Source organism: Equus asinus, chromosome 28 (assembly GCF_041296235.1).
Source record: "Equus asinus isolate D_3611 breed Donkey chromosome 28, EquAss-T2T_v2, whole genome shotgun sequence".
NCBI classification, from domain to species: Eukaryota; Metazoa; Chordata; class Mammalia; order Perissodactyla; family Equidae; genus Equus; species Equus asinus.
The window spans coordinates 47,675,615-47,745,697 of NC_091817.1; the positions used below are offsets into that span (position 1 = coordinate 47,675,615).

The following is a 70,083-nucleotide window of genomic DNA, read 5'->3' on the forward strand; positions in this document are numbered from 1 at the left end:
CCAGGGTTGTACTTGGAGGACGCTGGGCTCAAACTCCGGAAGAGGGAAAACCAGAGGAGCACGCTGGGATCTGTGAGGCTGACAGAGCTGCGAGCCAGCAGGCACGACGGTGCAGGCAATGCAGAGAGCAGACAAAACGGAGAACTTTAAAGCCCAAAAGAGGAAAAGAGCTTCCCTTCTCAGTTTTTGGCATCTGATTAGGTTGGCAGGCATGCCGAGGCTGGGAAGAGCCCGTTTCCAGGCGGAGCGATCACTCTGGGGGAGCTGCAGCTCGGAGAGGCCCGTCCCTGAGGACCGCATCCCGCCCGCCATCCTCCCAATCCTGGTGAGCAGCGGCTCCTCTGTCCTTAAGCACAAGCCCTCAGTCCCAGTGAGGCACGAGAAAACCCAGCTTAGGAAATGAAACGTAAACACGCAGGTAGCTAACGGCAGGTCAGTGCAGCCACAGGCACCTTGGGAGGGAGAGGAGCAGGTGGTGCACGCCAAAAGGCCCCTCAGCATTAGGAGCGCGTGCAGCAAAGAATTAACATGGCAGGCCTGAGACCAATGTCCCTAGGCAGACCTGCTTCCAAGGCTGGGCCTCAGCTGGTGTCTGTGCACGTGGACTTGGGGAGGGTCCCCACCACCCCCAGAACTGAGAGGAGGGGCTCCCAGGGCCTAAACTATTTGTACAAACAGTGTGGCTGGTGCTGAACACCTGCTTTCCTCCTGGGGTCTGAGGTCAGGGTACATATCAGCAGAGGGTGCTCACGTGACCAGCCCCCAGTAGATCCCTGGGCGCTGGGTCCCTAATGTGTCCCTGGCAGACAGCACTTCACACGTGTTGCCACAACTCTTGCTGGGGGAATTAAGTGTGTCCTGTGTGACTCCCCTGGAAGAAGACCCTGGAGCGGGCGCCTGGTCTCTGGGCTTCACCCCATGTGCCTGTGCCCTTTGCTGATCTCGCTCTGCATCCTCTCACTGTGAGAAATCATGGCCGTGAGGATGTACTGACCATAGGCAGAGTCCTGTGAGTCCTCCTAGGATGACGCATCCTGGGTGCTCTTGGAGATCCCCAGCTCAGAAGAGTATAAAAACCCGCATGTGCTGGAGCACAGACACGAAGAAATGCCCTTCCAGCTCCTTTCCCACGGCACCCTCTGAGACGGTCTCTGGCAGTGAACTCACACTTGCCCGTTTAAAGCACCCTAATTCAGTGCTGTGCTCAGTACTGGGGCTGAACCACAGTATGACTTTACCCTTTATCTCAAGGAGAATTCAGTGAAATAATTCATAAATGTACACATTAAGTCCCAAATTATGTTACAAGGATTTCAGTGTGACTGGGCTCCAGGGTTTTTAGAGTGAGGGTCAGTGAAGACTGCAGAAGGAAAGAAGGTAACACCTGAGTTGGATCTTACGGATCGTGGGGCAGGCAGAACAATGGCCCCAAAGACATCCAAGTCCGAATCTGTGGAGCCTGGGGATCTGCGACCTTACACGGCAAGAGAAAATCAAGGTTGCGGGTCGAATGAAGATTGCTCATCAGCTGATCTTAAGGCAGGGAGGGTCTCCTGGATTATCCAGATGGAAAACGTATAGACACCCAATGTAGTCGCAGGGTACTTACATGTGAAGAGGGCCGTCTCCGTCTGTTTGGACTGCAGTGACGAAATACACAGACTGGGTGGCTTATTAAGAACACAAACTTGTTTCTCACAGTTCTAGAGGCTGGGAAGTCCAAGATTAAGGTATGGGCAGATTTGGTGTCTGCTGGGGCCTGCTTCCTAGGTGGCTGTCCTTTCGCTCTGTCCTCCCATGGTGGGAAGAGGGAGGGAGCGCCCTGGAGTCCCTTCCATGAGGGCACTAATCCCTTCCATGAGGGCCCCGCCATCGTAACCCCATCACCTCCCAAAGGTCCATCTCCTAATGCCATCACCTTGGGGGTTAGGATTTCAACATATGAATTTTGGGGGACATAAACCTTCAATCCATTGCAAGGGAGGCAGAAGAGAAGGACAAAGTGGTCTGATGTGAGAAGAACTCAACTTGCGATTCCTGGCTTTGAAGCCAGAAGAAGGGGCCACGAGCCAAGGAATGCGGCTGAAGGAAGCTGGAAGAGACAAGAGAATCTAGCTGTGCAGACACTTCGATTTTATCCCAGTGAGACGTGTGTTAGATTTCTGACTTCCAGAACTGAAAGATAACAAATGTGTGCTGTTTTATGCCATTAAGTTTTCGGTAATTTTTTACAGCAGCCATAGGAGATGACTGGAGGTTTGTAGGATCTTTTTATTCAGTTGAAGAGCAGTAACAGGAATGGCGCCGCAGGCTGTTTCCCCGCACATAAGCATGCTCTCCGTGCCGCCACCAAGCGCCTCCCTCGCCCGGTAGATTCCAGGGCGGGAGTCACCACTCTAAGTGAGTCTGGCTTTCTCAGGAGTGAGTTGACAGGTGTCCTCTCAGCAAACACATTTCAGAGCTCTCCTGAACGCCCTCGCTAAGCTTGGGCTTGGAAAGTGTGAAGGGAGAGGGGAGACGGGAAAGTGGGAAAGCCCTCTCCCAAGAAATCTCTTCGCCTAATCCCGCACCTCGCCTCCCACCACCCCCGGCCCACACGGTCTCGTTCAGTGCCCACTGATTCCAGGAGGCTGGAAGGACTAGGTGGAACCACATCAAATTGCCCTTCTGTAGATCAAACAACAGCTGCATATGGGCAATTTCACATACTATTATCATCAATGCCATTATACAGACAAAGAAACTGAGGCTTGGAAAGGTTAAGTTGTTTGCTCAGAGTCACACATTGAGTGAGTCAGGGAGCTTGGGTGTGAACTGGTGGCCTGACTCCACAACCCAGCGTTCTAACTGCGGTGACAGGCTGCCATCCATGGAGAGGGGCTCTTGTGGATGACGGTAAGAGAGACGGTTGGAAGAGTATGGTTTTTAGACTCAGGACGAGTATCGGGACCTGCTGTGGCAGCCACGGGGAAACCATCATAGATAGGAAGGCTTAGCTGGAGCAGCATGGCGTGGATACACGGGGACATGGTATGGAGGCGGGAAGGCGAGTGGGCTGCTGTGGAAACCAGGATGCAATGTGTCAGGACTGTGAGATGCTGGCAGGGGACCGGAGAGGAAGGAATGATCAGAGAGACACTTTGTTTTTTGGGTCTCCTGTCCATGGCACCATATCTAACACAGAGTAGTTGCTCAATAAATGCTCATTAGACAAGAACAGAACTAAACAGATGAGGTTAGAAATTGTTCCTAGGCAGCGAGGAATCACCACGTTGGAAATATTTCAGGAGCAGTTTTAACGCAAGCCCGTGTATCGTGAACCAATCCTGTAATGTATATAGTGACACCTACTGCCGATAAGTATGCTGTGACTCGTCCACTGCTGACTTCTCTATGTCCTGTCTTTGCCCAAGCACAGTGTTGAGCGGACATCCGAGCCCACGTCTTTGTGCAGTGGACAGCATTTGTACGCAAGTAAATCTGGGTAGGCTTAAGGGGCACGTTTGTGAAAAGACACGAGTATAAATACAGACAGCAGGCTGTTTTAAGAATTTCTTAGGTCCTAGGCACTCTGAGTTCTGGAAGCTCATCCCACATCAGGACATAACATATTAAAATACTCCTACCTTATCTAAATACTCTTAAACAAATTGAACTTTAAAAAAAGTAGTTTTCACTTGAAATTATTTGGCAGGGGGGAACTCACTTACGATTGCTGTGAATTCCCAGGAATTACAGTATTAGGAAATTCTTACCAAGTGATTTCTAAGCCACACAAGCTTTTCAAATATAATGAAATGTTTATCAACGAATAAATTACAATTATGAGGTTGACGTGTTATGTTTTGGGGACCTTTCTTTGAATATTTATTGATTTCAAATTTGCACTGTACTTTTTGCATTTTGCAGCCAATAAAATTTCTTCTTTAGTCTCAGACATTTTCATAGGTTCTTGAAAAGCCTAATGAATAAAATGGCCCCATAAACACTGCTCCTTGTGTATGACTGAGCAGTAGGCAATCAGTCAATTAAGACTCTTATTTTCCTCCATTCTAAGGCAACCCCAAGAATAGAACAAAGGAGATCGCGTCTTTTTCTAGGTCTTTCTTTCACCGGTATTTCTCCCGTATTTACAATAAGTAGGACTTTCTAGCACTAACATGCTGGACAGTCCTGTTTTTATTTCTGATCTTCAGAGGGCAGCGGTTTCAGACACGGTTTTAGCGGGGCATTTTCTTCTGTCAGTTGCAGGCGACTGGCCATCTAGGTCCCCGCCGTAAGTGGCCGGTCCCTTCCGCAGCCACACCTCGGGTGGACCCCCAGCCACTGTCCGGGCACGTGACTAGGGGCTTCGTCCTGACGGGGATGCCTCTCACGCAGCTCCAGGGGCTTCGGCCACACTCGCTGAGATGACCGCATGACCAGGCCTGAGCGGGTCCCCGGGGGTCACTCTGCGGGAACCACCGGCCGCTGCAGCATCGACCTCGGGGGGCGTCCCCCCAACTCCAGCTTTGACCTCCGCTATCTGACTTCCACCTCGGGGATCTGACACCCACTATCCGCCCGGACCTTGCCCCGGGGCGGGGTGGGGGGGAGGCCCGCGGGAATTCCTGCGGGCACCCCCGCCCCACGCCGCCCCCGGGACCCCCGGTGCGGACCCGGAAGACGCCCGGACCGTCCGACCGCCGCCGCCGCCGCCTCTGCTCTAAGTGATTTCTCGGAAAGCTGGCGCTTCGAAGAAGGCGGGCGGGCGGCCGCGCCCATTGGCTCGTGTGGCCGTCGCTCCGCTCGCAGGGCCCGCCCCCGCCCTTAAAGCCGCCGCGGCGCCCGGGACCGCGGCCGCAGACCCGAGCGCGGCGAGCGTGGGAACGCGGGCGGCGGCCGAAGGCGGGCGGCGGGCCCGGCGGCGCGGCGGCAGGTAGGGGCCGGGGCCGGGCCGGGTGGGCCAGACGGCGGCCGGCCGAGCGCAGAGGCCGCCCGGGCTGCGGGCCAGGCGGTGGCCGTCCCCCGTCTCTGCGTTCTCCCCTCCTCCTCTTTCTCCTGAGTCCAAATCGGGGGCCCGAGACGGTGATCCTTGTGGCTGCTCCGAAAGATTGGCATGTGCTTAAAAAGAAATCTCATTAAAAAAAAATCTGGTCTGCCTGGAGCACTTTAGAGTGGCCTATATAATGTCGGGCAATACTGAGCCCTTTATTCTAAGACCTGCTCCTCGTCCCTCCCGCCCCGGTCCCGCCACATGGACTCGCGCTCGGAGGGTCGACGCTGTGACCCTGCCTGGTGACCAGCGGCGTTTGGTGAAGGGGGGCAGGCTGGGTTTTTCTTTTTGCTCTGATTGATGACAAGATTTCTGAGCGGGGTTTGAGGTCCTTTGCTTCCATCATAGCTGAGGAGTCCCTGGGAGGGAAAGCTATGTAGGGGCGCCGCTCCCGGCACGTTCTGCGGTGCAGTGAGCCCCAAGGCAAAGGGCAGAGTTCCTAAGGTGAGATAGGGTGCTTACCCAGCGCTGCGAAGTGCTTTGTGAGTGGAGACGGGAGACTGAATTTTCCAGAATTTTAAATTGTCCCCCCAACATATGGGGGATATAACACTTTCTTAAAAAAACCTAAGTTAGGAGCCGTCCTTACATGATGGTTCTGAGCTTGTCCTTTTGGATTATGGCAGATTCCTCCATGAAAAGATTTGGGAGTGGTTTAGTCCTTTCTGGAAGATTGGAGCCAGAGGGAGAGAGGGCTTTGATGCTTTTTGGTCTCGTGGGGGTGGAGGACTGTGGCGGCCGGGACAAATGCCCAGGGGCCCCGCGCATGGGAGGAGCTGAGTGCTGCACCGCTTCTCGGGCGCATCCTGGACTCCGGGTTGGGTGGGCCCAGGGCAGCCTCTTATCGCCTCCTGCCTGGGAAGCCTGACCCCCGGACCCGTTTATAGGGATGCAGATTAGCTGTAGATAGGACTTGGCCCGTAAAGAGAATTATTACCTAAAAATCAAGGAAGAGGAAGTTATAAACATGTGACAGGGCTTATAAATTTTTCCTGGCTCGGCATTTGGTGGAATTAATTTGTTAGTGTTCACGAAATCGTTACGGATCGTCACTGTAGTAGCATCTTCGGCTTTTCACGCTGCCTGGAATCTTGGAGGTGATCTCCGTGGAAATTCAGATGGGGCTGTCCATGTGCTGGGATCTGGTGACTTAACCACGTCTTTTCTCTGCAGATGAGTAAAATCAGACCAGGCTGGCAGGCTTGGGGGTCCGGGTGTCTCTCCGGGCCTTACTTTTTCCTCTTTTGAACAATGAGGGGCTGGATTACATGGTTTCTAAAGCATTTTCCAGCTTTCATATTCTATGACTCATTCTTCCTCCCATTGCCCTCTCTCTTACTTTCTTTTCTCCTTTTCTTATAAATCACCAAGACAGTTGTCCTTAACAATTTTGGGGTCATGAATTTATTAGAAATCCTGATGAGAAGGTGGTGACCTGCTTTCTAGAAAAATGCCCATACTGGACAAAATTTTGCTTTTTACGTCAGGAGCCTCCTGGCGCGGGGACTGTAGTTTATGAACCTGTGCTAGGGGCTCATCAAGATGCTGCGGAGCAGAAACGTCTCGTTTGATTGACAGATCCGCAGACCCTAATCCCCTGTTGTGTTCTGGCCCCTCTCGCCCTCCACACAGCTCGTTCCTCAAGTGAGTGGAGATTCTCTTGTTTTTCCTCCAGGAAGGGTCCGCAGGAGTCTGGACCCTGCTAAGTTATTTTCTGGGGGTGCTTGGTGGTGTCGTTTCCTTTCTGTCACTGGGTGCCCCTCCACAGTCTGTCCCTTCTCGTTTATAAACACAAGGGGCTATTTTAGAATTCTGAGGTGCTTGGCGTCCGTTCACTTTTCGGATGAGGATTCAGGTGGCTTTCCCGGGTCTAGCTGGAGAACAGCCTTTGCGGAGTCTGCAGTTTGCAAACTGATGTGCAATTTCTATTTCGCACACTTCGCCCCTTTTCAATCCACAAAAGGGCAGCTGGGCCTATTTGGTGAAGAAGTTACGGCTGATGCTCGAGGGACCTCACCTCCTTCTCCCGGGGGGCCTGGACCCCCTTTCCCAGCCCACAGCCACCTGCAGGGTGGCTGGAGTGTCCAAAAAGCATACTTCTTACTTTATGGACCAGCGTGACTTGGATGTGACCATATTCTTGGGGACATGATATCTTGTCACCACTGACTGTTTCAAACTTGTTTGCCTGAAGAGGTCAGATTTTAACTGGAAGAATAGAAATGCTATTTTTTTTTTGGGTGGGCGTCTGTCCAACTGCCTGGGGGATTTCCACCCCTGTTCTTGTAAGTGTGGGCTGTGAGTCGGGACGGCGTGGTTGCTCTCTCTTTCTCTGTGCTGTTGGGAAAGCTGCCTGCTTTGGCAAGAATGTTCTTCCAAAGGGTGTCTTTGGGCACCCTGGCATGGTGAGGGCCCCAGATTCTGCGCCTCCTGGAAGCGTCCAGCCTGGCTAACTTTGCTCTGTTCTGTAGCCGCAGTGGATTTCCTCACTCTTGTCCGCTATCTCCCAAGTGGTCATATGAGTTCCCGAGGAAGAAAGTTGGAGTAATAATGCCAACATCTGTTGTTTGGAGAGAATCTTCTAAGATCCAGGCCCCATCTTGGGTGCTTTGTAGACATCGTCTGAGTCCTCAGGACAATGATGCCAAGTACGGCTGCGTTTCAGCCAGCATTGCTGAGGTCAAATGATCATCCGAGGTCACCCAGCTGAGAGATGGCAGGACTTAAATGGGATCTCAGCTGTGTCTCATTCCCAAACTCATGCTCTTATCACTAAGCCAGCTGTGAAGGAACAATCTAGAAGGGATAGCCTTGAGGATTTCCTCTCTCCCAGAGAGCACAGATGTCCTGTTTGCTCACAAACGCTGCTCAGCTGGGCATCAGATAGTGGAATTGGCTCTTGGAGTGATGAGCTGCTCATTGGAGGGACCTGAAAATGTAAAAGTGATTTTTCTTCATTTGGTGCTAAAAATGGAAGGATGCTATTCGATGTGGCCGTGTTTGCCTGAAATGGAACAGGGGGTGAAAGCTGGAAAGAGCCCAGCCAGAACCTTAGGTGGGGCCGACATGTAGCTGGCGGGCAGCTGCAGGTCCCCCAGAGCTTTCAGTTTTCATGCCGGGGTTGGAATCCTGGAGGCAAGCACTGTCCCCTCATGGCAGGGGGCCCAGAGTGCCTGGGGCTGTGGGTTTCCCCGACGCCGGGCACCTGTGTCTCGACCCTCTGATTTTCCTGTTTGTGGATCTTGGCTGTTAAGCACATGGGTTGCTGTGATTAATGAGACAATATTTATAATATCACAGAATATTTTTTTTCTTTCCAAGGATGTGTGACAGGAATGGCGGCCGGCGGCTTCGGCAGTGGCTGATCGAGCAAATCGACAGCAACATGTACCCAGGGCTGATTTGGGAAAATGATGAGAAGAGCATGTTCCGGATCCCTTGGAAACACGCGGGCAAACAAGATTATAACCAGGAGGTGGACGCCTCCATTTTCAAGGTAAGGACTCAAACCCCCTCCCTCCCGGCAAGCGCAGTTTCTGCCTGTCTCAGGGGCCAGTGGAGGTGTGGGGTGACATCTTCTTATTTACTTGAAAATTAACCCACTTGTTTTAAACTAGCATTGACTGAATGCTGAATGTGTCTCAAAAATATTGATTGGGTGATTTTCCATCTGTTATGTGATTTAATCACTTGTGGGGTCACTTGTATTATTGGTGATGAGGAAATTGAGGGCACTTCCTTCACGTACCATTTCTTTGGCACGAAGACTAGCAAACAGGGAGAGAACAGACTTCTTTGAGGCCTTTAGACTAAGACCTTGTCCTCTGGGCTACCATCTAAATTCCGTTTAGCATTCCAGGAATGGTTTAAGTCTTCATTCTTTCAAAGTTGGCACTTCTGCTTGGCCATGTCGGGCCAGCTCAGATGAGAGGGATGCTGTCTGTCATGACTTCTGGGGCCGGGTCACATGGGATGTCCTGAACCTGCCGCACAGTCTAAAAATAGTGCTGCCTCCCTTGAGAGTGATGAGGCCCCACGCATGGGAGCCTTGCTGTTGAGCTCTGGCACCTGCATCGTGGTGGCCAGTGCCAACTGCGAGTTTGCTCTGTGCCAGGCCTGGCGCCACGTGTTTTGTTTTCCTCTCACACGGTCCTGTGCAGTAGGTGCCGTCCTCGTCTTTGGTCTGTAGAGGCACCCAGAGGAGAAGTGACTTGGTCAAGGTGTCACAGCTCTTGGGTGATGGAGCCGGTGTTTGCATCAGGCAGCCTGACTGTGAGCCTGTGCTCCTGACCCCTGGCAGTTCTGACACACAGAGACTTCTTGCCATCGCACCTAGATTCAGGCTGAGGAGCATGGGGCCACGGCAGCCCAGCTCTGCAGCTCAGCCAGGTCATCAGAGTTCCTGGTGGGTCATCAGAGTGCCATGTGGGTCATCAGAGTCCCCTGTAGGTCATCGGAGTCACCTCTGGGCTTCTCTAAGGCTCCAGAAGTGCAGGCTCCACCCTGGGAGATTCGGGACCCTCGGTCAGGGGGAGCCCAGGCTTCCAGATTTGCAAACAGATGCATCCCAGCTGGTCTGACTCAGAGCCCAGTTTGCAGACCGCTGCTGTGTGTGCTTGTTCTCTGGGCATTTGGGGGCCAGGGATGGGGAGCGGAGAGTGAGTGTGGGGGAGGCGGAGGGAGGCTGAGGTGCGGAGGACCAGAATTAGACCAGAGACCGGGGATGAGTGAGGGGGCCAGGCCTGCGGGCCCCAGTGCAGCAGCAGGTTCTAGACCAGGGACGACTGTCTTCTGACGTGAAAGAACAAAAATGACAAAAGATCGTACGTCGGCCCCAGAGTAGAGCACGAATAGGTCAAAGTTGGCGTATGAGGCATTTCAGGCCTTCGGGTCTCTGCCCGACATTTGCAGTGGGGTTGCACACTTTAGCAATTCTGTTAACCCTGTAATCCGGGGTCGCAGATCTGTTTGAGTGTCTAGTGCTGGTTAGCGGCCCTTTCCGAGACAAGCAGGCACTTACCGATGTTTTGCACTCACCCCCAACAGGCCCTGTGTGGCCTGAATGTCTGGCAGATTTCTTCCCATCAAGGACCCCAGGTCAGGAGCCTGGACACTGTGAGGATTTTGCAATGCTGGTGCCTCCTTTTCCATTGTTGGTGGCATTGTGGATTCCTCTCTTGTAGAAGGTTTTTTGCCTTTGGCATCTTGGTGAACTTCCTTGGGAATGACTCTGGCTAAATTTAAACAGTGCTCGGTCCCACCCAGTCGGTTGGGAATTCCGGATTATGCATGGCTGTGAGCCTGGCTTCCTCAGCCTTGGCACTGTTGACATCAAGGCCCAGATACTTCCTTGTTGGGGGTCGGTCCTGTGCCCTGTAGGATGTCCGGCAGCATCCTTGGCCTCGACCCACTAGATGCCAGTAGCACCCTCTCCCGCTGTGTGACAACCAGAATGCCTCTGACATTGCTAGCTGCCCCTGCCCCTGCAGGGCCACACTCTCCCTGTCCCTGCTAGGAGTTGACATGGCCAGGATTATCCATCTGCTTTAAGCAGAGGCGTGGGGTGCTGAAGGCACAGTTGCAGGTTGACCATCAGGAAAACCTCTTTAGGAGGAGAGCAGAGGGGCTGGACCAGCAGGCTGCATGACCCTGGTCCTGGCTTGCTGGCTGAGATGCAAGGCCTCTCCCTTCACCCTGCTCCCTGCTGCAGCTTACTCTGTGCAGGTCATGAAATAAAGCCCCAGATTTATGCATCTTGTGCAATGTTCTTCATGGCCGTTTCAACAGCATTGAGAAAAATGTGCAAGATTCCCAATGTTTCCGTTGATTACGCAGTCGCTCAGTGTGGCAATCTAAAGTGAGTCTACAATCTCAGCAGGAATGGGGGCAGGAGGGAGACACGGGTGCCCACCCCGAGTTGGATGGCCCCTGGGAGGGCCACAGACGGGGCTGGTGTGAATACAGAAAGGAAGCGCCCATGCGGCGCTTCTGTGAGTTGGGCTTGCTCACTTCATCCTCGTGGGGCGACGTCGACGAATGTGTCTTTGCTGTTGGAAGAAGTCACCCATGGGGCCTTGGTTAGATAGAGCCGTCTTAGGGGTTTCTGGTTAAGTAGAGAACGATTTTGTTCCAAACATTCAAAGAGAACCTTCCAAAAATGTCTGAGTTAAGGAAAAAACAGTTTGTTTTGCTCCTTTTGTAAGTGCGTCATGAGAAGCCACTTATACTGAAGAGTCCTTCATTGTCTGCAGCATCATTGTGAGGTCAGCTTCCTGGTATAGATGAGAGAGGACAGACTGAAAAAGACATTTAGCCCGAATCGCCAGGTTGCACACCTGAAACGGATACAATATTGTATGTCACTTATACTTCAATTAAAAAAATATGAAAAAAAAAAGCGTTTAGCTCGTTGTGTACCATCCCTGAGGACGCTGATGAGGCCCTAATATCAGCTCGTGTTTATGTTTGAAAAAGTATTTGCCTGCTTTTCACAACGTCAAGGGGGGAAAGTCTGGTTAACCGAGAGTGATGGTTCACGGGCTGTCCTCTCGCTGGCCAGGCGTTGTGCTAGCCCTGAATGAACCAGAACTTACTTAGTCGCACAGGTATTTCAAATTCAGTGGGCCTTCGAGGAAAAAAAACCAGCATTTGATTTTTGATACACAAGATGAGACGATAAGGTGAAAGCAGGAGGAGTTCATGGTCCCAGGTTAGTGCTGGCTGCTGCTGAGTGCGGAGCAGCACGGACGGGGGACGCGGGTCACGGTGGAGGCTGGTGGTGGGCCTCAGTCTCTCTGTTCTGTCTAGTGTTGGCTCCTGAAGGGTCTTGAGAAACCGCCCAGCTAAGCTGACATTTCAGAGCTGGCCAGAGAGCCCCCACAGGGCTCAGGGCAGGCGGGAAGCAGATACCTCATGCTGTGCACGGACTTCCTGACCGGGAGCCTCTTCCCTTTATGGATGTCCTGGCTCTCTGCACCGGGCGAGTGTGAGCCCTGACTGAATCAGTGACGATGACATGCCCTGTCCTGTGCCCTCTGGATGAACCCAGCTTGTCCTTACATTGTCCTCAGGTCCATTTGTAATATGGATGAACCCAGTGGTTGTCAAATGGGGGTGTGGTGTGTGTCACGATTTTACCCCCCAGGGGACGCTTGGCAATGTCTGGAGACATTTCTGGTTGTCACAGTGGGGGTGAGGATGCTACTGGCATCTTGTGGGCAGGGGCCCAGGTGCTGTAGATCCAGCCATGCAGGGCCCAGCCCCCACCCCAAAGGACGATCTGGCCGCAAACGTCCCTAGTGGCGAGGTGGAGAAACTCTGGTTTAACGTAATAAAAATTTGACATTACTGTTCAATGTGTACGTGGTTTGCTCTTATATTTCTTTGAAAAAGCTAATGCATGATCTGTGATGCAGTTAAATGATTGAAACAGAGATTGAAAAGGTTTGGAAACCATTTGCTTTTAAACCCATTTCTACAGGGGAGTTTTGCATCTATGTCAGCAAAGGAAATGACTGCTCATGCTCATTAGGAGGAATGTTCTTCTGGTTTCTTTACCTCGGGCAGAGATGCAAAATCTGAGCTCGGGGCCTCCACAGAGGGTGAGCACTGGCAGTGGACTGTGAGGTCTTGTCTTCCATGACGAGAAAGAAGCCAGGACTGCAGTGGAGCTGTGACTCGTGGAGTGAAGGAGTGTCTGGAAGTGTGGCCTCCTGGCCACCTGAGTCAGAACCCCCGGGATGCTGGCTGAAGATGCAGATTCCCAGACCTACCCCATGCCTACCGGATGAGAATCTTGAGGGGCAGGGCCCAGGAATCTGCATTTTTCACAATGTTTCCAGGGGATTGGCGTGTGCATTGAGCTTGGGAATGCTTGCTGTAGTGGGAAGCCGTTGGGTTGGAAGTCAGGACAGCTGGCGTTCAATTCCAGGCTGGGTCACCGTGGGAAAGTTACCTCTGGGAATTGCATTTTCCTGAGCGAGGGTTGAGGATTCCCTCTAGATATCGTGTTATTTTAGGCTGGAAGACGTGTCTAGCTTGGCTGGATTTTCCACCTGACAGCAGTGGCTTTCTGGTCAGTGTGGCTGTATTCCAGTTTTGAAATCTTAAAACTGTTCACATGCCCGTTCACGTTTGATTTTTTTTTTTAAATACAGCCCCATTCTACCTTTTGACTTTAAGTTTCCAGCTTTGCATTTCTAGTCCTAGTTCAGGTTCTGAGGTTTGGAGAGCTCAGAAAACAGAGCTGTGAAAAACCGACAGGGAGGGAAAACATTTCACTGCATCTTAAACAGCATCCTGGGAGGGTGGCGGCGGGCAGGGAGGGTTAGAATAAATGCCGAAATGCAAAACAAAATTTCTATTAAAAGTAGCAGGCCGTGGATGACCACGTTCAGACTTCTTTGCAAATGTTCCCTTTTCATGCTACATTTTAGCTAGGGGTTGATTTGAAAAAGCAACAAGTTGTTCTTTGTTTTGAACATTCTAGTGAAACCATGTGCGACTTCCTCTTTGTGCTGCTTGACCTCAGGCTCCTCTTGGCCTTCTGGTCCAGGCATGGGTTTGCCAAGAGGCAGATCCAGCGTGTGTGTGTGTGTGTGTGTACCTTGGGCCTGGGTTTGAATTCAGGCTCAGGTGGGCCATCTTGGGGGAACCCCTTCCTGGCCTGGATCTCTTCATATCCGGCAAAGAAAGTGGTCTGACTGAGGTCTCAGCATCCTGAAATCCTTTGAGCGAGAATTGATGGTTCAAAATGTGCCGGCCCTGCCCGTGGCCGTGGATATCTGTGGTCGAGAGGTAGGCCGTGTATTTCATGTGCTTCTTTTCCTTCCTTCAGGCCTGGGCAGTTTTTAAAGGGAAGTTTAAGGAAGGGGACAAAGCTGAACCAGCCACTTGGAAGACGAGGCTCCGCTGTGCTTTGAACAAGAGCCCAGATTTTGAGGAAGTAACAGACCGGTCCCAGCTGGACATTTCCGAGCCATACAAAGTTTACCGCATCGTCCCCGAGGAAGAGCAAAAATGTAACTATCCTTGATGGGCTCTCGGCCCCACACAGCCTGCCTGACTCGCAGACCCCGGCGGAGAGCCCGGGTCTGGGGTCAAAGTCGCCACCCGCAGGGTCTGGGGCAAGTGGTTTTTGCTAAACAGAATAGCTGTCTCCTTTGTGTAAGCAGATAGTGACGGCTCTTCCCACTGACCTCACCCAGCATCTGCTGACCAAGTGGCAGCTTCCACTTGAGGAAGAGGTGGCCGATGGGAGGAAAGGGCGGGGAGATGGGGCTGGAGCCAGCTCTGCTGCTCCTGACTGTCAGACCAGGGGCACGTTGTAGGACCTCCCTGGGATCAGGAACGGGCGTGGGCGGGAGCGAGGATCCTCCGACAGCGTGGCTCAGGAATTCCTTTTTGTTTTCTAGCAACTCATACAAGAGGCTGAGGGAAAATAAGGTGGACAGAGAAGGGGTGGATGGTAAGGGTTGAGGATGAAGTTCTGGAAGGAATTTGCAGCTGATGGCACGCAGGCTTCATTGCTGCAGCCGCCTCAATATATCGTTAGATCCTGATGGTTGTTTGGGAACTGTGGACTGTGATAATTCCTGAAGTCTCTTCCAGCTTTAAAATCCCAAGAAAGCATTTGTGAAGAGATTAAAGCAGGAATAACGAAAGCTGCCGCGCATTCTGCAGTCCTGCTTCCTGCACTCTGTTCAGGCATTGCTAATCAATAGGATGTTTTAAGCTCGGATCCGGCCTCAGCATCCTTTTCAAAATGGCGTGCTTTACACCTGCTGTGAATCAGAGCTGGCCCATGAAATCAAATCTAATTGCCATCCCCACTTTAGAACATTCTTGTAACACATTGATTTTCTTAGCCATTCGATGTAGCAGTTAGAATATTGGCACAGCATCATTTTCCCCCTCGAAGCTTATTAGTGGTCCAGTAATGCCTGAGAGAAATAGAGCCCTCAGAGACTGCTTAGGGCTGTGCAGAAATTCTGAGTTTGAGCTTTTCCCACTGCGGGGTGGGAGGGGGTTGAAAATGTTGATGTATGATTTAAAAAAAGCTAAAATTGTGACTCTGATAAATATATTAGTAAGCCTGGGTCAGAGAGTTATTTAACTCATGAATGATGGAGCCAGCATGGTAAGAATGGTTGTTTGACAGAGAATACTAGACACTGGTCCATGATCAGCGAAAGACAGACAGCTGAGTGAGCCAAGGAGTGTCTGACCTAGGCACTTATCTTTTCTCCTGGTCATTTGTAGCTTGATTGTCTGTAAATTAACACCTGACTTGACTGAGTCTGAACCGTAATCGATAGTCAATGGTAAATCAAACAAACTGACCTTCCCCCGGAGAATCAGATGACCCTCAGGGGGACGTGTCTTAGAGAAGGCTCTGGGATGGCTTTGAACTGCCGAGCAGTCATCTTGCTGCCTTATTTTCCAGTTTTGGATGATTTTTCATCATCACAGAGTAAATTGTGATTTGAAGGAATAGAGAAGTTTCTCTTGATCCCCCTCCCCCAGGGTCAGCCAAGCTTGCACTGGCAGGTGACCCTAACTTGTTTATAGTGTGGGGCGCAGCCAGCATCACCTGCAAGGGTGGATGTTAAAGGAGGAGCAGGTTCTCAGGGGGCGAAGAAACGCTGCATTTGCATAGTGTCTAAATGGACCCACTCTGCTCTGTACTTCAGCGGTTTGCAAGCTGCACTGGGGGGGCCCCACCTGCCCCCTACTTCCCATCACCAGCTTCTCAGTGGATTCATGAGTCTATCAAAATGGAACCAAAATTCAGTCAGGATGAAACGATGGGTCAATTCTCTAGATCACTGGACCAGTGCGTTCCAACACACAAGCGTCTTTTGGTCATAACACATCTCACGCTGGTGAACTTCATGAGGGGGTTTCTGGCGGGGAAGAGGCGCCAGGGGGAGAAAGGAGCCTGGTCCAGACCCTTGGGGAAACAATCACGTGCCTTCAGGTGGTTCCTGATGGAGGCGGGTCTCTGAGCCGTGCTGTGTGTGTGCATGGCATGTATGCGTGTGCACACGCGTGTGTACAGATGTATATTTGGAAGGGTTAAAAAGGGACTTCCTGCCAATTAACTTTAAAAAAAGACTCCATCCCATAAACACATTTTGCCAGGAAATCTCTGGGGGTCTTCGGATGCCCCAGCTCGTCAGTGTTACCTCTGCAGGCGCCTGGTGTGGAGGGTGTCTGATAGGAATTCATTTCAGATCTCAGGGCGCAGAAGGAAGAGACCAGAGTGCTGTCTGTGTCCTCCAAGTGTCAGAAGCAGCAACGACCAACTTCTCTCTTTTGACTTTGCTGATCAGATGACTGAAGAGGCATGGGAAAACAATCTCTAGGCCTTTCCCAAAACAGTGAAGATGCTTATTGAGCTTGGTTTGCTTCAACTCAGCATTTAAAAAAACACGTTGATTATGGCCTCCAGGATGGTTGTGATGCCTTGATGCCATTTGTCATGCACTTGTCTGGTTTTCCATAGGCAAATTAGGCACGGTGACCCCTGGCTGTGTGAATGAAGTCCCGGAGATGGAGTGCGGCCGCTCCGAAATCGACGAGCTGATCAAGGAGGTAAGTGGGGACTGCATTTCCAGGGGTCTGGCCCCGTCGGCAGGAGCTGTGTGTGTTTCTGTGGGCGTGGCATCGTTCCTGCCCTGCCAGGGGGTCTGGAGCCCTGGGCTGTCCCGGATAGTGGTGCCCCCACCCTGACAGATGGAATGCAGGGACGGGGCCACCCTCTCGAGGCCAGCCTCCACCACCTGGTCACCCGCTCACCTGGTACCCGCTGCCTCATCCCGAGGGCTGGGGCTGAGCCGCCAGCTCTGCGTCCGTGAAGTCTCCGCAAGCTCTGAGCTTTTCATGTTGTAAACATTTCAAGTGGCAGTGTTTTAAACGCATCATGGACTCCCCTGCCTTCACAGGCAGGCTGCCGTGGACAGAACAGACACCTCCCTTGCTGCCTGGGGCTGTCGCTAGGACGTGGATGATTGTCCTGGCTCTCACGGCTGGCGGGCCACCTGTCTCCTAATACGCAGCTTTTAGTTCTCGATGGGCTGGAAAACCAGATAACCAAGCTTGTTAGAATTGTACATAAACCCACAGTTAATAGGCTATAATTAAAGGCTTAATGGGGGTCTCCCTGGGCAAAACAGAGGGGTTTTTGAATACCACTTTTTGCTATTTGGATACATTTTCTTCCACCTTTAGCCTCTTAACTATGTTTTTATGGATATTTCAAAGTGGACATTGCATAGCTGGAATAATCCCACACGGCCCCGATGGAAGGTGGTATGGGTGCACCAGAAGTTCTCCTTAATACCAGCACGGCAATAATCCGTCCCTGGGGGTGGCTTGGCTGTCGGAGGACGCGGACAGTGCAGTGTACCCTGCTGGGAGCTGCCTGCCGCCTGCACATGGCGGCTGTCAGGTCCTGGGTGCTCTCTGGCCCCAACCCGGTGGCTCCTGGCTTCCTGTCTCTCCAGCAGTGTCTCGTTTTCCGCTGAAGGCTTTTGTGCCGGCTCAGCTGAGAGGGTGAGATCCTGGGATAGGCACACCGGGATCACAGGAAAAGCAGATTTCAAAGCGTTTCCTATTGGAGTCATCAGCCTCCTTTAAGGAGTGGGCCAGAGATGGAAAATAGATGTGTCCTGGAACTAAGCCATTTCTCAGGGCATCAGGGCGGCTGAGTGGCCCAGCCATTCGGTTTTGCAATAGGCAGTTCCATGTAAAAGGCCGGTCAACTTATTAGCGGCCCCGGAGGGGCTGGCCACTTGGTCATGCGGTTTGATCAGTAAGCCTGGTAGATTTATTGTCCTGGATCTTTCCAGACGCAAAGTGACATTTTCCCCTTGTCTCCTGAGAGTGAGATCACGGTGTGGTTTTAGTTAGGCGTAAACCCTGCGTCTTTACAAACGCTGGAGTCCCCTTCGGACGCCCAGTGACGGCTCCGCTTTCCCCTCCTGCCCCCATGGCGCAGCCGTCGGTGGACGAGTACATGGGGATGGTGAAGAGGAGTCCTTCCCCGCCGGAGGCCTGCCGGAGTCAGCTCTTCCCAGACTGGTGGGCGCAGCAGACCGGCGCAGGTGAGCATGGGAGCCCTAACTTACTCTCCTCTCCCATCAGCAAACAGCAGTGGGGCAGGTGGGGCCGTGGGACCACTCCCATCCCTGTTTATCACTGGTACCCAGCCCAGAGGGGTGCCCTGCTTTCCAACCGTGGGATGAGAGCGCAGCTGTGGCCTTAGCTCCCTTTCCCACTGCCTCCAGGAAGGCACACAGGCCTACCCGTGGGAGGGGTCTGCTCCCCCCAGGTTCCCGGGATGGTTGGAGGGCAGGGAGTGTGGTGAACTTCACCAAGGCCAGCAGCAGACGGAGCTCCCAGCCCTGGAGGTCTTCGGTCCTTGAGATCCATCAGCCAGTCTCTTCGGATAGTAGGGACCCCGTCAGAGCCGAGGATGGCCCAGGCGTCTGAAGAGGAGGGGCCCTCAGGCCTGGGGCGGGCAGTGGCTCACCTGGAGCCTTGGATTGGAGTCCCATGTCAGGAAGTTGCATGTCTTGTTTGAGCCTCAGTTTACTCTTCTATAAAATGGGGACGCCAGGACCCGCCCCATGGGGCCAGGAGGGCTAAATGAGGCGCTCACCCTTTTATTAGCCTCTGATTCCCCGCCCCCCCACTGCTTGAAACAGCTTCCCTCCAGGAGCTCGAGCCCCTGCGCTTCCTCCCTCAGCCTCTTTCCCCTACTGTCCCTTGTGGGAGACCGGGAGGGGACAGCTGGCCCAGCCGGCCTCAAAGGTTGCCCGGCTGTGGGGTGGCAGTGTTGACTGGGGGGCCCACCCCTCCCTGTGCTGTGGCAGCACCCCTGGGAGAGCGAGCTCGGGCCCGGCTCCCTCCAGAGACCAGGCCTGGGTGGCGGACACAGCATCCAGCGATATTTCAGGAGCAGGCCCTCGGGCGGGAAGGAAATGTGGCCCCACAGTGTCACACTGACACATGGGCAGAAATCCCACAGCTCAGAGGAAGTCTCCGCCCCTTTCATGCTGGTTGAGTTGAGGTTTTCTGCCTTTATGAAACATGGGTCACCGAGCTGGGAGGGAAAAACACCGAATTCAGCGGAAGCCTGAGGCAGGGCCTCAGGAGCACGCCATGTGTGGCTTTTCAAGAAAGCTTTGGAGACGAACGTTCTGGTTGGTTCCTGCACACAGCTGGGTCTGAATCTGCTTTTCTCTCTCTCCAGGAGGCTTGCCCCTGGTGCCGGGCTACACCACCTATGACCCACACCATACAGGTACGAGGTGCTCTGGGCTGGGCGGGAAGGGGGCATGGGTGCTCGTGGAAGACAGAGCTTGAAGGACCCGTGTGGGCTTGTGAGGGTCCGAGGACGAGCACGGACTGGTGTCGGAAGTCGGGACCCCGACTCCTCCTTCTCACTGTTGGGTTTGGGGCCAAGCAGGTGACGGGCCTTTCTGAGCCTCTTGTTGGATTGGACCAATAAACAGATCCAAAGAGCTATGTGCAGGTGTAACTATGAGGGAGAAAGAGCGTGGGGACAGACACGCTCAAGGCCCAGCTCTATCCCTTTTGTGTGACCCCAAGTGGAGTAATTGAACCTCTTGGAACCTCAGGCTCCTCATCTGTGGAGTAGGAACAATAATAACAACTACCTCACTGGAGTGTTGTGAGGATTAAACATAGTGTTATTAGAACTTTCTGGTAGGGATGTAATTGGCCAATGAACGTCAGAAATAATGACAATGATACTGCTACTAATGATGGTGGTGGTGGTGATGGTGATGATGATGGTGATGGTGATAATGGTGATGGTGATGGTGATGATGCTGGGGATGGTGATGATGGTGATGTGATGCTGGTGATGATGGTGGTGTCTGACATTGCTGAACGCTAACTGGGTGCCAGGATCAATGCTGAGACTTTCACAGCCTCATCTCATTACATCTTCCCACCCCCTCTAGGTGGGTGCCATCATTGCTGCCATTGTACAGGCTCAGCAGCCCTGGGTTACACAGCTTGTGGGCTGCAGAGCTGGGATATATGCCCGGCTGTCCTGTCCATGCTCCTGCCTGCTGTGGGCAGAGGTGGCCTCTGTGCTGCCTTGCTGTTTAATTATGCTGGGGACTCAGGCCACGCTCCTGCCAGTGGCCCCTGGAATGTACGTTCAGGCTCCTTGATGGCGTCTTCAGCATGCAGGAGGCCATGTCTTCCCCAGCGGCTGCTGGGCTCTGTGAGGAGCCGCCGGCCTGACTCATCGAGATGGGCCACAGGACGTCAGGGCTCAGGGCTCCGAGGCCTGCTGGCGCAGAGGAGGAACTGGGCTGCGAGAAGAGAAGCATGCTGGCCAAGGCCCTCTTGGGAGGGGTGTTTTTGGGGTGGTGGAGGCGGAGTCTCCCCCAGGCAAGAACAGTGTAGAGACAACAATTCCGTGTTCATTGAGCTCCTACCCACTGCACAGCGGCCCTGCGGCCGGGGCCTATTATAACCGGCTTCGCAGGTGGAAACTGAGGCTCAGACGTTAAATTACTCCCCTAAGGTCACAGATCTGGTAAGCGGCCATTGCTGGGGTCAGACCCTCAGGCCTGGCTTCCAGCCTGTTCTTGAGGCTGCTCTCCGGCGGCCGCTGTCACGCTTTGGGAGGCCCCGGGTCACGGGACCAGGCCTCTGACCTGGCTAGCGCTGGGCCGCGGCCCGGGGAGTCTGCTGACCAGTGCAGGGCTGCGGCCTCGGGGTCAGGGGAGGCGTGATCTGAGGAGGAAGTGTCCTCGAGTCATCCCAGAGCCATCTCAGCCAGCACCGCGCCTGAGTGACTCACGGCTGCCGCCTCACGCAAAGAAAATCCTAAGACATTCTAGAAACGGTGGACCCGGGCACCGCTGTGCAGTTCACACGCAGCCCTGTGTCCATAAGCTGATGTCAGGGTCCCAATTCTTCACCCTGCGGGGACGAGGTGATGAGTGAAACGGGCCAATGAGAGACAGCGGGGAGTGGGAGAGACTGGCCCAATGGAGCGCCCGGGCCCCCGCTGCTCAGTGGTGAGTGCCCCGTGGGCTTGCAGAGCCAGAGGGGCTCGATTTCCCCGCTTTTCTAGAGAAGCCAGAGGTCTGGATTTTTATGTGAAATGGTCCCCTATAAAGAGGCGGCGCTAACTACCCCCCGCTGGGCTGGCGGACCCCGACACGACGGCGCTGCGCACCTGTGCTCTCCACTGTGCATTTGAAATGATGGGGCTGAGCGCCAGGTGGGAAACTGGCCATGTGGCCCAGTGCTAAGAACGCAGACGTGGAGCCAGCCTGCGGGGAGGGGTGAATCCAGGCACCAAGGGCCGGCGCCTTGACCTGTCTGTGCCTCAGTTTCCTTACCTGGAAGATGGGCATAATTCTTAATAGTTTCTATCTCAAGGGTCAGTGTGAGGATCAGATGTGCTCGTGGTCCGACGCACGGGAGCAGCTCTTGGGGCGTACTGTGTACACAGGGACTATGGTTTAGAATGAATCTTCCGTCCTGTTGCCCCAGTTTATGTACTAACGGCTTCTATGGTGCTGACACGTGCTGAGCACAAGCACGAGCTCCTGCCGTGCTCACAGCCACCCAGCGGGGTGGGCGCTGTTATCATGTCCACTTTGCTGGTGGGGAAACGGAGGCACAGAGTGGGGAAGCTGCTTGCCCCAGGTCTCACAGCAGGGATGACACATCAGGCAGTTGGGGCCCGGAGTCTGTGCTCCTGGCGTCTCCACTGTCTGTCCCCTGGCAGGGCTGTGTCCGTGGGCAAGCGGCTATAACAGCGGCAGGATGCAGCTGCAGAAGGGTCCCCCGAGTTACCCGGCGGCCCTGGCGAGTCGCGTCTCCTCCGTGGGTCTCCACTGCTCACCTGGAGGGTACAGCGAGCCATCGCTCAGGCCCTTCCAGCTCGAACGCTCTCTAAGCCTGCACTGTCCTTGGGAGTGGGGTCCCAAGGACGGCCACCTCGTATGCTGCTCCCTCTAAAGCAGCCAGTTCCTACGGCCCAGGGGGCACGAGTGTGAGAAAGGGCCTCAGCCCTGACACAGAGGAGGGGCAGAGTGGTGCCAGAGTCATCTGGAGTGTGTCATTCATTTGGGACAAAGTTCAAAGTTGTTCTTGAATGAAGGAAGTGGAGCGTGTGCAGACAGTACAGACTTGGTGTGGTGGGAGCTTGTGAACGGGAATAAGAACGGGTCAGATGCTAGCGCTGCTGCTCACCGGCTGGGCGACCCCATCTGGGCTCCACTTTCCCCAAATGTCAAATAAGTGAATTGGACTGTAGCATCTGAACCTCTGACTCCCAACCCTGCATGATTCTAGAACACCGTTTAACTCCAACATGGGAGAAAATGGAGCCTGTGAACAGTATCAGGGAGTCTTGTTATTTGACTAAGCAAATGTTTCGGGAGCAGAGCCCAGTGGGAGGGTCCAAGGAATTCTAAGTGCACAGCCGTGTTAACCCACGTGAGGCAGGTAGCCGCCCACAGGGCTGCCCCTGACAGTTGTCCAGGTGGTGCACGGCACAACTCTAGGGGGAATCATGAATTTGGGCAGCCCACAGCTTATGCGACTCCAGCAGGGCAGCCCTGGACAGGTGTGGGGCACTTAGAAGGTGCCCCAAACTCACCGAGCTCATTGATAGTGCATGTAATTCTTAGAGTTTCAGGCTATTAAAATGTGGATTCCTCTAGGAGTATCCCCAAATTTAGCTGCTGTCTTCATTCCTACCTTACTTTAGGGGTTCCCAAACTCTGGTCACTGGAGCCTCACCTTGGCAATCAGTTTTCCTATCTGTGTATCACCGGGACTGTTCACATCCTATTTTTCTCTAAATATGACTTTTTAAAGCTTATTTTAAATGAGGACTGTCCATCACGTGTGTCAAAGGAGAACCGATGCCGCTTGCTCTAAGTAGGAGGTCAGAGGTCAAAGCCAGTGCAGTGAAAATCAGATCCCCTGCCTGGCAGTTCTGGGCAGATGTGACACCTGCCCGCGGCTCAGAGCCCCGCTGTCTGCCTTTGTTTCAAGGCGGGGATGCGTGTGTGTCAGGATTAGGTGCTAAAGATCCAGCAGTGCCAAACTGGGCCTCTCTTCTGCAGGTGATAGAGATTGAGAGAATATTAAAGATGGAACGATCTTTTCATTTATTTAATGCTGTGACCCCCCCGCCCCCCAATCTCTTACGTGAAGCACCTTTTGGGAACCTTGCCTTACTTTGAGTGTTTCTCAGACTCTCTCGGGATGGGTTTGAATGAAGGGTTTTGGAGAGAAGCTTAATTTGAAGTCCAGGGAACCCCAAGGGGCCTGTGAATTTATCAAGAGAAAGATGACGTCTTTGTTTACACGAACCTGGAATTGTGCATGCAGCAACAGGCCGCATCGTTACATAGTAGATAAAAGTCTATCTCTATATGTCTAGTGTAGCATAGATGTGACACATCTTCAATGTACGGGTTGTGTAACATTGTGTAACAGCACTGCAGCAGTGCTGTGAGATGCAACTAGTTTCCTAAGAAAATAGGTTGTCAAAACATCCTTCACCCTCAACGCGACTTGTAAATTCCAGCGGTTATCAGACCTTCCCCGGAAGTATGGAGAACACAGCAGCGGTTTGTATATTTGCATGATTTGTTTCTTTAGTAACTGTGTATTTATTCATGCTTATAAAAATATTATTCCTAGAAGGGGTGCATGAACTTCCCCAGAATGCCAAAGAGGTCCCAGGTACACAAAAGTTAAGCCCCCTCTGTTCGGGAGGAGGAAAGACTCTGGGCATTTGCACAAAAGGACCAGGGGGTCCCTTTCCGGCAGCCCCTGACCCGTCCCCCTCTTTCCCGCAGCCTTCTCCCAGATGGTCATCAGCTTCTACTACGGGGGCAAGCTGGTGGGCCAGACCACCACCACCTGCCCGGACGGCTGCCGCCTGTCCCTGAGCCAGGCGGGCCTGCCCAGCACCAAGCTGTACGGACCCGAGGGCCTGGAGCTGGTGCGCTTCCCGCCGGCTGATGCCATCCCCAGCGAGCGGCAGAGGCAGGTGACGCGGAAGCTGTTCGGGCACCTGGAGCGCGGCGTGCTTCTGCACAGCAGCCGGCAGGGCGTGCTGGTCAAGCGGCTGTGCCAGGGCCGCGTGTTTGCCAGCGGCAACGCCGTGGTGTGCAAGGACAGGCCCAACAAGCTGGAGCGCGACAAGGTGGTCAAGGTCTTTGACACCAGCCAGTTCTTCCGAGGTCTGTGCCCCCGTCGGCTGCTGCCCTGAATTTTAAAGATCACGCCTCCTTCCCATGGGCCATTCGCCCCTGGAGTCTGGGGTGGCCTGTGCAGGAGCAAGGGGCGCGGGGAGCAGCAGGGGCGCCCCCGCGTTCAAATCCTGCTCTGTGCTTTCTCGCTGAGCCATCCTGGGGAAGCGCTCCGTGCCTCGACTTCCCCGCACGTAGCATGGGGGTGCAGATGCGGTCCCTCCTCGCGTGGCTGTCAGGAGGATTAAGGGACTGGGCACCTTGCCGCTCCGTGGTGCCCCATCCCCACGCCCTGGGAGCTGCTTGGAGGTGCAGAGTCTCAGGCCCCACCCCAGGCCTGCAGGGCGAGTCTGCATCTTGGCACGGCCCCCCGAGGGTAGGTGTGCACGTTTTGAGACACACTGTCCTTGTGCCCACTGAGTCCTGGGGACAACACTCGCACGCGGGAGTGCTGTGCATTTGCTGTCATTGCTCCTTGGGGCATGGGATTACGGTCCCCCCCAACCCCCGTGTGCCTCCTGCAGGGTCTGGAGGTCTGGGATTGGTCTGTCTCCTGCTGCGTGCTGCCCCCCCCCCCCCCCCCGCCCCCACAGCTCTCCGCTCCTCGCCCCCTAACAGCACCGGCGGGGAGCTGGGGTCCGGCCTCTCCTGAGACCTCCTGGAGGCCTCCTGGGAAGGGGCCCTGGATGGTGGGCGGGGGCGTGGCTGAGCTCAGGGGCGAGGGCGCCAGGGGCCCTCCTGGCGAGGAGCGGGTGGGGCCGGGAGTCACCCACTGCCCGCCCGTGTCTTGCAGACCTGCAACACTTCTACAACGGCCAGGGCCGGCTCCCCGACAGCAGGGTGGTGCTGTGCTTTGGCGAGGAGTTCCCCGACATGACGCCCTTGCGCTCCAAACTCATCCTCGTGCAGGTGAGCACGGCACCTGTGGGCTCGGGGCCAGGGCTCTCGCCCATGCGCACCTGGGGCCCCTGTTTATGCCAGGGCCTGAGGACGGGACTGGACACTCCACCTGAGTGCCAAGGCGGGCCTGGTGGCACCTTCAGGTGGGGGAAGTGGATTCTCACCACTTCTAAACCATCTTGTGTTTCAGGACTCTCACAATCTGTGTGTGTCCTTCCGCTTTTCTGCTTGGTTTGCTTTTTTAAATCCAAACCTCCTTTCCAGAAGGATTCCACCTTTTCAGTTGCCTTCAGGTCTGAGTGACAGATTAGGGCTTTGCAAGCCCTTATTTAACTCTAGTCAAAGGAATGAAACTCTAATGGTGGAATTCTGGACACCGGCTAGGCAGACTGTGACCATATTGGGAAAGTATATCTAGGAGTCTTTGCAGGAATGTTGCTTGCCCTTTCTTTGCCTCTGCCTGTTCTGGGTTCATTCGTTTGGGACTCCTGTGTGGGTTCTGAATGCTAGCTTTGGATTGGGGTAACCAGAATCTGTGTGCCAGCCCCCACCTAGGGTCAAAGCAAGTTCCACCCCCCCTTGTCACCTCTGCCTCTGACCTTGTGTCCTGTCACTCCAGATCGAGCAGGTCTATGCCCGGCAGCTGGTGGAAGAAGCTGGGAAGAGCTGCGGGGCGGGCTCCATGATGCAGGCCCCTGAGGAGCCCCAGCCGGACCAGGTCTTCCGGATGTTTCCAGATATTTGTGCCTCACACCAGAGACCGTTTTTCAGAGAAAACCAGCAGATCACCGTTTAAGTCCCTCCCTGGAGCACCCCACCCCGCCCACATCTCGCCTGTCATTATTACAATTACTGTCGTAATTATTTAAGGATGCGGATCTCTCTGACCAGGGTGGGACGCCCTGCTCTGCCCTTAATTCAGTAAGGGTGCTCTCTGAGGCCTTGCCCTCCACACAAAGCTGGGTCCCAGTCCTGCTGTTCAGATAGAAACATTGAATCTCACTCCCCCGTGGCCTGGAGGCTGCACCTGTCGCCTGTGATTAAAACATTTATTTCCTGCATTTTTTCCTAATTATCATTAGTTACTATGATTCTTTCAGCATCTGGGGATAGTTGATATTCCCAAAGCCATTCAGTTTTACTGGCCGATAGCCGCTCCCAGTAAGGAAATTTGGGGTTTAAGATCAACTTGAGAGAAGACTGCTTTTCGTGTTTATCATTTGTTAAAGCTATAGACTTATGATTTTGTATGCTTGATTTGATGTGAAATGTCTTTTTTACTATTAAGCTTGTTACTAAGATTTAAAAATACTTAGATAGCAGCCTCCCTTTAATAAGTGAAAGCAAAACTCTTGGCTTATCAGAAGGATGTATATTCTTCCCACACTTTGGGCCCCAGGAAAGCGTCTCCCTCCGCGGCCAGGCGCGAGTTTTCATCTTCAGGCAGTGACCATCTTCCCTCTGGGCCTTTCTCGCCAGGAAGCTTAGAGCTAAATTTATTTTTTAATTTCTGTAATGAAATCATCCCAGATACCTCTCTCTTCTTCTTTCTAAATGGTTTCTAAGTGGTTTTGACCTGTTTTAAAAATACTTTTAATTGTCCTATTTCACATGTCCAATTGTAAACTGCTTTGAATCTTTTTATATATATATATATATATATATATATATATATATATATATAAAGTGGGCTAGACATAAACCACAAGTTCAAAAAATAATTGTGGATTGTATGAGCATTTTGATTGTGCCTTCCATTCAGTCAACCTGTTCATCAGCCGGTGGTGGTCGGCATGCGGGCGTGGCTGGTGCGGGTCGGGGAACGTGGGTGCTGTGTTAGCTCGCACCCCTACGCCGGTCGCGGGGTGGGCTGTGGTGGGAGAACGGGTTCCCACCCCTGGTCCTCGGGGTTCGGGATGGCCCCGCTCCACCCCAAAGTCTGCTCTTCAACGGAGTCGTATGTGGGACTTCCGTGCAGAAGTCCCAGGTTTAGCCCCAGAAGAACTTACCCTCTTGACTAGCAAATAAGATATATTTACTGCCCAAAATGCGTCAAAATGTTTACCCTGAATCACGATACTAATGCAGAGCCAGGGCGGGAGACTGACAACAGTGGCTTGGCTTCATGGCGAGGGCGGGTCCCATCGTCTCGCCCTCCTGTGCGCAGGGTCACGTGCCTCCACGGCCCCTGTAAGGTCACTTCATGATTCAAAAGCGCTCGAACGTCGTTTCTCAAAAAGCGTTGTGTTTTGCTAGGTTGGGCTGCCTCTCGTTCTTCTGTGTCCCGCGTGACGCACAGGGACTGGACTGTGTGCGCTGAGCGCCTGCCGGCGGCCACCTCTGGCCAGTGCTGTTTGTTGGTTTGGCTGAGTCGGCTCCACGGTCGGGGGAGGCGCTGGGCAGGTTTGGGGAGGGGGCGGTGGGGAGAAAAATCTAGACTCTCTTCTTTCTCTTTCATAACCCAGCTTGGGCTACGCCCCCGCCCCCCGGCTCAGTCTCACAGTGAAAGGGCAGGAAGGGGGCTCACCTGTCACCCCTCATTCTGAGAGGTGGGAGAAGTTGGCATCTGGGGGACGAGATGGCCCCGGCTCTGCCAACCTGGTGGCCTTGTGACCACGAGTCTCTGAGGTAGAATTGAAAAGCCTGAGAAGACCCGTTCACTTTTCCCATTGCTGCTGCTAACAGGGTGCCGTAGATGTGGGAGCCGGACTCGGTCCCCATGGGTCCTTGGGATGTGTTTGAAGTCGCGTGAGAATGCAAGGAAAACTCCAGTAAGAGAAAGTGGCTTTTCCTCTTTGGCTAACGAGACCAGCATTACGTTTTTAAGAATAACAGACCTGTTTTCTGAAATTCTGTCAGATAACAGTAGGCTTTTGTCTCTGGCTCGAATGAATGTTAAAGCGCACATCTTTAATATGCTGAATGAATATTTATTTTTGTATCCATTTAAGAAATATGTTGATCTCTTTTATTCTTTATTGAAATAAAGTGCTCTTTTCTAAAAGCTGGCGTGTACTCCGTCTTTTGAAGTCATGAGCGACACCCAGTCTCCAGTCACGGAGATTGCTTCATGGGACGCACCCCCAGAACAGCCCAGGGTCAGCCCATCACTTGCGGGGAGGCACAGACTCTGGCCAGCCCGGGCCGAGACGTGGTACCCGACACACAGTCTGCAGGCAGGTGCCTTCTCTCTCCGGCCTCAGACGAGCCCAGTGGGACTGCGGCTGTTCTGGTTCTCAGCTTACGGCGGAGGAGACTGCGGCACAGGCTCGTGCCTGGCTGACAGGGGCCCTTCGTGCCGCGGGAGGACGGCGCAGTGGGAGAGGCGCTGTGACGGGGTCCGGGCGGAGCGCCGGCCTCTTGGAAGTCAGTGCCGTGAGTAACGTCAGTTCCCGCACGCCGCAGCTGGGATTTTGTTTATAAGCAAGCCCTCTTCAGTCCTGTGGATTCAGGGCCAGACGAGGAAACTTGATGAAGCCTGCGTCTCCCCAGAGTTCAGCACCCTTGTGCAGACCATTGACAGATCTTGCCCACTCCACTTCTCACGGCAGCCCCGGAGGGAGGGGTGCGGGGAGGAGTGTTTCCCGTGCAGACAGGGAACCGAGGGACGAGAGGCGCCGGCAATAATGGGGGGGGGGTCTAGACAAGGTGGTCGGGGCCCCGGATCTGAACTCACTTTTGAGATGTTGACCCTCCTCTGGACAACTAGCTTCTGGGACCTGAAGGGCAGCTGTGGGAAGGGGCAGACGTCACGTTCTGGAAAACGAGCAGCCTTCACTCTTCGTATTTTAAAAACATTTTAAGAAATTAAGCTATTTCCATGATCACTTCCTGATGTCATTTACTGCACTAGCTTTTGTAAAATCCGTCTGGGATGCAAAATTTTTGCTTTCCTCTGTAACGTCCCGATGGATTAAGACGACAGCCCCCGGGGTAAGCATCCACAGCACCTGCTGGGCCCTGGGAACCCTGGGAGAATCCTGAAGGGACTGGCCGGGCAGGCATCCCTGTGTGCTACAGGGACAGTGTCTCTCCAGAAAGCAGCGACTGTGGGGACCAGGAAGAAATTATTGGTGCGCAGATTCAGACTCTCCATAATAGAAGGTTCTGCAACTCAACTACGCAGAAATATTTAGAAACTCTTTCTAAAAACGTTCTATAACTAGTGACTGTGATTTTAACAGCTCCGTGGGCCGAGAGTGAGGAGGGAGTTTCTCAGTGGGCAGTCTGGCTGCTTTTGCTAAAAGTAGGAGGGGAACAGCCGATGTCCCTACCCGCTCGTGGTCTCTGTCCTCCTCTTGGACATGCGCGCCGTGCATTGGCATGTTAACAGGTCCCTCTCATGGTAAGAAACTCACTAATCCTGCATTTTCCAAACTGATGTACCCTGATATTATGCCTTGCAGTGTGTCTGTGGATGAGCCGTCCCTAGTCCAATGTGAAGCATCTTGGGCATCGAGAGGAAAGTGTGCATATCTCTTTCCTGTTCCGGTTGGGCTGCCTTTTGGTCCGGGTGGAGTCTGTCAAGGATGGGGATGGCTTCATGCATCTCTTTCTGTGGAACAGACTACCCTCAGACTCAGTGGTGTCAAAAACATTTTACTTTGCTTGTGGAACTCGTGGGTCAGAATTCAGACAGGGTGCAATGGCGTTGGCTTTTCTCTGTTCCACAAGTCTGGGGTCTGAGATGGGAAGACTCGAACAGCTGAGGGTGACTTGAGTGCTGGGGGTGGAATGGTCTGGAGGCTTTTTCATCCCCATGTCTGGTGCCCGGGCGGAGATGACTGGAAGGCTGGGCAGAGCTGGGACTGCTGACTGGGATGTCAACATGTGGTCTCTCCATGTAGTGTGGGCTTCCTCACAATATGGTGGCCTGAGGGCCGTCCAGTGGACAAATAAACCACTGTCTATGACCCAGCTTCAAACGCCATTTAGCATCACTTCTGCCATTTTCTATTGGTCAAAGCAGTCATAAGGCTGCCCAGACTCAGCGGAGTGGGCAGACACCCCGCCTCTTGATGGAAGGAGTCTCAAGGATCTCACAGCCAGGCCTTATAACCACCGGGGAACAGAAGCATCTTCTTTTGCCCCTCATCCCACCTACCATGTTTTTTTAAATCTTCTGCCCCCGCCCCGGAAGTCCCAGCTCCTTTCTGCTCTGATTCCTTGAGTCTCAAGCAGGTAGCTCCGTTCCTCACTCCATCTTGAGAGCACGACAGTGGACACCGACCTCCTTCAGAACATAGTCCTTCTCTGGTGAATATTGACCACCCATCCGGGCCTGACTCTCATGTGTTGCTGTGTGAAAAGACCCCCTCCCCACCGGGGCGAGATGGGGGCGGATGGGGGCTTCCCAGTTAGGGCTAATTTGGGCTGCTGTGGCGAGAGCCTTGTGTGGAGTTTTCCTGGTTCCTTCCATCCTGCTGCTCCTTATCCCTCAGGGGAAGATGGTGCCCCTTTCCTTGCTCTCCTCCCCCACTCTGGGGCTCTGCCACAATTTCTTTGTGAGGGCAAGAGGCATAAAAACGATCATGCCATTGGTTATGGTTTTTGCGGGGCCAGGAATGCCCGGGTTGAACTTCCAGGTCTACCACCTGTAGCTAAGTGAAAGAAGGCAGGTTAGTAAAACTTCCTGTGCCTCAGTTTCCCTATTTGTGGGCTGCTTGTGAGGATTAAGTGAGCAACATAGAGCTAAGCAACATAGAGCAGCGCTTGGTAGGTAATCAGCAGCCCAGAGTGGGAGCTGTCATGATGCAGAAGCTGGGCAGGGGCCTGGTTTGGATTCCCCCAGAAGCAGAGCCAGACGCAAGGATCCAAGTGTAAGTGGTCCATGTGGGAGGCAGGAGAGGCTGGGAGGGGAAGGGGCCTCGCCGATGGAGGTGCGTTATCAAGCTGGTGGCCCTGTGGCTGCTGGAGCGTGTTCCTGCTGGCACCCCGGGAAAGGGCGGGGCACACGAGCCCTGCAGAGCGAGCCCCCGGGGTGAGAAAGTTGATGTTTGTACACCTACCTCCATCAGTTGTTGGTCGAGAGCTGCTCCCAGGGGGCATTAACCACTTGCTACTCCTGGCTTGTCTGGCATGAAGGAGGCGTGGGCTCTGGAAGCCCGGAGAAGCCTCCGCCACTGACGCAGGTGCTGGCAGCCAGAAGGCGGCGGCGTACACTGGGGCAGGAAGGGCGAGGGGGCGTGGGGACACAGGCAGCGTCTGCTCCATGAAGCGCTGTCACGACTATCGAGGGGGAGAACGTACAGCACCAGAGTACAGCCTCCAGGCCCAGACGGCCCGGGGTTGGGTCCCAGCTCAGTGCTTCTTAGCTGTGTGCCCTCAGGAAAATCACTTAAACTTGCTGTTCCTCAGTTTCCTCACCTGTCAAATGGGGGTAATAATCTTACCATTGTGAGGATTAAGTGACTTAATAAAGTCTCAAGAGCTTGAAACAGCACCTGACACAGAGAGTCCTGAAAAAAGTGTATTTGTATTTGTCATCTATGCGATTAACTTACTTTATCAATTATTGATGTCTTATAAATAAACAATTATAATTATATTAACTTTTAGTAATTAAACAATTATGTGCAATTATTGAATAATTGTTAATTAAGTACTTAATGTGATAAATTATATACTTATATAATTACACAATTATTTGATTATCTTTCATTATAATTATTTAATTTTATAAATAATTATGTTCATTATTCAATTAATTATATAATTATTAAGTAACAATATTATATAAGTAATTAAATAATTATAATGCAATTATTCAATCATCACAATGTCATTTCTTGTCTCCTGTCTGCTCTTTGCGAAGGCGAGGACAGTTTGCCCAGCCACCACTCTGCTTCTAGGACCTGAACCGGTGTGTGGCATACAGTGGCGCTCAGTTAATGTTTGTTGAGTGCATCACTGATGCACGAATGTGGCTAGGTCGGGGCCCTGGCAGTGACAGCAGTGGTTAGTAGAAAAGGCCACCACAGAACATGAAGATGACAATGGGGGGGTCCCAGCAGAGGAAGAAAGGGCTCAGGGAACAGCATGGTCAAAGCTGCCGGGCACATGCTGAAGGCATGTTAATGCCCTTCCCGCCCCCTCCTCCCTGTCTGATGTGGAACAACGAGGGAGCGATCCGGGGTTTCTGCGAGGCCAGATGGGAAGTCTTGAGGCAGAAATGGTTGTGGGAGCGTTCACAGACATCTCCCCTCCTTCTAGCCTTCCAAAGAGAAAACGCCAGTTCTCAGCTCTGCTTTTGCCCTCTCCTCCCTTCCCAGATGGATGGTTTCTTGCTGGAGGGAGACCGTGCTGACCTATAGGGCACAGAAGGGGAAGGGGGCCGGGAAGGGAGAGAAAGGATGGGCCGTGTGAGACGGTGGTGTGCAGAAGGGGGAAAGGCGCCTTGCAGACGCTGTGATGGGTCAGCCGTGTGGCTCCACCTGACGGTTCTCAAGATGCGAAATTAGGGGAGTTGAGCTAACTGGAAATTACGTTCAGTCATGGAGCTGTTTTATCGAGAGGGGCGTTTCTGAGGTTACGCTCGTATGTCCAGTCCCTGGTATGTAGGAATCGTCCTCTCCTGCACCTTTTCACCAGATTATAGGACCAGAGGGAGGTAGAAAGAACAAGCGGTCTTGAAAATAAAAGTCTCTCGGAGAAATACAGAGGGAGGGAGTCTGGCTGTTTCCTTGAAGAGCTTTTAGGGGGAAAAATCACAGTGCATTGAGCAGACCAGATGTTATCTCTGCACTCGGCATTTCCCCTCCTGCAGCGTCTGCAGAAGCCTTTCTTCTGACCTCTCCCCGCTCCCTCTGTCTGACACAAGCATTGAGCAATCCAGGCCAGTTAGAAATCCCGAGCCCAGAAATAAAGTGACTGTTGCTTCGGTGTCCTTGCACATTTGCTCCGGGTCCCGACAGAGGCAGAAGGCGATGTTGCAGGAAGCAGATGGCCTACTGTACATTTCAGAATGTTTCAACTGCAAGGCCGGCTGGGCCTGTTGCATCACTGGGTCAGACAGTGCCACAGGGCAGAGGCAAGCACCTCAGGGGGCTGGACTGCTGGGCGGCAGCCTCAAGGGTCCAGAGGCAGGCCTAGAGGGGAGGGGAGGGCGACGTTCGGAGAGGAGAAGGAGAAAGGGGGACGCAGGCTGGGAAATGCCTGAATTCTTAGCCAGGTCCGGTACAGGCCAATGCAGAGGGCATATGTATGGGCTGAGAAGTCAGCTAGATCTGGCTTCAGACCTTGACTCGGTTGCTGATTAGCTGTGAGACCGTGGGGAGATGACTTCCCTCCTCTGCATTTCAGTACCCTTGCCTATAGATTACCCATCATTCCTGCTTCACATGGATGCTGTGAGGATCGATTGCCCTGATCTCGTGGGCTGTTGAGAGGATTCAATGAGGTTGTCCACATGAAGTGCTGGACCAGTGCCCGGCCCGGGACAGTAAGTGCTGGAGAAACGTCCGCTGTTGGCATGATTCTAATGACATCGTTCTAACAATAGGGCTGATGGGAGAGCCCGACGCAGCACCCGGGTCAGCCTCTCCCTGTGGGCAGGAGACGTGAGCAGCCATTTGGGAGGCTGCTTAGTGGGTGCAGAACCGAACAGAGGGAGCTCAGAGATTATCAACAGTGCCGCTCCGCAGAGGTAGTTTAAGACCGTCTGAGCATCTTCCTGAGCAGACACTGTTCTCAGCTTGTTTACTGGATGTATTCTGTTGTCCCCAGTATCCACCCTGCTCGCTCCCTGGAAGCTGACCTCCATGGACCACTAACAGGCTCCCCCACCCTCGGGCTTCTAGCTGAGCTCAGCCAATGAGAACCCCAGTAGGAGATCAGAGGCGGGGAGGAGAGAGAGGGCAGGGTGCTCACCCCTGGCCCCCCACCCCCCAGGGGGTGTCCCTGAGTTGGCTGTGTCCCTGCAGAGGCAGTGGACTCTTCCTGGCTCCAGGAACCTCTCCCTCCCCTTGTCACTTTAGGCACCACCACCTCTGGGTGGGGACAGCTCTGCTGTTGCCAGTCCTGGCTCCTGCACTATCACTTCTGGTTCCCTTAGGCCAGGGGCCAGCAAATCTGGTGAATCTGGCCCACTGCTTGTTGTTGCAAATAAAGTTTTATTGAAACACAGCCACACTCATTTGTTTACATATTGTCTGTGGCTGCTTCGGTGCTACAGTAACAGAGTTGAATAGTTGTAACAGAGGGCGCAAAGCCTAAAATATTTACTGTCTGGTCTTTCCCAGCTTTTCAGAGCAGTTTGGCAAGCTCTGCCATAGACCCGGGCCACACTGAAGAGATTAGTCCCTTTGCAAGTCTCCTCCCCACGGGCCCCTGGCCGGTGCTCGTTGAATGGTCGGAACACCCTGTGAGGTGGGGATCCTCGTTTTCTCCATTTTGCGGAGGAGGAAACTGAGGCCCTGGGAGGCCAGATAACTTGGACGAGGTTAGTTACACAGTCAGGGATGGGGTTGACATCTAAACCCAGGGAGTCTAGCTCCAGAGTAAGGCGTGACCAGTGCCCCCTGGCACCTTTTTGCTCAAGTTGCCGTGACTGGTCTCAGAACGGCTGGGCCCACTCAGCCAGGATGCCTCTGGCAGTGTCCGGCGTGGCAGAGCCAGCCTTTGATTCAGTTTCCTCTTTTTCCTCTGCATCCAGCCCCCGATAATTGAAATGCACCTTCACGTCTTGCTGGCCGGGGGCATGTCCTGGCTCTAGAAGTTTCCTTGCACATCTCTCCCCTACCGTGTCAGGTGCTGATTTCAGAGTCTAACCTCGGCAGAGGAGTCCCATTTCATGAATTTGCAAGTTCTTGGGGAGAGGGTCCCTAAAGCCTGCATCTCTCAGCGACACTCCCCGCTCCTCCAGACCTCTCTGCATATGGCCAACAGGGAGCAGGACAGGAGACCACGACTAGGACCCCAAGGCTGCCCCCTTTTCTGTGTGAGTGGGGGGTGTTCCCAGGGGCACCTCACAGCCATTTGCTCCTCCAAGGGCTGGAGGAACAGGGCCTGATAAGGAGCTAGCAGACAGAATGACGAATTTCTCTCGTCATCATTTAATTAGCCTCTTCATTCTCTTTACTAACCAGGGGTTCTCAACCGGGGGTGGGTCTGCCCCTCAGGGGACACTTGGCAATGTCTAGAGACATTTTTGGTTGTCATGACTGGGGAAGCAGGTGGAGGCCAGGGGTGCTGCTCAACACCCTACCGTGTGCAGGACAGTGCCCCGCTCCCAACTAGAGTTATCCGTCCCCAAATGTCAGCAGTGCCGAGGTGCAGAAGCCCCGCAGTGGACATTAATCTGTGGGGGGTTGCGGGGTGGGGTGGGGGGGACAGCGTCTGTCTTGCTCACTATTAAATCTCCAACACATATAACAGTTCTCGATGAACGAGCGAATGCTTGCCGCCTAGCAGGAACTGGGCGAAACACGCTTCCTACATCTCAGGCACTAGGTGGTCCGCGTGTGGGACACGGGCACTGGGGGCTCACAGGAGAGGGATGGAGGGCGCCATGAGGGGAGTGACAGCCACTCAACGGAGGAGGAGGATAGAGGCAGCCAGTGGGGAAGCTTCTCAGGCCAGGGCCTGGAGACGGGCCCTCGTGTGGGTGGGAGATGGGGGCCTGTCTGAAGGTCCCGGGATGCAAACCAGGGCCTTTGTGCGTGGGTTGTTCTTGTGCAGCCATGAGGTAAACAACAGAGTCCAAACAGCTGCCTGGCCAGGCCAAAGCTGCAAGGCTTTCAGCTGAGACAGTTTTACTCAAGACGAGCCTGCTTTTGGGAAGTCTCAGGCGAAGGTGCTGGACTTGGGCGGTTCTGAAACTCAAGGTAATTCCTGAAAGCGCACCTTTCGATTCCCGAGTGTGATGTTAGCTGAGATCACTTCCCTTCCTCCCAGGCTTGAAAATCTGTAGGCACCTGGGGTCCCCAGCAGGCGCCCCTCGGACCCTGCCCCTCTGCCCCACCCCTGCCACTTCGTGATAGCAGGGCCTCTCTGACCCTCAGTTTCCTCGTCTGGCAGACAGGTCAAAGTCACTGTGAGGTGACGTTTTGTGGAAGGGCCTTGGCTGCTGCTGACTAAGCCCAGGGTAAATGCCCACTTGCCTCTTTGGGCTGGCTGGCTCCTGACCGTGACCGCACCAGGTCAGTGCTGTCCCTCCCCCACCATGGGGAAGCTGTCGGTTGGAAGGACAGCGCTATCTTGACTTTTAGGGTCGCTATGTCCCTGCATTTCTTACATTTACTGCCCAGGAGCCGCTGAACACATGCCTGTTTTTCCCGAATGTTACACTGATAGAATTCGACAGTGAGTGTTCCTCTGTGTCTGACCTCACTCACTGGCATGCAGAGGGTCACCCTGCTGTCGTGTGCGGCTGGCCTCGCTGTGTTGCATCCCGGGTGTGACTGCATTGTTCCCTATCGTTCCCCTTCCTCCATGGATGGGGTGCTAGTTAGTTTCGTCTTCGGCCGCACTGATGGTCCCGTGGGAATGTTCTGGTGCACGCGCACACCTGTCCCGTCTCTGGGTTGCAGGTGCACACCTGTTCAGCTTGGCTGTGCACTGTCATCCTGCCTCCCACACTCCCGTGCCCGATGCTGCCTGTCCTCACCAACACTTGGTGTTTTCAGCCGTGTCTGTTGCAGCCATTCTCGTGGGCGTCCTGATGTCTCACTTTGGTTTTCCTTGGCATTCCTCCCATGGCGGACGGAACTGGGCTCCTGGTGGTGCATTTATCGGACAACTTCTCGGTGAAGTCATTAGTGTAAGCTCTCGCTCACGTTTTCATCGGGCTGTCTGTCTTCTCCTTCTGGCCTTGTGGGAGTGCTCATGGTTTCTGGACGGGAGCCCACGCCCCTTCTGCAGAACTGGTGTCGACTCTGAGCGGTTGGGGCCCGGGGAGACATCAAGCATTTTGAATTCCAGAGGGAATTCTGCCAGGCAAACTTGTAATTGCTCACTTTGGCATTTCTTCCTGGAGCTTCGAGGTTCCTGGCACCTTCTGACACTGGCCCCGGGCTCCCCCCACGTCTGCCCGTTGCTGCCCACCCTGGACGGAGGCATCTGGTCAGCTTCAAGCGCCAGCTCCTGCCCCCCCAGTCTGGCCGCCATCTCCATAAACTGGGTCTGTGCTCCCAGAGGATAGCCCGTTGTCGCGGGGCGGGGCACGGGGAATGTCTCACAGAAACACGTGATACTTAAAATGAGCCTTGAGGGTGAGCAAAAAGGAGGAGCCCATCAGGTGAAGAAGGAGGGGAACCAGGAAAGCATGAGCAGAAACGGGGGTGCCCAGGCCGTGGCGGGCGGGGCTGAGGGCTGCAGTGCCTGCGTGTCGGGGCTGTGATGCTGAGCTCCGGATCCCAGCCGCGGTGGGGAATGGCCTCGAAAGCCATGTGTCGTGCGTTAGATTTATCCCCAAACTGTGGGGTGCTGTCAGCGTAGAGGCTTCGGATGTGGGAGGGCACCGAGCTGGTGTGTGTGAATGGGGTCCCCGACGTTTTCTGGCTGAGTGAGCGAATCACCTGGCCTTTCTGAGCCTCAGTTTCCTCCCTTGCAAAACAGATTTGGTCATAATGATCTCTCCTCCAAGGGCTGCCGTGCAGACGATGTGATGGGGCCCACACGAGGTTCTCGGAGAAGGGTGTGCATCTGTCTTCTGCTTGGTTCTCGGTGAATGCTCCCTGTCCCCACGAAGGGGCCCGGGGTGGCAGGGCAGGTGTGCGTTCAGGGGACACCTGGGCGGAGCGGGGCTGCAGGATCAGAGAAGGGAGAGACGGGCTGGGGATGCATGTAAGGAACCAGGAGCGGTCCAGGCCACCCACAGATGGCTCGGGAGCCCAGGCTCGGTGCCGGGACGCAGCTCGTGTGTAGGAACAGGAAACCATGACAATGGAAAGGGCTGGTGCTGCGGTGGAGAGATGCCCGTTGCCAGGAGGGCTCCTTACCCACTCTCGGGACCACAGGGAGACTGACGGAGGGGCGGGAGCCTTAGCCCCTGGTCGTGATGAGCACAGCGGGTCAGGATGGCCAGGGCGAGAGGGCACAGCCGAGGACAAAGAACTGAGGTCAAAGTCCACACAGTAGGGGTGGAGGACAGGCGAGGGTGGAGGCTGGTGAGCTGGGAGGGCGGTGAGAGGTGGCTGGGTCACCACCATGACAGGCACGGCCTCCACTCTGTCCTAATTCCACAGCTCAGGAGGCATCGCGATGCTCCCTGGTGGCCTCTCAGTAACCTCTGTGCCACTTGGGCTGCTGTGGCTCTTGTCCCGCTCGGCCATTATGAACAAAGCTGCTATGACATCCGTGTGTGGGCATTTGGGCAGACATCCCTTCTCAACTCCTTTGGGTGGCTCTCCAGGAGCACAGTTGCTGGACGGTCCAGTCAGCCTGTGTTCAGCTTTGTGAGAAAACTGCCCAGCCGTCTTCCAAACAGGCCATACCACTTTTCTTTTTTTTTAATTTTTACTGAGTTTATGGTATCGTACAACCTTGTGAAATTTCAGTTGTACATTGTTGTTTGTCAGTCGTGTTGTAGGTGCACCACTTCACCCTTTGTGCCCACCCGAGGCCGTACCACCTCGCATTCCCTCCAGCAATGAGAGAGAGTGCCTGGCATTGAGAAGTTTGCTTCTTAAACCTTTGATCCATCGTCATTGGCTAGGGAAGTGCGTTCCTGCATCTGATACCAGGGCGGCGGTGTGCAGACGTGGTCAAGCACCTCGCTCTGGCAAGGCGTGGGGTCCATTTTCCAGCTTCGCTGTTTATTTCTGGGTGGACGTGGACAGGTCAGTTACCACCCCCGACCCCAGGCCTCCCTTCCCTCCTCTGTGTACAGGAAATGAGGACGGGACCTAACTTGTGGGGCCTCTGGTAGCTTAGATGGGACACTCTGGGAACGGGGGCTGGAGAGGAGGGAGACCTTGCGACTGAGACAAGCGGTAACTGACAGCGAGTTTTGTAGGGGTCTCATCTCTCTTATCCAGACTCTCAGAAACCTCAAGAAGGAAGGAACTTGTGGTAGACAGGACAATGCCCCCCAAGATGTCCCTATCCTAGCGCCCGGAAGGAACCTGTGAGTATGTAACCTTCACGGCAAAAAGGACTTTGCAGGTGGGACTGAGATCGGGACCCTGAGATGGGAGATGATCCCGGGGGCGCGATATCATCCCAAGGCTCCTTGTAAGTGGGCTGCGGGAGAGTCAGAGTCAGAGAAGACTGGAAGACACTGCTCTGCTGGACATGAAGACGGAGGAGCCACCAGCCAAGGAATGCGGTGGCCTCTTGAAGCCAGAACACACAGATCCGTATCAGACTCCCGACCGCCAGACTTTCAGAAAATAAAAGCGTGTTGTCTTAAGCCACTAAGTTTGTGGTCATTCATTACATCAGCAAGCGGACACTGGTTTGGAACCTCAGTGAGAAGACAGGGAAACTGAGGCCCAGAGAGTGGGTCACATGGCCAAGTTTCCACTGTGGGGTTGCACCACCACGTGCCATCTTCTGCCTCTCCTTCTCAGCTCTGGCTTCCCTTTGGTCCTTTTCAGTGAATCCGGGGCCCTGAGAGTGTCGAACGGGAGCTTCACTGGCCAGAGCCCTTCGGGGCCATGGGGAGAAGGCCCCAGGGATGAAAATAGCTCTGCGCCCTGCGTGGTTAAGTTTCTGCTTCTCGGCCTGCTGTGAGGTCGGACGGCTCACAAAGCCACTTCCTCCTGACTCGCTTCTGCCAGCCTCGTCTTCACCGGCATTTCCCTCCTCTCCCACTGCCCCCCATCTCAGGCTCTCCGTGCTCCACGCTCTCATCCGCCCTGGGCTCGGCCTGGCAGTCTCTCTCGCTCCTTGGAAAAACCCCCGCTAGGCTCCCAGGCCAGGCTGCGCCGGGGGTCTCTGTTCTGGAGCCTTGCTTTCTGCTTTTTTTTTTTTTTTGGTGACTATTCTCATCTTCCTTGTTTTGAGGTTAGACTCGGTGCTTCCTTTCTCTGGTGTGAGATTCAGCCGTGACGCTGTCAGTCGAGAAGGTATTTCCACTCAAAACCACTGTGAGTGCAGCGTTTGCTCAAGAAATTTTCCTGAGCTTCCATCGGGTTCTTGGGCTTGACCGAAACGTTATTTGTAGTTGGAAAATTTGAACACATCACCAGACACATTGTTTTAGGTTGTGTGGGAGGAAAGGAATTATTTTCTAAATGAGGCTCATGATTTCTGTTTCATTTCAGATAAATGTGTTTCAAAAATGCCAAACGTGCTAAAAAAAGAGCCTGGGCCTGTCTCAGAGACTCAGGCGAATAGTGGCCAACTAGGCATCTAGTTTACTCCCTGGCACACAGTAGGTCCTCAAGGGACATTTGTTGAATGAATAACCAAATGAATGAATACATGAGTGGATGAGCAATGAATTCTGGAGCAATTGGAATGTTCCAGATTCCCCCCATGCTCTTCCGCTAATGTGGATCCTGTGTTCTCACTCGAACCGTTTATCAGGTGAGAGCTAAGTACCTCGAGGGTCTCCTAGGGCTGTAACAGTTGCTGGGTGGGGACCAGGATGCATTTCGCTGAAGCCCAAACTCCGTGAGCCAGAGGGCCAGGCTGGAGCTAGCTTTTCCGAGTCTGGAGGAAACAGACAGCAAGGCTTTGGCGCGCTAGGTGTGCAAGGATCACAAAGGCTCTGTGCGGGTGCGGGGTGTGGGGGAAGAAATGCGTCTCACGCTGACAATAGGGCGTCTTCCAGATTGGGAAAGGAACGCCCATTTGTTGAGAACCTATCCTCTCCTCCCCTCTGCCTCGTACACAGAGCGTCTGCCTCTTCCCTATGCGATTCAGGGCGAGGGGTCCCCACGCGCAGACCCAGCTATAATTCCTGACCACTCCCTAAGACAAGGATGCTCACCCACTGCCCTCGACAGGGACGGGGTCAGGAAGGGGCTTGTGACCGAATAATGGCTGATGCGCTGGGAGGAACAGACCTGCTGGGGCCTCTGGGGAGGGTCTCCTCACCCCTAAGAGAGAGCAGGTCCCTCCTTCCTCGGCACGTGTCTGTGTCTAGGAGGTGATGGCGGTGCTGCCGCCATCTTGCTGCCAGCCTGTGGGGCACACTGACACCTGGAGGAGGGGGTGGCAGAGAGGTGCCTGCCCCGGGCCGCCTCGCTTTAGGATTCCTTGTTTTCGAGGGCAGACATTCCTTTGAATCCCAAGTTTTCTGCTTCTTGCTGCCCAAAGTCTTCTAGGAGATACAGCTGTTTCCCCTTCCTCGTCTCCCGGCCTCCCTCCCTCTCCAGCTGGAAGAGCATGAGGGCCCTGAAGCCTCCTGTTCCTGGCCCAGCCCTGTGCTTCCAGAAATGGCCTCTCTGGGCTCCCTCTGGCTCAGCTGTAACATGGGGCTCTCCTGGGCCGCCCACCGCACAAAGTGTAAGTCAAGGGTCACATGCAGGGTGAGGTGCTTTGGGAAGTGTCACCAGGCCAGAAAACACGAGGGCGTGTGATTCCACTTTCCCAGTAGTGTCATCTCTGCCATCGACACACGTCCTCATGCCCTGGGGAGCCACACCTTTGTGGATGGGTCTCAGGTGTCTTCCGAATCCTTCCTCCATGGTCTGTGTGCTTTCGATGCTGATTAATTGCAATTAGTGATAACAACGTCACGCCTTCCCCAATCCTTCTTGGGAGAGGACGGCCAGCACAGGTTGGCCGTGGTGGCCTGAATGCTTCTTTGAGGATGGTGTTGCAGCCCTGAAGTGTCCTGGCCCCATCCTTGCTGGGGGCAGGGCCACTGTTTGTGTCCTTGGGAGAGACTCAGTGCCATCCTTGCATGTGGGAATCAGGCAGAAGTGTCAGTTGTAAACCGTAGGCACCAACTGGGGTTGAGTTAAGCCAAAAAGGAGCTTGTAAAGAACGCCGGGTGGGTGGAAGAAGGGACCTGAGGCCGGGAAGCCGGTCTGTCCCCATCACTGCTTGTGTCCTTTTATTGGGTCCCTGGGTGTGGGGACAATGGATTGGTGAGCCCAGGTCACATGGCTGCACCCTAGCTGCAAGGGATGCTGGAAAGTATCTAGCATTTTCTACTCCCTTCTCCAGGGTGGGACATTCCCTAAGCAGCCTTAGGGCTCTGAAGCCTGGGTGGCCCACATCAGAGACGGACATCCTCCTCAACAAAGCCAGCGGGTGTCCCGTCCATATTGACTGGATGAGTGAAAGTGAGCCGTGACTTACCTCCAGGAGATCCTTAGTGGTTCTGGTGGCCTGTCCAGCATCTGAGAGTGGAGGGGTTGGAAAGAGACTCTGACCAGGGGTTTGGTGTTTTCCTCTTGGTGCCCTGCTTTTGAACGCTGGACTTGGTGGCCAATTACCTGGAAGATGAAAAGCCCCAAAATAACAGCGGATACATTTGTCAAAAGAACATCGAGTGATGAATGGTCCCTCCGTTTGTCCAAAAATTGTCTCCAGCCCCTTTGCTCGTCTTCCGTCCCTGTCGCGGTTGAACAAAAGTCTCCCAGCGCTGCCTGTACCGCTCACACCCTGCCTGGATGAGTTTCCCGTGGCTGCTGAGACCAATGACTACAAACCCAGTGGCTTAAAACAATGCAAATGCGTTCTCCTACAGTTCTGGAGCGCAGAGGTCCAATATCAAGTCTCATGGGGCTAAAATCAAGGTGTCACAGGGCTGGTTCCTTCCAGGGTCTCCAGGGGGAGAATACGTTTCCTTGCTTGATCCAGCTTCCGGAGGCACCTGCATTCCTTGGCTCGTGGCCCCTTCCTCCGTCTTCAAAGCTGGCAAATGGCCGGTTGAGTACTTCTCTTGCCCCATACTCCATCCTTCTGCCTCCCTCTTCCACTTTTAGGGACCCTCATGATGACAGTGGGCCCACTTGGATGATCCCAGGTATTCTCCCGATTTTAAGGTCAGCTGATTACCAACCTTAATTCCACCTGCCACCTTGACTGCCCTTGGCCACACAACCTAACACAGGTCCACAAGTTCTGGGGTTAGGGTGTGGGTGCCTTGGGGTGGCAACGGGACACCGTTATTCTGCCTACCACCCTCGGCTTCCTTTCTACGTCTTATAGCTAGTCACACCACATTCCACTGCAGAACACTTATTGTTTTATTTTAGAGATATTTGGTTAATTATTTAACAATCCCATGGATGTTTGCTAAACACCCACGTGCCAAGCCTGGGTCCACGGCTCATGGACAACAGTTACCGTCTTTGGAGCATTTCCCGTATCATCTTCTGCGGTTGCACCACCAACCTGTGAGGTCATTGTTATTGTCATGCCCCTTCTACGTACGAGGAAACCGAGGCACTGAGAGGTCAGGCAGCTTGCTCAAGGTCACACAGCTTGCTAATCAGTGGCCCAGCCGTCAGAATCCAGGGCTCCTGTACTGACCTTTATCCTCCTCTGGTGCTCACCGTGGAATGCATTGCTGTTACGGCGTATGCTGTGTGTATTAAATGTATTGTCGGTCTGAATTTGGGAGCCCCTCGCCGCCCCCCCGCCCCCGCCCCGTGAGTGGCGCTAGCCCGTCATGCTGCTCTGTTTGGGGAGCAGAGCCTGCAGCAAGCCAGGCCAGCCCTGTCCCTCTGCTGTCATGGCAACTGGAGCCCAGACGTCACTAGGTCAAGGACACGTTTCTTGCTCTAGCATCCAGGTCTGCGAAACCTGGTGGCCTTTTCCTTCCAGAGCCATGGAACCTCGTGGTTCACAGGGACCTCAGAGCATCTAGCTCCGTTTCCCCACGGGCCAGAGGTCCCAGCCACAGCACCGTGACTAATAGTTACTCAGAGTCTGTGTGGGCCCAGCCCCGTCAGGGACCCAGCCCACAGTGGCTGCACTTTCTCCCAGGGCTGGACCACTGATGTCCCGGGATAAAGCGGAGGTCACTAGCCCTGGTCACACACCAAGGAGCTTCAAAACAGATCAACGCCTGTGCCCCATCCGGGCCAGAATTGGTCTCTCCAGATGGGGCCTGGGCAACTGAATTTTTGAAAAATAGACTTTATTTTTAAAGCTGTTTTAGGTTTGCAAAAAAATTGCAGAGACAGTACAGGGAGCCCCCGTGGACCCCACACCTCGTTTCCCCGATTGGTAACATCTTCCGTTAGTGGGGTACGTTTGTTACAGTTAACGAAGTGATGTTGATACTCTATTAACAACTCAGGTCCCTACTTAGATTTCCTTCCTTTTTACTCAGTGTCCTTTTTCCACCCCAGGACCCCATCCAGGATCCCGCATTATTTGCTGTACCTCCTTAGGCGCCTCCTGGCTGTGACAGTGTCTCAGATTTTCCTTCTTTTTGATGACACGGAAGTGTGAGGAGCGCTGGTCAGCGTCTTGTAGAATGGCCCCGGGTCTGGGTTCGTCTGATGTTTCTGTCGTGGTTAGACTGGGGTTAAGGGTCTGGGGAGGAAGACCACAGAGCTGAAGCGCCCTTCTCGTGCCACCGCATCAAGGGTGCGTGGCATCACCGTGACCTCTCTGTTGGTGTTGACCTTGATCGCCTGGCTGAGTCGTGTTTTCCGGCTTCTGCACTGCCCAGTTTCTCTCCCCGCCACCCCCTCTCTATCCCGTGTTCTGGAAGAAAACCAGGTCCAGATGCACGAAGGGGCTTTCCCATGCTCACAGAGACAGGAAGTGGGCCCTGGCCTCCTCGCCCTGGGAACCTGCCAGGACAGCAGTGGCTGAGGCAGCCTCCACGGCCCTTCAGTGCTGGCCTTCCAGGGGTCTGATGCAGACAAGATGCCCCTCATGTAGCAGCTGTTCAAGGCGTTCATTAGAAAGTGGACCTGAGCGATCTTTTCAGAAGCTAAGGATCATGTTGCTCCATTACTTAAACCCCTTCTATGGCTTCCCGTTGCTCTCGGGATAAAGAGCCAACCCGTCGTGTGGTCTGTAAAGCTCGGAGTGCTCTGGCCTCGTCAACCACTTAAGCCCTGTTCTCTCTATGCTCCCCCTTTCCAGTCAAGCTCCAGTTACACTGGACTTTCTCAGCATCTCCCACCCCCTTCCATCTACCCCAGGGCCTTTGCACAGGCCATTTCCTCTGCTGGAATCTGCTCCCTCTCCTCCTGAACTGGTTAACTCTTACTTCCTTCAGATTCCCTCTTGAGGACCACTTCTTTAGGAAAACCTCTCCTGTCCACCCTGCAGATTAGGGCTGGCCCTCCCCCGCCCCCAACACACTCATAGAGCACACCACCTCAGTTAGTGCTTACACAGTTGGGTGCTAGGTTTTCTTTTCAACTAGCATGTCTCCTCTCCAGGGCACTGAATCCAAGGGGCATGAGACTATGTCTGTCTGTGTTCACTGCTGCATCCCCAGCCCTGTAGTATAGAGCACCTGGCACACAGCAGGCGCTCAGCACAGTAAATATGTCTTGGATGAAGTGAGTGAAGGAGAAAGCCTTGGCCATAGCTGCCTTGGACACCACAGAAGGACAGGTCTCAACATTAGAGTTTGTATTATCTTGTCTTTTTCTCCCCTTTTCCTTCCCTTGGGGGGCATTTGTGAGCACATTTCAAGTGAGATGAAATAGCATTTTTGAGTCGACTCACTCGGGATTTCCGATCTTCAGTCTGTGTCCAGCCTCCCCACTCTGGGTTTTATCAAAGCAAAGCAAGAGGGGACACGGAAGGGCAGGATCCTCGTCGGTCTTGCAGGCCCACAGCCCACATTCACGGTGGCTCGTGGACCGTGTGGTCCGTCTTTTCCTTTGCCAGAACTCGCCTCCATGGCGTCTCTGACGGTTGGGGTACCAGTTCTCCGCTCCTGCAAACCACCCCCCAGCCTCCAGCTCAGTGGTGTCAAACCACCAGCCCTTTATTCTGACCCATCGCTCTGTGGGGCAGGAGCTCAGGCAGGGCTCAGCTGGCCGGTTCTTCAGCTCCATGTGGCATCGACTGGGGTCCCTCAGTGGGACTCAGCGGGCCTGTGGGCTGCTCCTGAGGGCCAAGGTGGCTTCGCTCGGTTGCCTGCTTCACTGATGGGGACAGGGGAAGGCTGGCTCAGCTGGGCCCTCTCTCTCTCCACGCAGCCTTGGGGCCTCTCCTCGTGGACGGACTTCTTGCATGGCGGCTCTAGAACACCAGGAACAAGTGCTCCAAGAGACAGGAAGGGGATGTTGCCAAACTCTGACAGCTCAGGCTGGGAAACGGACACAGGGTCCTCTCTTCCTGTTCCACTGGTCCGAGCAGGCACAGCGCCTGCTGGACTGAAGGAGAGGACCTAGACCCCAACCCTTATTCGGATGGATGTCAAAGAATTTGTGGTCGGTCATCTTTCATTCACCACCGTTGACCCTTCATGGCCTTGAATACTTGAAGTGATGGAGAGCTTACTGCTTTATACAGAGCTGCCTGTTCCGGGGCAGGGAGACTGAGGGTGAAGTTTGTGTTTTTGTTGAGCAGATTCCTGCCTCCCTGCTGTCCTGCAGGCTTGTCTGGGTCTGTCCTCCTGCGTCCCACAGAAGCCATCCCCTCTTTCCCAGAATGCTGTTTGGAATCCTGCCCCACCTGAGAACTCTCTTTTCACTAACTGCGAGCTCTGCGTGTCGTGAGTCTCACAGAGCGCCCCTGTGCTCTCAGGTTCCATGCCTTCTCTGAGCTTATGGGGTAGGAACTCCTGGGACCAGCAGTTCCGTTCTGTGGGTGAGGGAATGGGGCTTGGCAGACTGAGCCCTTTCCTCAGGTCACCCTGCCAGCTGACAGCAGAGTGAGGGCTCACCTCTAGCTTTGGGTCTGTGTGAGTCCAGAATCTGAAATTATGAGCATTTGGCTGCATTTCCTCTCAGATTGGTTCTGGTAGCCATTGAGTGATGGAGTTTCAGAACCGCGGTTTGTTCGTTCACTCATTCATTCACCCATCCATCCATCATCCTTTCACTCATCATCCATCCATCCATCCATCCATCCATCCATCAGCCACCCATCCATCCACTCACCATCCATCCCTCCATCCGTCCATCCATCCATCATCCATCCATCCATCATCCATTCACTCATCATCCATCCATCCATCCATTCATCATCCACCCATCCATCATCCATTCACTCATCCTTCATCCATCCATCCATCATCCACCTATCCACTCACCCACCCACCCACCCTCCATCCATCTTCCATCCACCCATCCACAAAGCCAAGAATGGTGTCAGATTAGGGACACAGGGTCAAAGCAGCCATCCCTGCCGGAAAGGAGCCCACAGCCTTGGAGACCCCACACAATCCCAGCCGGCTCCAGTGTGGAGTTTCTGAGACTTTAGGTCTTGGATCCCTCTCTTCTCAGTCTCTCTGTGGCTGCCCTGGGCTGGGTACAGACGATGGTTCAAGGTTGGGCCATCACATTTGCATTTTTACCCTTTTTGTCTCAGTTTTGCAGAGGAAACTTTTCTGGAAGTCTTAAAAAAACTGAAGAAAAATACACACAGGAAACTGTGTCTTGTGTTCTTTGTAGCGAGTCTTGTGCTAATTTTGAACCCAGCTCTATTTTTCTTTATTTTTAAACCCTGAGTCTCGAGTGAGAAGAGAGAAGCTTCCTCCAGGGCAGCAGCAGCCTCAGCCCCGGCCCGCCACGGGAGGTGGCATGAAGGGCCCCTTGGAGCGGGGCGGCGAGGATGGAATGTGCACAGAGGGCAGGGGCAGGGGCCACAGCGACGTCGCTCAATACACACAGCCTTACTTTCCTGTGCGCATCGTTGGTGTCACAATCGAGGGGCAACTCTAAGGAGGCATGAAAGTTGGGGCCACATGCTGCTCGGTGGCAGGTGGCCTGGCTGGAACCCTGGCTGTGCCACCTTCCAGCTGTGTGGCTTTGGGAAAGGGCTCCATCTCTCTTTGCTCCAGCGTCCTCCTCTGTAAATGAGGGGCGAGTCGGATGGCACTCATTTCTCGGGGTTCTTATGAGAGTAAGAGGGGTGCACACAGACACAAGAGCTGTTTCCAGGGGGCATGAGTTCCCTGGCACTTCTGGCCCAGGCAGCAGACACAGGTGGCTGGAGAAAGCTCTCAGGCGAAGAAATGCAGGGGCCCAGCTGGCCCTGAAGGGGTGAGAGTGAGCATGGGGGCCACAGCGACTGCTACACGGTGTCTAGGACAGCGCCCCCAGGTTGAGGAGAGGCTCCCTTCACGGTGCTCAGACATTCTTGGTTGTGTGGTTAGCATTGCCAGGTGGGAATTTCTTATTTGGTCTGCCTTCTTTTAAGGTTGTACTTCCCCAGCTCAGGCCTGGGTCTTCTCCCCTGACCCCATCTACCCCCGTGGTGAAGCCACCACCATTGGCTGATGACTTCTAAACCCACATCTTTAGCATGGATGCAATAGGTTCCAGAACCATCTAAGGAACACCCTCTTGACTTCTCTGCTGAGGTGGCCCAGAGGCACCTCAAACTCAAAATGTCTCAACCCAAATTCCTTATTTCAACCACTGCCCTCACTCCCAAAGCCAGCTCCCCCTCCTGGCTTCTCTATCTTGGTGAAGGACAGCTGCAGAGACCAGCAAACTGAGTGTCACCATTGCCACCTGCTCCCTCTGGGCCACCATCATCTCTTCCCTGGACTATTGCTGTAGTGGGGCAACTATTTTCCCTGCAAACCTACAGCCTGCCTTTCAATCTGCTCTCTTTCCAGCAGACAGAGCCATCATTTAGCCACTCAAACCTGATCACGTCACAACTCCCCACCCTAAACCCTATCAAGACTCAGTGCCGTATTGTCCAATATGGCTGCCATGTGGCCATTTAAATTTAAATTAATTAAAATGAACCCCTGACAGCCTCCCAGATGGTCTCTAGGCTGCCTGTTTTGCTCCATCATTCACTCAAGAGCCAGACAGAATGTTCTAGAACCTGGCTTTTATGGGGCCAGTGCCCACCTCCCACCCTCTGCGTAACCATCAGTGGCTGCTGCCCTCCATGGCTCACACTCCCGGACCCTCCTCATCCACCTGTGTGGCCTCCTCTCCTGCCTTCCTCCCGCATACCTCACCCTCAGCCCCACGCCCCTGCCTCCCCTTGATGCCTCCACAGCCCCATGCCTGTCCTCCTCCATCCTCTGCCCTCCTACTTCCCCTGCAAGGTCCCAGGGTGACATATTTGCTGCATGCCCCAGGAAGACAGCACTTCGTCCTCTGCTGGCACTCGGCGCTTGGAGCATTCGTCTCCGTGCACTTGGAGGAGGTTGCGGCCCAGGCTCTGGGATCGCCCAGCCTTGGGGGACGCTGGCTCAGCCGCCAATGCGCCACAGGGCTGATGAAGCTTCTACTCCTGTGTGCCTTTCTGCACTGGCCTTTTACTGGGCTGTGTGCTGAATTTCGTTCTCTTTATCCTAAAGATGGACCCTAAGCTGTTTCAGCAGCAGGTCCACAAACCAAGATCCACTCTGGGCAGGCCACTTGGCCCTAATAAGCTCTGTTTCCTCATCTTTAAAATAGGAATAATAAGACCTACCTCACTGGATCTCTGCAACGACCATAGAAGGAAGTGGGGCAGCTTCCAGCAGAATAACTGGAGCATGATGGGGTGGATTCTTCAGTGTGGGCCAATGTTGTTTCATTGATAGAGTAAATAGGTGCTCAATAAATCATAGTTATTAGAATTAATGGTACCAATGTATGGGTGTGCTTAGTCCTCTATAACCTGGTGGGTGGGTGTTATTGTTGCTCGATTTTACAGATGTGGAACTGAGGCTTAGAGAGGAGCAGTTTCGTGTGCCAGGCAGCAGCCCGTTGGTGGAGCCAGGTCTGCGTGGCCAGAAGCTGGGTCTGTCTCTACTGAGGGTGGACTCTGGGTACAGGACGCCCCTGCTCTGTGCAGAGACCCTGGTCCTGAGGGACAGCCTCAGCCTCGGGAGCCACGTGACCAGCTCCTGTCCCCGATTCTTCTCGTTTCTATTCCAGCTCTTCTCATTCTGAATTTCGTTTCAGCTCAGGCCCCTACCTTGACACACACATGAGAGAGGAGTAAAGTTTCGGGGACCCGGAGCCCAAAGGTAGTTCCACAGTGACAAGGTGCCCAGCTCGCGGGATTAGTCATCCACCTTTCTGATAAGAAAAGTGAAAACACGAAGTTGAAAACTGCAGACCCCCAGCAACTTCCTGAATCCAGCTCTCCGCGTCCTGCCCTAAGGAACGGGTGCCTCCCAAAAAGGAATCGTTAGTGGAAGTCCCACGTTTCGCTGGCGTTGGAAGGGGAAGTGCTTCGGTTTCAGGATCTCACCTCACTGCCAGTGAGGGCTCAGGGAGGGTCCCCGCCTCGCCCGAGCCAGCATCTTGCTGCCCGGGGCCCCGAGGCTGGAGTCCACGCTGCGCCGTGCTGGGGTGGCCCTGTCCCTCTCGCGGGCACCTGCACTGGGCAGCCAGAGGCTGCGTCTTCCTGAGCAGCTGCCGGCTTGGCCGTGTGGCGGGGCCGCGCTGTTGCAACACAAGCTGCTGAGGTTTCTGCGGCCCCTCCGGTCAGAAGGCGGCCCAGGTGCTGTGGGCAAGGCATGTGCCAGAGACCGAATTAGACCCCCTTGGAAAAAACACCACCCGCCTGTTTTTCTGCAGGGCTCACCTCTGGACCCACACCCCTTAACCGACTCCTGAGCCTGACTCTGGTCTCTGGGTCTGACGGGTTGAAAAGTAAAGAGTCTCGACTCTGGTCAGACATCCTGGGTTTGGTCCTTCCTTCTCTACTAACTGGCTGGGTTGTTTCGGCAAGCTACTCCCCTTCATGGGCCTCAGTTTCCCCATTTGAACAGTGTGTCAATTGATAGGGCCTACCTCACAGGGGGGCTGCTGGGATGCGTGACTCAATGATGTACGGTGCTCATCACAGTGACAAGGGTGGCACAGAATAAATGGCAAGTAAATGTTGATTGAATGAGAGAGGCCAAGAGGATTCTCAAAGTCCTGCTCACTTGCAATAGAGCGGTCTGACAGGTCCCAAACCTACTGGGAAATCATTTTAAATGGACAGGAAATTGAGAAGAAGAGTGCAAAGAGAGCTCTCACATTTATTACCCAGACTCACCTATTTTTTGTAACGGCTTGAGATGTCGTTCACACGTACACAATTCACTCATCTAGAGCGTACATGTCAATGGCTGTCGGTGTGTTCACGGTGCTCTGCCACCAGCAGCACAGGATTTCTAGGATCACATTTCTAGGATGTCTTCATTACTCTCTCTCCCCAGAAAACACCGTCCCTCTTGGCTGTCACCTCCTCACCTATCGTTAATACCTTTTTTTGGACTGTTAATACTTTTACGTATCCTTTTGACTTGTGATTTCCAACATTTTTGAGTCTTGGGGGCCCTTTTAAGCGTTAAAATACTCTGCAGAGGCCTCACAGTCATTTAGTCACTCAACACATGTTTACTGAGCACCTATGGTGTGCTGAGCCTGGTACCAGGAGCTGTGGCTGCAACAGACCTGTTTCTAGGTGTGGAAACAGACCTAACTGCCTGCTGAGAGGAGTTCATGTAGGTCACAGTGTGGAAGGTGCTAGAAAAGAGCGTAGGAAGGAGGCATGAGGGAACGCAGCAGGGCCTCACCTCACCCGGGGTGGGGGCAGGCATCTACGGGTGAAGCGGCGACAAGAGGGGCCCGGATGGAGGGGAGAGCATGTGGGCGGCTGTGCTAGGAAGGTGCTCACTCCTGGCAGAACTGGCCAAAGGCCTGTTTTCAGCTGGAGGGGAGCGGAGGAGGGCAGAGACGGGGCCACGGGGCGTGTGGGGTGAGGTCAGGCCACGCGGGGCCCACAGAGGGGTTGACATTTCCGTCTCTGTGTCTCAGGAACCTCCTTAATTATCAGATGCAGCCCCAAATCCTCCAACACGCTTCAGCCAACAGACTTGTCCTTCAGTAATCACAGTAGCCTGTCGTCCAGCTGAAAGGTAACCATGTACACTTGTGCGAGAAAGAGCGTTTGTGCGGGGCGGTGCGGGGGTGCGGGGGCTCCTTGTGAGGACTCCCCGGCTTCTCAGGAGTCTATGTCGTATCACTTGGACACGAATGTTTCAGCCTCCCTTTTATTTCAGCATTTTATAAACTCTGTCCCCTAGAACACTGCCTCCCCTCAAAAAACCGAACAAAAATCCCCCAAAAGTTTTGTAGTCAAGTTTTGAAAATACCCCAGTTCTTTCTGTGGAGTTCACCAGGCACAGGAGCCTTTTAAATGCTCCGAGCAGTCCTGCAGCAAAGAATCCAGTGCTTCCCAAACTCAGAGGTCCAGGGAACCCTTTTTATCCCATTGCTCCCACGGAACTAGTGTTATGTGCAATAAGGTATTGGAAAACATGCCTTCATTCTACAAATGAGCCAGCTGAGATGTGGGGGAGGGCGATGCCGGAGACACCCAGCCAGAGCCTGCGCAGGGGAAAGGCCAGCGTGGCAAGCAGGAATTGTCGCGTACTTTTAAAAGGGTTCATGCTTCTTACTCTTGAGAAACCAAAAAGGCCCCCTGACACCTGGGCTGTGTGTCCTCCTGTGGGGTGTAACCCACTCGCAGAACACCAGCCTCAGACAGGGTCACCCCGAGACCACGATAAAGTGGGATGAACAGGTCACTGTGCCACCCACACAATGCCAAGCTTTCCCCTCAGGGAGCTAAAACTATCCTCACCCACTACAGCTTCACCCCTGCCCGCTCCCCCACCCCCGGAGATGAGGCCGAGGGGGACGCCCCGTCAGAGCATGCCTCCTTCCCGACAGACAGCGCCCAACTGAGAGTGAGCCCCGCTTCCTCCCCCCCCAAACCCCAAGCCCACAGCAGGCTCCTCTAACACCCTCTCCTCCACGGGTCTGCGTGGGGGTCCGCCCGTGCTGCCAGAGCACTAAACCCAACCGTTCCCCTGCAGGCGCGCCCCTGGGGGTCTTGGCTGCAGGGCCCTGACATGCTGAAAACATAGAGTCCTCTGAACTAAACAGATCTCCGTTCCTTTATAAATGAAGCATCTTTTGGAAAATACGTGGAGTTTATTTTGTGAAGATCTTCATTGTGATGAAGCTCGACTCAAGGAGACAGTGTTTTCAAAGGAAGCCACAAACCAAGAAGTCACACACAGTGAGCGATGGGAAAATTTTATGCCCCTCTCCCTAAGTCTGAACGTAAACCCGGGTCCCTGTAAACCCGAGGGGAGCGTCTTCCCTAGGCCCCACAGCTGCCATCAGGGCCGGCAGGAGGCAGGCGTTGGCCACGCCCTGCAGCTCCGTGTGAAGCTGGGTGGGGATTCACGGTCCTCGGCTGGAGAGAAAGATGGGAACGCGGGTGGTTACGATTTCAGATCTGGGCTCCATTCCTCAATAACTCAGTGACTTGGGGTGACTTTCTGCACATTCCTGAACCTCAGTGTTCTCATCTGTGAAGTGGGGGTGCTAATGTTAGCACCCACAATTCACATTTAAGGATTTAGTAGACAGCATGTGTAAAGCGTTTAGCCGAGGGGCCTCTCCGAAACGGTGATGGCCATTGCTGTTGTTGGCATGGCTATTGCTATCTAAATAATAAAGGTCTGCTGTGGAGATCTTCGGTCAGCAATCCTTCTAGATTAGATTCAGTTCTCAGTCCTGGCCGCCCATGCAAACTACACACGGAGCTTTGAAAAACACCGAAGCCCGGGCACCACCTCGAGGTTATGGATAAGTGGGTGCTGCCAGGGCTCCAAGCACCTATTATCGATCTGGTGTCAAGAAAAGTAGGACATGGCTTCCCTTCCACTTAAACCTGCACAGCTCTGCCGAGGGAGCACGAGTAGACAATCTGATGGTCTGCTCATGGGGACCAGGGCCATCTCTAGAAGGTGCCCCCGCTGGCTGCTCAGGGCTGCCAGAAACCCAGGAACCATGGACTGTCGGCGCCAAACCCCAAATCACTCACATGTGATGAAAATAGCTGAGAGTTGCTACATGCACCCAGCATGCTGAGCGTGCCTGTGCATACATTGTGCATACATTGTTTCATGCCCGCGACCCTGCGAGCTCTGTCAATTAGTTTCCAATGGCTGCTGTAACTAATTAGCACAAACTTAGTGGCTTAGAATAACACAAATGTATCCTCTCACAGTTCTGGAGATGAGACGTGGGACTCACTGGGCTAAAATAAAATGTTGGCGGAGCTGTGTTCCTTCTGAAGGTTCTAAGGGAAAAGCCACCTTCTGGCCCTTTCCAGCTCCTAGAGGCGCCTGTGTTCCCTGGGTCACACCCCCTCCCTCCAACTGTAAAGCCAGCGATGGCAGGTTGAGTCCCCCCTTACATCGCATCACGCCGACTCTCTCTTCTGCCTCCCTCTTCCACTCTAAGGACCCTTGTGATGACATTGGACCCACCTGTGTAACCCAAGATAATTTCTCCATCTCTAAGTCAGCTGATCGGCAAGGTTAATTCCATCTTCAACAGTGATTCCCCTTTGCCAGGTAACGGAACATATCCTCAAGTAGTGGGGATGAGGGTGTGGATGTCTTTGAGAGGACCACTGTCTACCACTCTACTTTCTACTCAAGGTTCCCATTTCATAGATGAAGAGACCGAGGCTCAGAGTGGCTAAGTGCCCTATGACCACGCAGTGAGTGAGGGCTTTAGCAAGGTCCCTGGACCATTCGGGTGGAGGTCAGGGGACCACCCTCCTCTGTCTTCAGCCTCCGCAGGCCTAGCTCGGGCTATGTACTTCCGCATTTTCGTTCTCCATGACACAGAGCTTCATCCCATTCCTGCAGCCCAAGCAGATGCAGAAACCACATCGAGGCGGGGGAGGGGCCCCTCGCTGCCCCCATTCCCAGCCCCCTCGCTGCACAGATGGGCTTCAACCAAACACCTCGCCACACCCTTTCCAGGCCAGTTTCTGTTCATTTAATCGGACCCTTTGCGTGTTGAGTCGAGACCAGCTGGGAACACAGAGGGAGGCAAAAATAAGAAACCGTTAAGACTCCGGAACTCAGCCGGAGCGGTTCTCGATGCCTTTTATTTTTAATTTTGGAGACTCACTAATTAGAGGCCCTCACCTGCTTGATGACTGGTTTTCTGTCTGTGGGTCCGTTGGGGTGGGTTTGGGAGTGAAAGCTACAGAGTCAATATTCACGCAACATTCTGGGTGAGAGGTGAGGTCTGGAGGGAGCGAGCGGGAACCGTGGGGCACAGGTTTCAACGAGGTGGCGTTTCCACCCAAGATGGGGTGTCTGTGCGGCATCGACATCCAGGGAATCAGGAAAACAATAACTGAGGCAGAATCTCGCGCTGGAAGCCCCTTAGAGATAGACCCTGGAGCTCCCACCTCCGGGTGTCGGTCAGGACCTGGAGACCCAGGGGCCCCGCCTGCCCACGCCACGCAGGGAGGGGGTGGTGCGGTGAGACCTGAACCCCGGCCTCCGAGGCTTCCCCACGGCCGTGCCACTGGTCGGGTGCTGGCCAGGCTTGTGACATGTCTTAGGAGATTTGCCCTCCCGTCTCCCCTTTCCTCTCTCAGGGCTTCTCTCTGGACCATGCTTCTCCTCCCAAGACTCCAGCAGGGGTCTGAAAGCAAACGCTGAAAGGTGGAAACCCTGGCTCATCTGGATCCGCCCTCTCAAGGGCCTTTGGGGCCTTGCTGGGGACCCGCAACAGGGAGCCCATCAGGGATGCCAGCCACCTCCCTGGCCGAGGAAGCTAAAGGCTGGAGCGAGGCCCGGGCTTCCTCCCCGAGTCTGCTGTCGGCAGCAGGGCCGGGACGTCAGTGGTTTCAAAGGTCCTCAGGTCATTTGAATGTGTGGCCATGGCTGAGAATTGCTTTTCAAGTTCTCTTTAAAATTTCCAGATCCTTCTGAGGGTGGGTGTAGGAATGAGTTCAATTTTGGGTTTCAGCTGTATTTTTTTTCCATGTGTTCCAAATTTATTTTTTCAATAAACAATTTTTTTTTTTAATAACAGGAGGACACAATTTATATGCAATTTTCATATAAAAAAAAAAAAGCCCAGACTTGGGTCGTCTGGAAGCCTGGGCGTGAAGGCTGGTCCAGGAAACCCGCAGTCTTTTCTGCGGCTGCTGTCGCAGCCCTCAGGCCCGGTGCACGGGCCCCATGGGTACCCGGTCAGCCAGTGCAGGCTCAGGGCGTGGCACTTCTGGGGGGCTCACTTAGCAAACACCAGATCCCTTCCCTGCTGGCGGGTGTCATGCCCCACGAGGACATGGAAGGCAAAGGGACTCTTGGTAGCAGAGGCCTGGGCTGAGGTCTGCCTGGCTCGCCCCGCTGGTGGCTTGGGGACTCCCACTGCCTTCCTGTGCTCCTGGCTGCCAGAGGGGCTTCTCCCAGCAACCCAGGCTGGTGACCGCACTCCGGCCCACAATGCCTTAGCTTTCCTGGCAGGGGCCCGCCCAGGGACCCCAGAAACTTTTGGGCCCCTCATCTGGCCCCGAGCTCTCCCACCCTGTCTGCTCCCTTCTCGTCCACCTGGGCTCCTTCAGCATCACCACCTCTGTGCCCTTGCTCCCAGGAGGCTGGGTGGGGAGGGGGCACAGAGAGAGGCTCTCCCCCTCCAGCTCACTGTGGTGGGTGCTGGGGTGGGTGGGAGGACCCAGGATGAACACTGGGATGCACTGAGGTCAGGAGGGGCTGCACGGAGGAAGGGAGGTCTGAGCTGAGAGTCAAGGGCTCAACCGAGCACAGAACTGGGCAGGCAGGATGCTTCAAACTCAGGGAGCAGCACGTCATTTCAGAAACAGCAGCTGTCTGGGGTGGCTGGCACCTGTGGAATCAGGGACGACATCTGGGAGAGGGGACAAGACTCCCTGTGCATCCCTTCAGGGCCTCGTGCCCCCTGCTGAGGGCAGTGGGCAGGCCCAGAGGGTGTGTGCAGGGACATAGCAGCCCCTGGTTTGCCTGTGGCCTGGGGATGGCAGGAGAGGGGCTGGGGGCCTGTTTCGCTCATCGGGGTCAGAGGCAGAGGTGGATTAGCTTCATTAGGGGTTAGGAGGAGACCCCTGGGGACCCAAATGAGTCTCAAATAGTGGGTGGTCAGGCAGCAGCCGGGGATGAGGTTTTCTCAGCTGTCCTGTAAGACACGTGCCTCCCCCGTTCTAGACATTTGGTGGTGCTCTGGGCAAGCGGGCCCCTGAGGGGGCAGGGTCCTCGAATTCCTAAGGATCCATGTGGCCCTTTGGGGCTGGGCACAGCATCCCCAGGGCTGGCTGGGTTCCAGAAGGCCGTGGTGAGAAAAACCCGACACATGGATGGGGGTGTTGGTGTCAGGAGGAAGGGAAACCAGCCTCTCTCGTTGCCTCCCCTCACTCCGCCATTGGTTTGGTTTGAACACATTTTCCCCCTTAATGTTTTTTCAAATTATAAAAATAATACAGCAACCGCATTATATAAAACTTGAAAAAAGAAAAAAAGAACTGTTCCCCCGGCCTCCCCACCCCGCGCCCGCACCAGCCCAACAGCTCTCCAACTCCATTCTGGTGTGAGACTGTATTTTGAACAGTGATTTTTTTTTTAAACTTATTATATCATGCACTTTTTCCTCATTGCTACAAAATCCGCACAACCATCTTTGGCCGTTTAAGCAGCTGGGAAGTTTCTGGTCCTCGTAGATGAAGCCGCAACGCCTGTGTATGGATTTTTGTTTCTGTTTAATGACTCTCTCAGGAAAGCGTCCAGGAGTGGCCTTACTGGATGGCCCGTAGGACCTACTCCCTGGTCACTTCTCCAGTTCCTCTCCCCACACCTTCACTCCACTGCAGCCACGTGGGCTTCTGTTAGCCTCAGGGGTGTTGGGCGTGGTCCCACCTCAGGGCTGCTGCTCCCTCCTTCTAGAACATTCTTCTCCCGGTTGTCCATGTGGCTCTTCCTTTACTCTGTCCAGGGGTCAGCTCAGATGTCACCTCCTCAGAGAGGGATGTCCTCACTTTCTCTGCCGTGGTCCAGCTTTATTTTTCTTGGGGGCGCTTGTCACCCCCAATGTCACGTGACATTGATGTAGTTGGTGGCATCCTGCCTGGTGGTGAGCGTCGTGAGGACTGGGTCCCTGGCTTCCTGCAGGTGCCGGCACACAGGAGGTGCTCAACAGCACTTGCTGGATGGACGTTCGAATACACAGAGGGTGAGGAATGTTTTCGGGTGTTGTGACATGGGTTGGCACCTTGGTGTGAGACGTGTGGCCGGTTCCCAGTGCTGGTAAATGGCTGGGCTTCTATGAAGGTGCTCGGGAATCGGGGCGACTTCATCTGGGAATTGTCGCCAGCACATTCCTGCCTCTGGAAACTCGGACATGACCACGTGCTGGGTGTTCACTTGGTCGGCACTGGGGAGGGTCCCGGATGGAAGATAGGTGTTTGCCCTTAGAGGCTCGCATTCTGGCACTGTCCTACAACCTGGTCCTGGGGCATTCAGGCTACACCTATGGACGGATGCAGCCAAAGCAAAACGTGTGCAGGCCCCCTCAGTCCCCCGGTCGGATGAGCCCACTTTAGAAGCCAGGGCACATGTGGTCTGGGTGATGCTGACCTGCCCCCGGGGTGGCCTGAACCAAACTCACCCCAAACTCAGATTCGGGGGATCTCAGCTCTGAGGCCTGCATCCTGAATCTGATGCAGATGAGAGAGAGTGAGCCCGTGTGCCCGCGTCTTGAGGACAGCTTCCCTGGGAACAGCACATGCCTCCTTGTTTGTGCTTGGCTCCTGTCACAGGAACCCGCGTGGATGGGTCCTGCTGGGTCGTGTGACCCAGGCAATGAGCAGAGGAAAGTGCCAACCTGCCTTCCGCTCTGGCACCAGCTTGCTGTGTGCTCTTGAGTGTGTCCCTCACCCTCCCTGAATCTTGGGTTCTGCTTGGGTGTAGACCTTCCAGGTGGGAAAAAGGTTTGCACAGCCCCCTGTGGTGCAGGGGGGCCAAGATACCAGGAAGTCTTAATTCTTGAGCCCCTGGCCTTGCCCTCCCTGACAGCCATCTCAATGAGGTGAGCTAGCCCAATAAACCCTCTGCACACGCAGGGGGATCTCAGTCTTGGTGGATGTTAGTTTCCTTGTGAATCAGCATCCTGGGGTTTATTTTAACGAGTCTGTGGACTCAGCCCCCAGTACCTAGGAGGCAAACCACGTAGGGTAATGTTTCAGGGCTTGACCTGGGCCCCGTCCTGGCTCAGCCGCCTTCAGTCTGGGTGGCCTTGGGCACGTGGCTTAAACCCCCCAGAGGAGTGTCCCCACCTCCACGATGGGCACAGCGAGAGTTCCTCTCTCCGAGGACCCTGGTGTTGTTCCCACGCGGGAAGCCCCTCAGGGTGAGCGGCTAGGGGTGAATAATGTTCTTAATACTGGGAAGGTCCTTCAGGAGGGCGAGGGCAGGCCCCCCACTGCATCTCAGTTTCCGTGGGAGGCAGCTGGGTGCGGAGAGGAGTCACGTGGCCAGGGTCACTCTCGGCCCACTGGGAAAAGGGAACTGACTCTGTCCCTGCCAGCAGCTGGCCCAGCCTCTCAAGGCCTCCAGGCCCCCGTTCCACCTCTGTTGACCGAGGTAAAGCACCTCCCTAACTCTGTTTCAGGCTGGCATGAGACTCAAACAGGGAGTAGTGGGTGGAAAGTGAGAGGCCCCACAAGTGCGAGGAGGCTCGGGGTGCTCCCAAGCCCCCTCACATTCTGAGGGCTCGAGCATGTCTAGTTTAACTCTCTGCTAAACCCCATCCCCATTTTACAGCGGAGCACACAGAGGCTCAAAGATGTGGACGAGGACACAGTAGGTGGTTGGGGTATGTGGCCCCCTGGGCTGTCTGAGTCAGAAGTGGGCACTTTCACTGTTAGTTGGGATGGACAGCACCCAACGTCCCCACTCTCCTGCTGCTCTGGGGACGGCCCTCCTCACCCCCCCGCAGACCGCTGGGCTGTGGAACGGTCCCCTGCAAGCAGAGATCTTGATGAGGGGCTTGTTAGGGGCCTCATCCCAAGGGACTCCAACCCCGAAGGTCTCAGGGCCCCGGGGTCTGCATTTTCGTAAACTCAGCAGGCGCTCCTGATGCAGGCGGCTAAAGACACTTGGAGAAACGACCTCTGGAAGAACCCCCCCTCCCCTCGGCTCGTCTTCCCCGACTCCGACCACACGGGGAGTCATCTGACGGCGAATGGGCCCGCACCTGTGTCAGCCACAGTTTTTTTTCCCCCCACAACCAGTACAAGGAAATCCTACTCTCACTGGTGCTAATTAAAGAAAGGAGCCAAACCCTATGGACTGTTAGATCTGGAAGGACCTAGAAATCATGCAATGCTCTTCTAAAAATTTTTTTTAAAAAAATTGGGTTTACTTTTAGAGCAATTTTAGGTTCATAGCAAGATTGGTTGGGAAGTACAGAGAGTTCTCGGACACATCTTGACCTCCCTCGCAGCCTCCCCAACTATCAACATCCCCCCCAGATGGTCCGTTTGTTACAACTGATGAACCTATGTTCATCGTCACCCAGAGTCCGTAGTTGACATGAGGGTTCACTCTCCGCATTGCACGTTTTATGGGTTGGGTCAAACACATAATGAGATGTACCCACCATTCTAGCATCTTACGCAGAAGGGTCACCACCCCAGCATCCTCTCTGCCCCACCTATCTCCCCCTCCCTTCCGATGCTGTTTTTAAACTGGAAAACCCAGTTGCAGGTGAGGTGTCAAGCCACAGGCTAACCCTGGCAGCCTTCTCAGAGCATTCATGTTAATAAAAGACTTGGGAGGAAGGGATCAAGACAGATAACTGGTCATTAAAGTGTTTTGTTAAAACCAAAAATAATGTTTTGTGAAGGAATGGCAAAATACACAGACATTTTAAAGATCAGACCAGTTACTTCAAAGAAAGCTGGGCCTTTTCAAGTAGAAATGCTGGTAGAAATTGAACAACCGGCTCTCCAGAAAAAAACGTGTTTGCCAGTTTCCACGGTGCAAATGCTCCCACCACGGCCTGGGTAAGCGACCAATGTGTGGAGCTGGGGAGAGATGCATGCACTTGGCTGGTCCCATTGGGCTGGTCCAAACTTGTTCGAGCGCATCACTGGCCTTGTAGACCCCTGGGGGGAGTGAATTCAGATTTCTCTGTAGAATATAAAATGCTTGGATCTACTGAGGCCGGAGAGGTGGAAAAATTGGTTCTAGGTGTCTCTCAGGGAATTTGCAGTGACTGACGAGTGCGCCTGCAGTCTGTGAGTAAAGATTGCTGGCAATAAAACACACCACGGGCTCCACCACCACGGGGCTCCTGCAGTAAAGCACATGCTCCAGACTCCAGTGGTGCCCCATCGACTCCCTCACCCGCTTACTCATCCTCTTATTCACCGGCTAACGAAGAACACGTTTATAGAGCCCCTGTTCCACGCCAGGCGTTGTTTCAGGATCTGGCGATGCGGAAGTGAGCGAGGCATCGACACTCCCCCGAGTGGGGCTCAGATGTGCTCACGGCCTCAGGGGGAGAATTCTCAAGGAAGCCGCAGTGGAAAGCCAGACCTGAATGGAGCTCTCTGGATTTTCCCGTAAGCCTTTCCTCAGGCTCTTATCACGCCGTGTTGCAGCTGTGTGATGACTCAGGGCGAGTCGCTGGGCAGCGAGCCTCCCAGGGCTGGGCTGGGTTTTGCGGCCTCTTGTCACTGCACACCTGGCACAGGACACACGGGACAGGTGTGCAGTGGGTGTTATGGAACAAGTCGTGCTGGACTCCCAGAGGCTCCTTCCTGCGGGAGATTCTGGACTGTGGTTTCCACCCTCGGGTCTGGTCTTCCTTGTCTCACCAGCGTCGTAAAATCCTAAGTTTATCCGCCGAGGGGAAAGTCTGGTCACTTACGGAGAAGTTGAACTGGCCGCGGAGGCATTGCCGGAAGGCGACCTTGTGATAAAAGGCTGAGTTTGACCGACACAGGTTCAAATCCCATCTACCACTCGTCGTGTGGCCTTGTAGAAGTCCCTTCCCCTCTCCGAGCCTCAGTTTCCCCACCTGCACAATGGGGATAATATGGCTTACCTCCCAAGGTTTGCTGTGAGAATTAGAAAGAACGTGCTGCAAGTGCCAGGCCTATGTCTGGCACAGAGGGGTCACACAGTGTGTTAAAAACATAATCAAGGCCACAGGCATCGGACCTGCCAGAAAAATATCTGCAGCTTGAAGGGAAAGGGCCCCTGGAGATGGTCCAGATTTTACCTTTTCAGATGAAGAAACCGGGAACAGAAAGGGGAAGCAACTTGCCCCAGGTCATCCAGCAAGTTTGTATCAACATCGAGACTCAACGGGGGCCGACGACCGGCCCCTCAGGACATGCGCTGCCGAGTCCACGATTTTAAGGCAGCCGGAAAGCGGGAGGGTGGTGGCAAGGCAGATGGGGCCGGCTCAGCGGAACTCCTGCTGCAGCACGGCTTTGCTCTGCCTTTTAGGCCACAGCAACAGTTCTCTAGAGCGACGAGATAACAGCCACCTAAGAGCTTTGCAAACTGTAAAGTGCCATGAATTCTTACCAATAATTCGACACATTTACTGGTGCTTACTACGTGCCGGGGAGTGGGTTAACTGCTTCACGTGTGTTAAATCCTGCCAAAAGCCCCAAAAGGGAGCTACTGTTGACAGCCCCATTTTGTAGACAGGAAAATAGGACCAGAGAGGTGAAGTCACTTGCCAAAGGTCACACAGCTGGGAACAGGCACAGCTGATACTTGAACTTAGATCCAGCTGACTCCAAACTCTCATCTTTGACCACCACACTAAGCCGCCTCTGTGGAATGCCCTGGCGCCTGGAGCTGGGAGAAGGTCAGCGAAGGTTTGTGGCTAAAAAAGGCGGCCGGCGAGTGTGCTCGTCAAGGCAGCTGGATCGTCCTGGCTGCCACTGCTGCCTGGTCCAACTCTGGAACTTCCGGAAGCCTGAGCAGGGCCCTCGGCCCAGCGTGCTCCAGCAGTGGAATTCACTGCATGTCGGAAGAGGAAGCTGACTCTGTGTCCTTTTAGGATGAGAAACAGAAGTCGAGCCCTGGTCACCTCTTGCATGGAGCCCCAGGGGTCAAGACCAAAATACGCTCCTGGACCTTGGACTCCATCCCGTCCCACATCCCATGGGCTCCACCAACGCCCCCTCACTTCCCAGGTCATTGAGCCCAAGGCCTGTGGGAGGTCGATGGGGCGGAGTCTTGGATCCAGTCTGGAAACATCTGGCTCCTGAGGACGTTTCGTGGGAAACACGTATCCACCCACCTTTGGGTCCTCAGCTAAGCCGAGAGCAGGCAGGTCTTCTAGAGACTGTGAGCCGGGCACCCTTCTCTTCCCCTAGCGCCCTCGGGTCTGGAGGAGGGCAGACGGAAGGGGGAGCATCTTCGGAGATGCTCGGGCCGCAGCCGCCTCTCCAGGATCTCCATCAAGGGGTTCTCAGGGGCCACTCTGGTTGGGAAGGAAGTGGGGTGGGGCTTGATGGTGCCCTGAAATAGCACTTTGAACAAGAATCTAGGAAATGTGAACTGTTCAAGACCGAGTGTCCATGAAGGGCCGATGGAGTTGCAGGATGGGGCTACACCCACCCCTTGGCACCACCCTGAACTTCTCAAAGGTCAGACTTGCCCAGAAATGGAGGGCATGAGCTCTCCTCTCCTGCAGATGGACCAGCCTGGCAGGTGGGACTCGGGGGTTTTGTCACGTGTCCTCTACAACCGCGTGTCGCATGTTCACTGGGTGGGGGTTCCCAGAGTTGGGGGCAAGTCGGGCTGGAAAGCCAGCTGCATCCTGCTCCCCAAGCTGTGTGTCCTCCTGGAGGAAGGGGGATCTTTCCTGACTCAGGAAAAGGCGCCGTGTGGACTAGCCCTGGTCCAGCTTCCTGGTCTCGTGTCAGGAACAGAAATGGACTCCAACAGACTACGGAATAAGGACAGTTATCATTTCATGTAACAGGAAGTTATGGGCAGCCTTCGGGGTTGGCTGGTCCCATGGCTCAGAGAAGTCTTCAAGGACCCACGTGCGCTCTGTCTCTGCCTTTGTCCTTGGGTTGGTGACAAGATGGCAGAAGCGGTCCCAGGCATCCCATTCAGGTGACAGGATCCAGAGGAAGAAGAGAGACCATCTTTCCCATGGCACTCTCCTGGACGTGAGGAGACTTTTCCCAGAAACCCCCTGGGGCACATTGTCCTATATTTCATTGGCAGAACTGGGTCATGTGCCCGGTCCCCCACCAATCTCTCTGGAGGGACAGGATTGAGAGATTGGTTAGACTAATTATAGAGATGGGAGGGAGGCCGAGGGTGGTCGGCCTCTCTATCCACTGCAGCCAAAAAGACCGTGACTCCATGAGCCTTGTGGGGCTGTCTCCTCCGGATGTCCAGGTCCCTGATCCTTCTGTGTTAAAATGCACAGGGTAGACCCCCAAACATTGCAGACTCAGAGCAGCTGCTTCTGTGACCCTCACCCCCGCTGCTGACCAACCTTAGCTTGGTCCTCGGCTGGCGTCTGATTTACTGAGTGGTGTCCAGCGATTCACCAGCACGTGCCCAGCTCCCCACCGTGCCACGGGCATTTTGGCTCTGGTTCTGCTAATGTCCCAAAGCCGAGAAAGCACCTCTGCCAGGGCTGTCTCTCCCGTTGCCTACCCCCTCTTTCATCCCTACCCCAGCAGCCCTATGGGAACGAAGCCTCTGGTCTCCGGAGCTTCCCCTCAGCCTCAGACGGTCCCCGTGCGCATCAGGTTGAGTCTTGGAAAAATGATCAGGAGAACTCTCAGCTTCCTTTAACCCTCTTTCTTTTCTCCTCACCCCCACAACTTTTTATTATGAAACTTTTCAAACATACTGAGAAGTTGAGAGTGATGGATGCCAATATTTACCCACTACCCGCACTCAACAGCTGTCCCCATTTCCCCATATTTGCTTTGTATATCTGTGTTTATATATTTGTTGATCCATTTAAAAGTAAGTTGCAGGTGTGTTGACAGGCCACACACAAATATGTTCGGGGTGTCTACTAAGAATGAAGACTTCCTTCTTCAGAACCCCCTTGCTGTCATCACACCAAAGAAACTTACTATCATCTTTAATATCCAGGCCCTATTAAAACTTCCCAGCGATGCATCCTTCACTGGGATTCATTTGACTCTGAAAAGAAAGTAAATTTCTTCCAGGCTCAGAGGGGTTAAAGAGGTTGCTCTAAAATGACCAAAAATACTTTGTAAAACACATGCAATTTTCCCAGCCCAGAAGGCTTCCTTATCCTCTTCTCTACCCCCACCTACATCTCTCAAAGTGATTTTTTTTTTAGGTCATACATAGGGCAGAAACCAGATGGCATTTTCCTCTGTGGCTCAAGTGCCTCATCCTGGGAAGCCTCCGGGTCTTGGCACGAGATGACACATCTCTGGCGTCCAGCAGCTTGCTTGGAAGTGGGTTCCTTTCCTCCTTCTTGGTATTTGCTGGTTCAGATTCTCTTGACTTTCAGTAACCCCCCAGTGACTGGTGGCCTTCAGCTTTGTCTGTCCTCCGACACTGGGACAGTCGTTCCTCCAAGTGAGGTTTCTCAGTGAGTTGTGTTGACTGACCCTTTTCAGGGAAGTGGCCACAGGGTCTGTGGCCGCAGAGAAGTGGAGAGCCAGCCAGCCAGACAGCAGCTGCATCTGAGTTCCAAACAAACGCGTGAGCCAGCCGCAAGTCTATTTTCTAGACGCACAGAACAAACAGCAATTTCTTTTTTCTCCTTGTAGGTTCACAAGCACCCCGAGGACAATGTTGAACACTTGTGATCATTGAGACAGCCAGTATTTATGGAGTGGTTGCTATGTACCAGGCGAGACTTAACCTACCCTGAGCGGGTGGGGTGGTGTGGGAGGCTGAATAGCTGCCCCTCAAAGACACCCACGTCCTAACCCCCAGAGCCTCTGACCGTTACCTTACATGGCCAAAAAAGGACTTTGCAGACGTGATTAAATTAAGGCTTTTGAGACAGGGAGAGTATGTTGGGTTATCTGGGTGGGCCCTACACGCAATCACAAATGTCCTTCCAAGAGGGAGCGGGAGGCAGATTTGACACAGAGAAGAGGTAAAAGCCACATGGCCATGGAGGCAGAGACTGGAGTGACGAGGCCACCAGCCAAGAAAAGAGAACAGTGTCAGAAACTGGGAGAGGCGAGGACATGGATTCTCCCCCTGGGCCACCAGGGGAAGCCTGGCCCTGCCGACGTCTTAATTTTGGCCCAGCAAAATGGGTTTCAGACTGCCGGCTTTCAGAACTGTAAGAGAATAAGTTTCTGTTACAAGCCACCAAGTTTGTGGTCCTTTTCTACAGAAGCCACAGGACACTGACATAGGCAGGTGCAATGAATGACATCCCCATTTTACAGAGAAGGAACCCATCCTGGCAGTGAGTTTGACCTGCAAGGAAGCGCTAGCTGCGGCCAGGGGGGTGTTCAGCTCGGCTGTGGCCTGTCCATCAGTTCCCATGGAAGGCTGGGGCCCACCTACTCTAGACTTTAAGTGTCGTGAGGGCAGGGGCCATCTTTCATTCTTCTCTGTAGACCATGGTTCTAGACACGTTGGTAAGCTTTCTAGATGTCCCTTTGAGTTGATCCAGTAAGCTCTGCTACAGGTATGTTGGACTTTCAGGATTGAGATGGTTCAACTGATTTACCCCATCTATCTGTCTATCGATCTATCTATTGATCTATCTATCGATCTATCTATCATCTATCCATCCATCTATCCATCAATCCATCTATCCACCCATCCATCCATCCATCCACCATTAATTTATCCATCTATCTATTCACTTGTCTTTCTATCCATCCTCCACTCCTCCTCCACTTTTCTAACAATCCATCCGCCTGATCATCCACCCATCCATCATTATCCATCCATCCACCCCCCCCACCCCCAGCCATCATTATCCATCCATCCATCCTTCCATCCACCATTTATCCATCCATCTGTCGTGTCATCTGTCAACAAACATTGTTGAGCTTAAGAATGGGATATTAAGTATGGGTTTCAGGGTGCGGGGGGGGGAACCCAGACACAGCTGCAGTGGTGGGGAACAGGGGAAACTCAGGCAGGAGGCCAGAGTCTTTGCGGGGAAGATCATCACAGGCCAAAGGGCAGCCCATCAAGGGGAAATCAGGAGGGTCCTGACAGTCAGAGGGAGCAAAGCTGAAAGGAATTGGGGAACAGGGGAAGCAAGAGTGTGGGTGCTGGCAGCGGGTCAGCGCAGGAAGCTCTGATAGTAGGAGATAGGGTTCTAGAACACCAGGGGACAGCTGCAGCTGCATGTGAGTGGGGAGCCTTGGGATAGTTAAGAAGAAGAAATCAGGGCCCCAGACAAGGGGGTTAGATGTAACAAGTAAGAAAGGAACTCAAGTCATCATTAATTGGAGCACCAGCTGGGGAGAAAAGGCTCAGAAACAAGGTAGACGGAAACCCAGGTGCCCAAGGTCAACCTGATGGCCAGGTCTCAGCTGGTGCCCAAGGTCAACCTGATGGCCAGGTCTCAGCTGGTGCCCAAGGTCAACCTGATGGCCAGGTCTCAGCTGGTGCCCAAGGTCAACCTGATGGCCAGGTCTCAGCTGGTGCCCCAGGTCAACCTGATGCCCAGGTCTCAGCTGGTGCCCCAGGTCAACCTGATGGCCAGGTCTCAGCTGGTGCCCAAGGTCAACCTGATGGCCAGGTCTCAGCTGGTGCTGAAGGTCAACCTGATGGCCAGGTCTCAGCTGGTGCCCCAGGTCAACCTGATGCCCAGGTCTCAGCTGGTGCCCAAGGTCAACCTGATGAATAGTCCAGGCACTAAGGCTGAGACCTCAGAAGCCTGGGCTGGGGCACCTGCCTTGGGCAAGGGAGGTAGGGATGGCCCTGCTAAGGGTCTAGGGTGCCAGCTGTGGGCAGACAAGAGCAAAGGGGTGGAGGAGCAGGCTGGGCATCATGGGGACTGGGCAAGGCAGTGAAGAAGCGTGGAGTGGCACCAGGCGCTTGCACTCACACCTGGCTGTTGATTTCAATTCCACATGCATGTAACGAGAACATCTATGTGCTGAGCTCTAGGAACACACAGCAAACCAGACACAGCCCTCGCCCTGCAGGAGCTCCGTCTAGTGGGGCGGTAGATTACCAGAAAATCATATTAAGTGGCTAAGAACTGGGTGCCATGGGACAACAGTGGGGCTGTCCAACCTGGTGGGGTGGGACGCGTCCACGGAGGACAGAGCAGATGTAAACTGGAGACGGTGTGAGCGAGGTGTGTGCAGAGGCGCCCAGCCCTGGCTGCACAGTAGACCCACCTGGAAGCTGCTAAGATACGGATGTGGGGACCCACCTCGAGAGACCCCAATTCTACTAACAAGGGGAGGGCCCTGCGCATCCGTGTTGAAACAGTCTCCTCAGATGATGCCAGGCTGAGATCACCGGCTTCAGGAATGGGGGCTGATCCAGTCTTGGGGGGCTGGGCACACAAGGGCTTCCTGGAAGCAGTTATGTCGCTTCAAACGGGGTGTCTGTTTTGTCTTCTACCCTAGCCAGAGGCGGTTGTGCTGCCGGGTCGTGGCGGTCCGGGGAGCCCGGGCACGGGGGGCCCTTTGCTTCTCCCTCTCTGGCACTTCAGCAGGGGCTGGCTGGGGCGGCCGGTCGATGTTTCAGGGTTGGGTGCTCTGGCCTCCCCTGGGCGGTGGGCACTGGGAGCAGGCGCAGCATCTTCTACTTTTTCTCCTCCCCGGGAAACAGACAGGCACTTCGGGAGTCACATGAGTTCCAGAAACTGTCGTTGTGTGAGAGGACGAGTCAACTGCAGAGTCCAGCGATGCTCCTCGCCCTGTGGGGCGTGGGCCCGAGAGTGTGCATTTCTTACCAGCTCCCAGGGACCCCGAGGGTGCTGGCTGCAGACCACGCTTTGAGTAGTGAGCGTGTGAACTAGCCTTCTTACGGCTTGATGGGAAATTATGCTGGAAGTTTTGAGTGGGTCTTAAAAGAAGAAAGACAGTTTCTAAGGTGGACTTGTCCCACGATGCATGGAAGATCGAAAGCAAATACTTCAGTGGGGAAGAAAACACGATGGTGACAGATGGGTGGCCCCCGGGGTCCTGGTTAGGACCCAAGATTCACCTCAGCTTTAATCTCACCTCCCACACACCCTGCCCCACAGGCGCATTCGCTGTGATGCCGCGGCCGTCGGCTCTCTGCACCCGAGACTGAGGTTCAAGAACCACACGCTTCTTTAAAAATTATGTCTGAGTTTCTCTTATGTATTACACAGTACTCTGTCGAGGGGTTTATGTTTCAAAAATGACATAAAATAGAATCAGAATAAAGTATCTAGACATTTTTTCGGAATGAGTGAGTGAGGTTCAGTGGAATTTGACAAAAGAGACATCAGAAAGAGCGTTTGGTTTTAGCTGCATCGTAGTGATTATTCGGCGGGGGGGGGAGAGAGAGAAACGAGGTGAGGACAGGAACCAGATATGAGAAGGTGAGAAGAGAGACCTCACACCTCTGAGGAGGGGACAGCCCATAATTACTTCTGCTCTTTTAAGAAATTACCTAAAATAGGAGAGTCTCTGCTGCCCCACGGCATCTTCCCTGGCTGGGTCATTTCATGACTTTTGGGTTTTCTTTGCCTTTGTGGTTGGAATCTGGCCCTCGGGCATGCTGAAATGCACCCTCAGAACTGACTTTTCACCGTGCCATCAAACCCATTTCCACCTTGTCCTGAAAGCAGCTCTTTCCTGTGATAGAGCAGTGGATCCCTTGCTAGAGGGGCTCGTGTCATCCCGGGGTCATTCTGAGTGTCCTTGGGGTCTTCTGCTCTGTGTGGTCCCGCAATTTTCGCTAAGTCGCTCTGGCTCCTCCTGGCTCCAGTGATCACCTTCCTTTTCGTATTGGGGCTCATTTGTCACTGTGCCAACACTGTAAAGCTGGAAGTCAGGGGTCAAGAAATTCCCACCTTCTCAAAACGTAGCTGAGAAAACCAAAATGAAGACAAAAAGCCTCAGATCCCCATG

The 70,083-nt window shown here is 54.0% G+C and overlaps 1 protein-coding gene across 1 annotated transcript; it reads left to right on the top strand.

Annotated features, from left to right (window-relative positions):
• The first annotated feature begins 4,805 nt into the window (after positions 1 to 4,805).
• Positions 4,806 to 26,809, top strand: IRF8 (interferon regulatory factor 8). The gene is made up of 9 exons (XM_044761236.2): positions 4,806 to 4,918; positions 8,357 to 8,531; positions 13,872 to 14,055; positions 16,542 to 16,630; positions 18,036 to 18,141; positions 19,293 to 19,343; positions 23,911 to 24,297; positions 25,100 to 25,215; positions 25,826 to 26,809. Exons 2-9 carry the CDS (start codon positions 8,358 to 8,360, stop codon positions 26,000 to 26,002), a joined length of 1,284 nt encoding a protein of 427 aa, XP_044617171.1. The 5' UTR covers positions 4,806 to 4,918; position 8,357; the 3' UTR covers positions 26,003 to 26,809.
• Positions 26,810 to 70,083: the final 43,274 nt, after the last annotated feature.

What these genes read in the sequence shown, in the direction of transcription:
- IRF8 (XM_044761236.2), top strand. Translation starts at nt 8,358, where the DNA reads ATGTGTGACAGGAATGGCGGCCGGCGGCTTCGGCAGTGGCTGATCGAG. An exon ending in TCGACGAGCTGATCAAGGAG is followed by an intron (nt 16,631 to 18,035) that starts GTAAGTGGGGAC and finishes CCCATGGCGCAG; the next exon opens with CCGTCGGTGGACGAGTACAT. An exon ending in CCAAACTCATCCTCGTGCAG is followed by an intron (nt 25,216 to 25,825) that starts GTGAGCACGGCA and finishes CTGTCACTCCAG; the next exon opens with ATCGAGCAGGTCTATGCCCG.